This window comes from Arachis ipaensis, chromosome B8, assembly GCF_059453495.1.
Source record: "Arachis ipaensis isolate K30076 ecotype BB chromosome B8, ASM5945349v1, whole genome shotgun sequence".
In the NCBI taxonomy this organism is placed as follows: Eukaryota; Viridiplantae; Streptophyta; class Magnoliopsida; order Fabales; family Fabaceae; genus Arachis; species Arachis ipaensis.
Genome location: NC_142443.1, coordinates 109,869,372 through 109,941,460, shown reverse-complemented (window position 1 = coordinate 109,941,460; position 72,089 = coordinate 109,869,372). Strand labels below are relative to the sequence as shown.

General features: G+C 36.0%; 1 protein-coding gene and 1 pseudogene across 1 annotated transcript; one reads left to right on the top strand and one right to left on the bottom strand.

The window, feature by feature from the left end:
- Nucleotides 1–25,704: 25,704 nt before the first annotated feature.
- On the bottom strand, nucleotides 25,705–26,883 carry LOC107611275 (uncharacterized). Its single transcript, XM_016313222.1, has 3 exons — nucleotides 26,660–26,883; nucleotides 26,224–26,530; nucleotides 25,705–26,109 (listed from the first exon to the last, which is right to left on the bottom strand). Exons 1-3 carry the CDS (start codon nucleotides 26,881–26,883, stop codon nucleotides 25,705–25,707), a joined length of 936 nt encoding a protein of 311 aa, XP_016168708.1.
- A 14,769-nt stretch (nucleotides 26,884–41,652) lies between these two features.
- Nucleotides 41,653–43,058, top strand: LOC148549228 (uncharacterized; annotated as a pseudogene).
- The last annotated feature ends 29,031 nt before the right edge of the window (nucleotides 43,059–72,089 follow it).

Sequence of the window (72,089 nt, the reverse complement as noted above, 5' to 3'; positions counted from 1 at the left end):
GAGATAACCTCAGCAGTGGTGTCAGCGAGGGCACAGTACTCAGCTTCTGTGCTTGATCGAGCAGTGAACGTTTGCTTTTTAGCACGCCAAGAAATGAGAGCGTCGCCAAGAAACAAACAGCAACTAGTAGTAGAACGACGATCAGTGGGATCACCAGCCCAATCAGCATCGGAGTATGCCTGAAGGGACAAAGAGAAATGGGCAGAAAAATAAAGGCCATGAAATAAAGTGCCTTTGATGTAGCGAAGAATGCGAAGAACTGGCGCATAGTGAGTAGTACGAGGAGCTGACAAGAACTGGCTAAGTACAGGAACTGGATAGGCGATTCTGGTTGGGTGATAGATAAGTAGACAAGTCCTCCAACTAGCTGTCGATAGAGAGTAGGATTATCGAAAACAGTGCCATCCATAGGAGTAAATCGAACATTAGGCTCAGGAGGAGTAGACTCAGTGCAACTATCTGTAAATCCGGCTCGAGCAAGAAGATCTGAAGCATATTTAGCTTGAGAAAGATAGATGCCATCATCAGTGGATATAACTTCTAGACCAAGAAAATAGCTCAGAGAACCAAGATATTTCATCTCAAAAGTATGCTGAAGGGACGCCTTGAGATCAGAGATACCATCAGCATCATCTCCAGTAATGATCATGTCATCAACATACAGAAGCAGAAGAACAACTCCACGTTCACTTTTATGAATAAAGAGAGCATTCTCATGAGAACTGCAAGTGAAACTGGCGCGGTAATTTCTAACCACAGACTAACCGGCAAGTGCACCGGGTCGTACCAAGTAATACCTCAGGTGAGTGAGGGTCGATCCCACGGGGATTGATGGACTAAGCAACAATGGTTAAATGATTTACTTAGTTAGACAAACAGAAAATAGTGTTGAGAGTTCAAAAGCATTAAATAAAAGACAGGCGAATAAATAAGTTGGGAATAAAGTATGGAGAAAGCAGTTAAGGCTTCAGAGTTATTGATTTTCCGGATTGACTTTTCTTACTAACTATTTTAATCATGCAAGATTTAATTCATGGCAAACTATATGTGACTAGACCCTAATTCCTTAGACCTTTCTAGTCTCTTCTAAAATTCATCAACTGCCAATTCCTTGGTCAATTTATTCCAATTAGAATGTGAAGCTTAATTCTAGTTTATATGCCACATAAATCCTAATTACCCAAATATAAGAGGATTATATGTCACGTATCCCGTTAAGTCCAGATAATTAAAATTTAGGAGAAATTGTTTTCAAGCTGTTGTTCAAGTAAAGAGCTTTTTCAAGTTATACAAGAACTCAATTAGAAAAAGGGTCATACTTCCGTTCCACCCAAATTCATAAAATAAAGAACAAAAACAATTCTTGAAATATAAATCAGTACATGAATTAAAATAGAGAAATAATAGTATCAATCTATACAATAGACAGAGCTCCTAACCTTAACAGTGGAGGTTTAGTTGCTCATGATTCAGAGAGAAAATAAGAATTCTCATAAAATGTATTTTTGGTTGAGGTGGAATGGGATCCCCAGAAGGGAAGTTTCTTTTCCCTTTTATATCTAATCCTAATTAATTTAAAATCTATTTTCTAAAACTAAAATAATATCTTTTCCTAATTTAAAATAAAGCCTAAATTAGAATTTAAAATTAGCGTTTTCTGCATGTCGCGCATATCACGCGTACACGTCAGTCATGCGTACGCGTCGATGCTCTTCTTCGCGTGTCATGCGTACGCGTCAGGTACGCGCACGCGTCACCATGGAAAGCTCCAAATCACGCGCACGCATCAGGTACACGCACGCATCGCTCTTTGCTATCATCTTCTTTAATTCTTGTGCTGATTCTATTTGTGCAGCTTCTTCTCCATCCTTTAAGCCATTCCTGCTTTATATGGCCTTCTTCTCTTTTTCTGCGGAAGCTCCATCAAATACAATCAAATTCTACCTAAACTAAACAGAATTGCACAAGACTCAAAGTAGCATCCATAGTGGCTAAAAGATAATTAATTCTTGATTAAACTCAACAATTTGAATGCAAATTCACTAGGAAAAGATAGGAAAGATGCTCACGTATCAGAAACCAAGACCGCATATGGTAGTGCTGAACTTGTCAAACCATTCACGAGGAGCTTGCTTAAGCCCATAGAGTGCCTTGTGAAGTAGACAAACTTTGCCAGAAAGACAAGGATAACCCGGAGGGGGTTTCATATAGACCTTCTGTTTCAAATCTCTATTAAGAAATACATTCTTCACATCCATCTGACTGAGAGACCATTGATAAACCCCAATTTTGTGGTTTATCTTGTGCTTAATTTGGGGGATTTTATCACCTTCTCTCACATTTATTCAATGAAATAGCATGATTTTGTAATTCTCCCTTGATTTGTATAAAAACATTCTTTTTAGGCCTTAAAATAGCTAAATTTAAATCACTTTAATTCCATTCGATGCCTTGATATATTTTTTGAGTGATTTCAGGTTCATAAGGCAAGTATTGGATGGAAGAAGTGAGAAGAAAAGCATGCAAAGTGGGAGAACTCATGAAGAAATGAAGGAACCGTAAAGCTGTCAAGTCTGACCTCTTCGCACTCAATCGATCATAACTTGAGAGCTACAGAGGTCCAAATGAGGCAGGTCTAGTTGCGTTGGAAAGCTAACATCCGGGGCTTCAAAATGATATAAAATTTGCCATAGTTGCTTCGAGTTTAGAGGTGTGCACGTGCACTGTACGCGTGCGCACCGATGCTGCACATGGCCCACTAAAGATGAAATCGTTGGGGGCGATTTCTGAAGCACTTTGGGCCCAACCCAACTTATTTCTGATGCTATTTCATGCTGAATTCAAGCTTGGGCAAGGGGGGAGCAATTGTTTTGTAGTTTTGGCATCATGTAGGTTAGTTTCTAGAGTGAGAAGCTCCCTCTTCTCTCTAGAATTAGGTTAGGTTAATCTCTTCTAGATTTAGGTTCAATTACATGTTTTCATCTTGTTTCTTTTATGAATTCTTGCTTCTACTCCTTCGTTCTCATGATTTGTAGTGTTAATTTCCCTTTTTGCTCTCCTTTGTGATGATGAACTCATGCTGGATTTGGATCTTTTCTTTAATGCAATTTAAGCTTTGATGTTCTTTTATGGTTGATTTGAGTTGTGATCTTACTTTCCTTGCAATTGGTAGTTGGTAGATTTATAATTCTTGCAATTTATGATGTTTACTTTTATTGCACCCTAGATGTTTGATAAAATGTTTTCTCTAGTTTTTGAGTAGTTTTCTTGACTCTTGGCCTAGGCTAAGGGAATTGAGTGATCTTGAGTCATTGAGTCTCATTGAATTGGTGATTTGAGAACCCTTGGTGATCAATTTGATATCCATTGATACTAACCCACTACTAATCTAATTAGTAGATAGGTTGGGACTTATGGATTGATATTGATCAAGCCTATTTGACGTACTTCAAGCATAGGAGTAGATATTACGTACTTAAAGCTTTTGGAAGTAGACTTAATGGGTTGGTACCTCATAATTATCAATGTTTGATATGGAGACAAGGATGACGATCTCAATTACCTATGTCTAGCCAAGAGTTCTTTCCTTTATTTTATTAGTTCTTGACATTTTAATTTCTTGTTGTTTACTTTTCTTGCCAATTATAAAATCAAACCCCCTTGTTCTTCATAGCCAATAATTGACCATTTCATTGTAATTCCTTGTGAGATTATCCGGAGACTAAATACTTCGGTCAAGTCTTATTTGGGGTTTGTTATTTGTGATAACTAAATTTTTTATTTGGAGGATTGTTTGTTGGTGTAGAACTATACTTGCAACGAGAGTTCATTCATTTGAGGAAATTTTATACCATCATAACAATTTGCTCATCAACCATCTTTTCACCGCAGCAATGGCAAGAAGAGCTCGAACAGATGTGAGACGAGCAATAGGAGCAAAAGTCTCTTCATAGTCAATACCATACTCTTGCGTACAACCCTGAGCAACCAATCGTGCCTTATAACAGTCAATAGAACCATCAGAGTGAGTCTTGATCTTGTATACCCATCTGCTTCCCACAATTTTCTGATTAGAAAGAGAATCAACCAAGTCCCAAGTCTGTGCTTTTTCAAGTGCCTGTATTTCTTCCTGCATTGCTTGTTGCCAATTTGGATTTGTTGAGGCTTCTCTGAATGACTTGGGTTCATGTTGATGAAGAATAGTAGAAAAACAATGATAATCAAGAAGATAAAGAGGTGGATTTCTCACCCTGGAACAGCAAGTGGAAGGAAGAGACATGACGGTAGGAGTAGGAGCGTCGTCCGGTCCGGAATCATCGAGAGATGGAAAAGGCGGAGAAACAGGAGGCTGTGGAGGGTGACTTGAGATAGAACCTATAGAATCATCACTAGGAAAAAGATCAACATTGAGGTTAGTGAAAAAAGGTGATTGAGTAGGAGGAATAGACTCAAAGGAGGAGAACCGAGAAAACATGTGATGCTCCCAGAAGACAACATGACAAGATATACGAATACATTTAGAGAGAGGATCCCAATAATGATAACCCTTGTGTTTAGTGCCATAACCAAGGAAACAACACATACGAGCTCGAGGTTCAAGTTTACTATGTTCATGAGGTTGAAGAAGAACAAAACAGACACAACCGAAAACTCAAAGAGAACTATAATCTGGGGAGGTATGATAAAGACGCTCAAAGGGAGTAACATTACCAAGAACAGAAGAAGGGAGTCTATTGATAACATGAACAGCAGTAAGAACAGCTTCACCCCAAGTATGCTCAGGACACGAAGAAGAAAGAAGCATTGCACGAACAGAGTCAAGAATGTGACGGTGTTTGTGTTTAGCTCGGCCATTTTGTTGAGACGTACCAGGACAAAAGAACTTAGACAAGGTACCCTGTTCTGCAAGAAAGGTTAAGAGTTTGGAATCACGGTATTCTATAGCATTATCACAGAGAAAAACTTTAATGACCTTGAAAAACTGAGTTTTAATCATAGTGAAAAAGTTAATATAAATCTGAGGTAACTCATGGTGATTGGTCATCAAATAAACCTAAGTAAAGTGTGAATAATCATCAATGAAAATAATAAAGTATCGAGCTCCTCCCATAGAAGCGGTGGGAGCGGGACCCCAAACATTAGAGTGAATCAGATTAAAAGGAGAGCTTGCAAGAGAGGAATTATTGTGAAAAGATAAAGCAGGTTGTTTCACAGTTTGACAAGAAATGCAATCAAAAGATTCATTAGGAACCTGACCCAAAACACCTTGAGACACAATAGGACGCAATTTTCCTAAGGAGCTGTGGGCAAGACGTTGATGCCATAAGTGAAGGGTAGATGGAGAAGAAGTAGCACAGAGATTTGGTACAGGAGGAATATGAAGATTTTTTACTTCAAACAACCTTCCAACCTTACGTCCAGTCCCGATGACTTGTCCCGTCCGACGATTCTGTACACGACAACCAGAGATAGAAAAAGTGACATTAAAACCAAGATCAACAAGTTGACCAATAGAAATAAGGTTAAAGTTTAAATTGGGAATAAAATAAGAATCAGGAAGAGTAAAAGTCGACTGGGAGATAGAACCCTTGTGTGTTGCGTGCAAGAGGGAACCATTAGCAGTATTGACAGAAGGTCCATTTGTAGTGGTAGACAGAGACGATAAGAGATTACGCAATGGAGACATGTGATTAAAGCATCCCGAGTCAAAATACCATTTAGAATTACCTGGAGGAGTCGAAAGAGCAGTAGGAGTATTACCAGAAAGGGAGAGAAGATGCTGAAGAAGAGACGCAATATCAGATAGAGAGACAGGAGACGGGTTGAGAGGAGCAGAGGTGGTAGATTCAAGAGTAGCATCAACAGCAGTAGCAGGCTCAGGACGTGGTGGGCGAGTAGGACAAGTAGTAATCAAATGTCCCGAGAGCTTGCAATAACGGCAGAACAGTTGTGAACAATGGTAGCTAATATGACCTTTCTGGTGGCATGTGCAACATTCAACAGAGGAACAGATGGAGAAGAGGTGCCCAAAACGGTTACAATTTTGACAGAATTTTTCACTTCTGTGTGTGGTAGCAAAAACAGATGACTTTTCAATAATAGCAGATACAAAGATCACGGAGAGGAGAGAAAAACTACAACTTGGGAGCTGAAAACGAGAAAATAGAGGGAAAAATCGGAAAGAGCTCACCAAAAAACCTTAGGGAGGGTCCCACTGTGTGCCACGTCAGCGACTTGTCAGTGCCACGTCAGCATCACGTCAGCAAAAAGGAGGACATGTGGCGGTGTCCGACTAGAGGGAGGAGATATGTTGGCGCTGAGCTGGACGCGGGTCAAAGTTGTGGATCGGACCGGGTAGCACGCGAGGCGGGTTGCTGGGAGTCCTGCGGTGCGACACGTGGAGGCCTGCGGAGTGTGCGATCGGCACAAAGATCCAACAGCAGCTGAAGCTTCTGGGCAGGGAAAGAATGGGTGCGGCCAACGACGTTGTGGCGGCGCGTGAGAGGGTCCAGATGGCGTGGCAAAGCTCATTGGAAAGCTTGCAAAGAGGAGAAGGCGAGGGTGGCGGCGGTGACGAACCAAGGCGTCGGGAAGAAGTCGAAAACTGAGGACAAAGTACTGCCGGTGAAACAAGATCAATGAACTAGAAACCAATTGTTTCTGAAAAAAAAAAACAACCTAAGCTCTGATACCATGATAGAAACAATAGAGAAATCTGAGAAAAGTGTTTTGTATATTATTCAGGTTGATCAAAAGTATAATGTATAAGGGGTATATATAGGTGCCAGAAGAATCAAGTAATAAAGGTATATAATCCTACAATTAATACACAGATATACTATATATATATATAAACGATACTAACTGATCTAAAATAATTCTAATGATTCTCTAACAGTCTTGTAGTCACAATTACTTGTTAAAAAATAAATATAGACTCATTGTGCACATAATAATCTTTGATAACTTGGACATCACTCTCGATACTTAGTACCCTTGTATAAAAATTAGGAAACGGAGCTCACTTGCCTAGATTGGCCACATTATGATTAGGTACAATTCTATTACTATACATGACATATTTTTTTTTATCATGGGTAAAATTACTTTCCATTAAGGCAACCACAAATTAACTACATTCAGTGGATGATGATGTATCTAATTCCCCATCTTAAGGACATGTCAGGTGTCAAGTGCATCTGACAATTGAGCCAATTTTATTCTCGTCAAGAGCTAACGAAGCACACTCACTGCCACTTAGCCATATATATATATATTGATTAAGATAGTTTCATATAGCAAATATAACACAAGATTTCATTTGCCTTATGTTATCTTCACCTCAAATAAGATAACATAACCAACAATAAAAGCAATTAACAAAGACATGTCACAAATTACCAAGGATGACAAAACTTCTCAAAGCTCGTATGGTTTGTGTTTTATCGATATTTAGCAAATCGATGGTGGTTCGATATCTAATGGTCTAGGAGCGAAACCTACTCCTCTTTACAGGTACCAATTTTCTAAAAGTGCATCAGAGTGTCTTCGATTAGACGAGAAATGGGATAAAAGATAAATTAAAATTTGTAAATCAACAAAAGAAACGAATGAATAAAGTTTTTGGACAGAAAATGTGCTGAAATTGAAAAGGACGGCATTCAAATTAAAAGAAAACAGTAAAGTGCCTTCAAATGAATCAAAGGGCTTTGACATGAAAGTTAAAATTGCAAAAATGTAAATTGGACATTGAAAAATAAAGTTTACAAAAAAATAAATTGAAAGAGTAAAAACATAGAAGGAACCCTACAGAAAAGTAACTCGATCGCAGACTCAGGAATTCTCTGGGGATGTGAGTGTGCTTGAGTGTTTTCTGAGTTAAAGTTCCAACCTTTATTCCCTAAAACTTTCTAGTATTTATTATCCACTTTTGTAATTGACAATTAATTACAAAAACACAACTTTGAATGCGCACTCCTCGGTAACCGTTCCCGCCCTTTGGCTGATTAAACGCTTACTCATAAATTCTCCACATGGTAAATATCTTTAACTTCCCACTCACATAACCGGTCGATCTTCTTTTCGAAATAACTTATTCGATTACTTCTTTCGAATACCTGACCGGTTTGACCTGTTCAATTCGATAAAATATTTCGAAATCGAATCCACATCGAGTACCTCCAACCAATGCTTGCACGTGCATCTTTTCGAGAACTACTTATATCTTCGACCTCTTCACTACCTCGAACCAACTTACCTTATTCGAAAATATTTTTCGATCAACAAATTGCCCCCTTGTATTAATGTGTTTCCCTTCAATGACATTACTGGAAGATGAAACACTTAATCCAAATTCAAATTCAAATTTCAATCTCTTAAATCAGTAATAATTACCATTTAACATCCCATTAATACTGATACGCTCGACACGTTTCTCGAGACATACGCTTTCTCCCTCCACCTTTTCGCCTTCTTCGGGAAGTTACCTCTTTTTGCATTCCTTCTGCAATAACTGGTACATCAACATTCCCTTTAAATTCGACATTTTCGCCCTTGTTCAATTTTTCTCGAACCCTTGCTCTCTGAATTTCTCTTGCACCAGTCTTTCTTGCATAACCCTTAACCTTCAAAACTTACCTTTCCTCTGTTCTGCAATGGCCACTTCATCTTCTCACGCCGCTGCCCAAGATAAAGGTAATGGTCCCCTAGTAGCACTGCCAGCTCCACCAGCGCTTCACATAATGAATCAAGTCAACGATGAAGTTATTGGTGATCCTCAACTTCAAGTTGACAATACTAGAATTTTAATCCCTTTCACAGTAGGCAGAGACGTTCATTGCTTCCTTGGGCCTGTCGAAACCCGAAAAAAGGGCAAACAAAAAGCTACCTTTCTTCCCTAGTGCTCAAGAGGAAGATTTGTTAATCAACCAAGCCCTTGGCATTTCTTTCTTCATTAATCAGAAACCTTTCAAGAATAATCCAAAGATTAATCCTGGAAACACCGATTTCACGGCCTGGCATCAACGCCTTACTCCTTCAAAAAGCGCTGCTTAGGAGCTGTAACCTATTTCTGGAACAAGACAACCAATAATTTCTATCTGCCTTATGGAATGATTGGTATGTCTCTCTTGGATATGGCCGCTATCACAAGGCTTCCTATAAATCCTCCAGACTGCACTCCTAACATACAACCAAGACGCCACTACAACATTGCCTCTACTAGTTCTTACAGTGATTTCATTGCTCATTATATGGGTGCAGAGGGCACTCCTGTTATAGATGACGAGCATGTAGCCTTTCTTTTCTATTGGCTGAATGCAATCATTTTCTGTTTTCGAAGTGTCTAGATGTCAAAGTTTTTTCTTCCTTTGGCTACTCTGTTACATGAAAGAAATACCCTCAATTTAGCCAAGCTTCTTCTAGGGCATGTTTTTGAAGAGCTTGGTCAATTTGTGCATTGCCTCCGAGATAATAATCTGACCAGTACTGGTGGCCCCCTCTGGCTTCTCCAACTATGGCTTAATGCCATTTTCAAAAAGTATATGACAAAGACCGGAGGCGGTGCTACTGATAAGTAACATATCGAGGGCTTCAGATTGGCTGACTACAAGCCAAACTTCCCAGATACACAATCGGATGAAGACCAATTTTGGGCTATTTTGTCTCTCTTCCACTCCTGTAAATATTTTTATAATGACAACCTCAATTTCGCCCCCTTTTTGCGTCGAAATTGTAGTCTTGCATGGCTCGATCGCTTACTCTTTCCACATAATGCTGAGAAAAATGAATTGGCTAATCGAAACTGGACAAACTGGCTAGCTGTTCAAGTAATTCCTATAGGGCTACCCCAGCACAGAAAAGAAAAATTCAAGGTGACCCTATATGCCCCTCACTTTACAGCTAAACAACTGGGATTCTCCCAGGCCATTCTAACCCCTTTTCCTCGAAACAGCAAACCACTTTGCCACATCACTCTGTCTTCTCAAAGTGACCTTGATTTCCTCCTTGGAACAAATCAACAACACAAGGAACATTTCAATTTCCTTATTTATGATCGTAGCTCATACATCACCAAGTCTTGTCTTGAGTGGTGGACTGCTTACTACTCTAGGTACAATCGTACTTTAGAGGAGATCCAGCAATCTGCCATTCGAATAGCCTCAATTGCTGAAGGTTCCCCCAAAAAATCTCAAAAAAGAAAAGCTAACACCGCAGCCTCCTCTCGACAACCTCAACATAAAAGTCGAAGGACTCCAACCAAGACTTCCAAAAGGGTAACTGTTTCCTTACACACCTATACACTTTGAATTAGAACATTTCGAATATCACATTTGCTTGACAATTTTTTAATTTTGATCTTTCATCAGTTACGACTGCAACCATTAAGTGAAAGCTCTTATGGAAGTGATTAAACCATCCGGAATATTCTTGTTGCTTCCTCTCAATCAGAGGACACAGCTGATTCAGACCCTGGTTCTCAGCTAATTCGAAGGCCAAGACACGTCCATGTAACATCATCATTTCTACGTACATTTCGTTTAAATTAGAATAAATCCTAACTCATAACTGTGTACATTTTATATCACCCTACCACTACTGCTCACTCAATTACATCTCCTGTAGCACCTAATCAACCACTTCTGCAACAACACCTTGATCTGGGCCATTCCACATCTCATGATTCAATTCAAGCTATGGGGTCTGTTGAACTATTACAGACTGCTTTTCCACCTCCCACCGGAACACCGATGATTGATTTAACAAAAGACCCTTCACAACAATCTCCAACACCAACACAAATCCTTGATCCAATTTCTCCAAACAACCAAGCCGCACTTTCCACTGAAAACCAAGTAGCCCCAAACTCTGATTCTGTTTCTCGAGTCACTGAAACTATTAATTCAGACTCGCCTCGATCCAGAGTCTTAGAAACTCCTCAAGGATTCCAGTCTCCCTCAACAGGCTGAGTTTCAAACCCCTCCTGGTTAAGAATCTAGACACTTGGGTACTTCTACCACACCGACAAGTGCTACATTGGCTAACCTGGTCTCTGTCTTAAATCGAGTAATCCAAGAGGACGAATTTCGATAAGCCCACAACACTTGGCTTAAAGTTTCATGCCACGTTCGGGGTTTATTCTCGATATGCTTCTTGATCAAACTTATCAAAATCTTATTTGATACTTCCACTTGCCCATTAGCCTGTGCATAATAAGGCGTTGAGGTAACCATATTGATATTCCTTGAGGCTGCAAAATTTTTAATTCGCTGACTAGTAAATATAATTCCTTGATCAGTGCTCAATGTTTGAGGAATCCCAAATCGATGGATAATATATTCCTCAACGAAGTCTATGATTTTATTTTGACCAACTTCTATTAGGGGAACTACTTCAACCCACTTTGTGAAGTAATCGATCGCTACCAAGATAAACTTATAATGTTTCGATGAAGGGGAGTGAATTAACCCAATCAAATCCAAAGCCCAACCTCTAAATGGCCATGGTTTTATTATCGAATGCAACTCAGACACTGGAATTTGTTGTATCGAACCATGTTTCTGGCATTCTTGACATGCCTTTGCATAATTGATACAATCTTTTGTCATAGATGGCCAATACACATGATTGCAACATAACACCCACTTCATCTTCTTTCCAGTCTGATGGGCACCACATATCCCTTTATTGACTTCGCCCAGAGCAATATCTTGATCATCTTAGCTTAAACATCTCAACAAACTTCCATCGATTCCTTTCTTATACAATTCATCAGCCATTAAGACAAAATTCATCGACTGCAATTTTATCTTTCTTTTAACTGAGGTACTGGAATTTTTCAACTACTCAGCAATGGGCTTCCTCCAATTATCGTCTTCCCATTCATCTATGCACAAAGCCTCTCTTTCATTTGCAGGCATCAATATTTGATGGATACTAGCCAATTTTTTAAGAGTTTCCAGACCGATTCTATATCTTGAAGCAATTTGGGCTAATTCATTAGCAATTTCATTATGAACCCTTGGAATGTGAACCAAGAAAATTTTTTGAAAGGAGGTTAACAACTTCCAACCAGTTGTTAAATATTTTTGCAACTTCTCATTATTGCATTTAAACTCCTTCGATAACTGCTTCAAAACCAACTGGGAATCTCCTAATATATGGACTTCTAAAGCTCCTTTACCAATTAATATTTCAACATCCAAAATCAAGGCTTCGTACTCTGCCATATTGTTCGAACAAGGATATTTTAATTCGAATAGAAATTCAGATGGAATCCCTTCTGGAAAAATGATAAGAATTCCAACCCCTGCACCATCTTTGTGCTTCGATCCATCAAAATATAACTTCTAATAATTGACTTCAACGTCGATCACATTTTCCCCCTGGTCATTCAGATTATTTGAATTATTGGCAAGAAAATCTGCAATGACCTGACCTTTCACAGCTTTAGCCGGGACATACTGTAAATCAAATTCTGTCAAGGCTAACATCCATTTCCCTAAACGTCCTTGTAACATTTGGAAACTTAACATATATTTGATGAGATCAGTTTGTGCTATAACCTTCACCAACTTGGCCACCATATAACATTTTAATTTCATACAGGCATAGTATAAAGACAAACATAATTTCTCTATTGGGGAATACCTTGTCTCGATATCAGTTAAAACTCGACTAAGGTAATAAACTACCCGTTCATGCCCATTCTTATCATCTTAGGCCAACATACACCCAATCGTGTTCATAGATGCTGCAATATACAACTTTAAAGGCTCATGTGGACAAAAATTCGCCATAATCGGAGACTTAGATAAATAATCCTTAATCGAATTGAATGCTAATTGATGCTCATTCGTCCATTCAAACTGTGAATCATTCTTTAGTTTTACTGAAGGAGCAAATGCTCGAGTTTGATCAGAAAGATTCGAAATGAACCTCCTGAGATAATTCACCTTTCCTAGAAAGGATTGCACTTCTTTTTTCGATTTTGGTACAGATAACGCCAATATTGCATCTGCCTTATTTTTATCGATTGCAATTCCCTTTTTATGAACAATAAAACCTAGGAAGTTTCCAGCCGAAACCCCAAAGGCACATTTTAAAGGGTTCATTTTCAATCCCTTTTTCCTCATGGTGACAAATGCTTTTCTTAGGTGATCAATATGCTGATTCACCGAAATCGACTTGATCATGACGTCATCGATGTACACCTCCATAAATTTTCTAATATACTCATGGAATATAGCATTCATCGCTCGCTGATAAGTAGCACCAGCATTTTTCAAACCAAAAGGCATAACTACCCATTCATAAGTGCCTAATGCCCCAGGACAACAAAAAGCAGTTTTGGACACATTATCTTCCACAATGAAGATTTGGTTATATCCTGAATAACCGTCCATAAAATTTAAAATTTTGCTTCCTGCTGCAGAATCGATCAACATATCTGCAATTGGCATAAAGTATTCATCCTTTAGAGTAGCATTATTCAAATCTTGAAAATCAATGCATACTCTTAACTTTCCATTCTTTTTCATCACAGGAACAATATTCGAAACCCATTCCACATATCGTGCGGTTCGAATAAATTTCACTTTAATTAAGCATTCTATCCCTTCTTTAATCTTTTGATTAATTTCTGGAGCAAAACGACGAGGGGTTTGCTTCACAGGTCGAGCATTTGGTTTCAATGCTAATCAATGTTCTACCAAAGAACGATCGAGACCAGGCATCTCATGATAATTCCAAGCAAAACAATCTTTAAACTCATGTAAAAGCTAGAACAGTTCAGTTCGAAATAGATCGACAAGATCTTTACAAATAAATGTAATTCGAACATCATCAAGAGTCCCTAGATTAATTTCTTTCAAGGGATCTTAAGATTCAAACCCTTTAAAATGGTCATCATCTTTAACGGAATATCTCTCGAAACCCAAAGGTTCTAGATCATAGATGCAATCAAAAGAAAAATCAATAGATTCATTGGGAGTAGGATGAACTTGATCGTTTATTAAACTGAAATTACTTCGATTTTTAATATAATGCGCCTCTACCACTAAATCAGCAGTTCGGCCAATAACATCACTTCCGTTACATAAAGAAGGAACAAGTAAACTATTACTAAACTCGATTGTAGATAACGAGTTAATACAATTATCATTAAAAGAACTTTGAACCCTATGTTATTCTACTTCATCAGAAGAATCATCTTTATTTCCTACAATAAGACAATTATTTAAATAATTATGCAGAGTTACCAGCTTATCGGAAACTTCCTCAACCTGGTACCCTCCTGAAGATCTTCAAGGGAGACAATCCCAACCAGTTGGAGTAAAATCCAACTCTGGGTAACACAGCTTCACAAACAAACCTTCCGAGGACGAATAGCAACCTTCACAATTATAAGAGTTTAATGTCCTATCAACATTCAAAGGCTTCAACTTAGGATTATACATCCTGAAATCAATATGCAGTTGTTCGACAAAGAGGTTCGAATCTACCTTAATGACTTTAGGCTTGTCATCCTTCGTCCAAAGAAGAACACTTTGGTGTATAGTAGAAGGCACGGCTCGCACACCATGGATCCAGTCTCACCCCAGCAAAGCATGATAACTTGCCTTTGATGGAACTACCACAAACACTATGTTTCGCTCAGATGAACCAACCTTTACAGTCAAAGTGACCAGCCCTTTTGCTGGAGATGAAGCCCTACTAAAGTCTGTCACAGCAATATTTGTAGGGACCAAATCATCATGATGTTTTCCCACCTTCATTAACATCCTTTCAGGAAAAAGACTGATTGCTGTCCCACCATCGATCAAGACTTTGTTTACCTTGATTCCACTCAAGGTGGTGGTTATATGAAGCGGGCAGAGATGAGACATTTGTTTTTTAGTGGGCCGAAGAAAATACCCCGGTTCATCTTCAATTCGGATGAAAGAAAAAGCTTTCTCATCCTCCATATCATAATCTTCATCTGGGTTAGCTTCATATTCTCCCAAATACTCAGTCGGAATGATTGAAATTGTTCCCATCATGTCATCATCCCCTTCTTCGAAATATTCTTCATCGACATCAATTTCCTACCTCCTCTTCTTGTCGGATACCCTCTAGCTCGACCACGATAGTAAGGATATCGATTTCGCGGAGGTCCCTGATGACCCTGATGCACGGAAACTTGTCTCTCAATAGATTTCCCTCGGTAAGTATACCGAATTATCGTCAAGTAAAAACTCACAATAGAGTGAGGTCGAATCCCACAGGGATTGATTGGTCAAGCAACTTTAATTGGAGGAATGTTCTAGTTGAGCTAAGCAGAATTTAATTTGAGAATTGCAAAAAATTAAATGGCGGGAAAGTAAATGGCAGAAAATGTAAATGCTGGAAATAAAGAACTGAATGTAAATGATGGAAAGTAAATTGCCGAATCTTAAATGGGGAATGGGGAAGATGAGCATAAAAGTAAATTGCAGAAAGTAAAGAGAATGGGTAAGATAAGAAATGGGGAGTTCATTGGGCTCAGGAGATGTTGTATTCTCCGGATCAAGTTCATTTTCATCTCTTCCTCAATCAATGCATTCATTGATCTCCTTGGCAATCTTAAGTGATTGAATTCCAATTCCTTGATAATTCAATCTCTCAAATCTTGATCAATAGCCAATTCCTTGGTCTAATTGCTCATGAGAAAAGATGAACTATGGTCACGGATTATACCACATGTATTTCCAAATCAAAGTATTGGGAGAATTATATGTCACTATATCCGTCCAAACTCCATTGGTCCAACATGAGAAAGTATTTCTAGCATGATCTTTTCATTCCTCTTCCAAGGTTCCGAAGAGATCCAAGTATGAATAGCTTCTTTTCCAAGACAACTACCCAATTGGATGAAGATTGAAAGCTTTTTAGTAAAATCAAGAGAAATGAAAGAAGAAGAATAATGAAAACTATTATTGATCCATCAAATTACAATAGAGCTCCCTAACCCAATGAAAGGGGTTTAGTTTTTCATAGCACTGGGAATGGAAAGCAAAGATGGAAAATACATTCTGAAAGTAAAACTAGAAGTTGCAGAGAAAGTAAAATTATACAGAGAGTAGTTCTCCCAATGCCAAAAGCTCTCTTTCTAGTTCAAAACTACTCCTATATATACTACTCTTCTGATCTTCTAGTTGGCTCTTCAAATCATGGATATGGGCCTTTGGATCTTTGAGTTGAAGCAGTTATCATCTTCAGTGGGCTTAGCTTTGCTTGCAGAAAAAGCATGAGTTAGGCATGGACGATAGTTAGGACATTAGTGGTGTTAACGTTAAGTGAAAATGTGGGTTCGAGAACGTTAGTAACGATCACCTTTTTCACTAACGTTCCTAACCCAAAATGGTCCACGTTAATTTCAACGTTAGTGGCACTAACGTGACAACTAACGTTGCCTCTTGGTCCTTCGCAAACGTTATTGGCATTCACCTTTTCCAATAACGTTTGCTTGTTGCCCTTCCTCCCTACGTTAGAGTCTACGTTAGTGTAGCTAACGTGACCCTTAACGTGGGCATGCCTCAGCTTCGAGAGCGTTAGTGACACTTACCTTTGTCACTAACGCTCCAAACGCCCCTTCCCACGTTAGTGCCTCACGTTAATTGTATTAACGTGACCACTAACGTGGTGGTGATTTCCATCTCCAATGTTAGTGACAAAGGTGAGTGTCACTAACGTTGGCTCATCATTTCTTTCCTTCATGTTAGCTTCCACGTTAATGTAATTAACGTGGCAACTAACGTGGCTATTAGTAGCTTGGTCCAACGTTAGTGACAAAGGTGAGTGTCACTAACGTTGGCTCTTCCTTGCTTCTCCCACGTTAGAGTTCACATTAATGTAGTTAACGTGACTCTTAATGTGGCCAATTGTACCTTTTGGAACGTTAGTGGTATTCACTTTTACCACTAACGTTGGGGCTTTCTTTTTCCTCCACGTTAGCTTCCACGTTAATGTAGTTAACGTGGACACTAACGTGGGCTATGATGGCTCACGAAGGCATTATTGGTATTCATTTTTCTTATTAACGTTGCAAGCTAGCCTCCATTCCACGTTAATGGTCACGTTAGTTAGACTAACGTGGCTATTAACGTGGCATCTTCCTTGCTTCCTTTGTCCTGAAATCAAGCAAGTAAAGTGCATCAAAGCTAGGTTCTAACTCATGAGATCATGCATCATCCATTTTATCATTCAATTCATGCATAATTCTCATAAAATCATGTAAAATTCACAATATTTGCTTGAATCAAGATGTAAGTGATTATCTACCCAAAACTTGCTTATTAACTAAGAAAATGCATGAAACTACCCTAAAACAGTAAAGAAAAGGTCAGTAAAACTGGCTAAAATGCCCTGGCATCACAACACCAAACTTAAAGCTTGCTTGTCCCTAAGCAAGTACTGAAACATGAGAATGATGAATGAAATGACAAGAGAAATGAGTCATTATTGTGGAGGTCATGTCCTTGGTTTTATGGGATTTCATGCATAGCAACTTAGGTTCATTGCTTCACTGGCTTTCAGACCTTTATCATGCCCTGGAATACTCACTTGATTGCACCCTTTGAGACTTTTATTCATTGATCCCTTTGTCTTTTCAAGGTTTTAATTGTGTTCTTAGACTAGGTGCTTTGTGAGGGGACGACTCTTTAAGATAAGCTTTCAGCCAGCACTCCCGAACCAGTTGGTCCAAGGTGCTGGGTGTTAAGACACCCCTAAGGAATTTCTCCCTCAAGTCTCTTTCCCCCATACATACACACCACAGGCACATGGTTTGTTATTTTCTTACTTGAGACCTTGGTGTCTAGCAGCTCTTTGGGTTACTAAGTGTTCTGTAGCAAAGGTTACTCTTGATAGTGGATTTCAGCTGATAATCCCGGGTTAGTTAACCCAAGTTACCAAGTGATAAGGCACCCCTAAGAGCTTATTCATCCAAGCATATCCTTTACACAGGAGCACCACAGACACATGCCTCAAGATTCAACCCTTGGTGCCTAGCCTTATTTCTTACTCTTTCTCTTTATTTCTCAACTTTCATTTTTTTTTCTTTCCCTTTTTCTTATTAGGATCTTGTTATTTAGCTAGTCTCATGGGTTTTATTTCAAATATATGATTCAGGATAGATAGTTGCCTTCCTACCTTGTTGGTGAACCAACTTAGCTAAGTAATTACTACACCACAAGCTTAAGAACTTACTCCACAAATTGAACCTCACTCTGTTCTTTCATAACATTCTCTTTTTATTTGACTTAAAGGACCAGCATACAAGTGAGCAAGGTGAAAATGCAGCAGTGATATTAGACTAGCAAGCATAGACCTAAGCAATGCAAACTTAAAGGCATAATTGAAAATCCTAAACTACCATGGAAACATGTTCTATTTCATACATGATTTTCTTTATTTAAAACTTGAAAAAGATAGGACAATGAGGGAACCCCACCACCTTTTACTCATGGGGGTGCTCATGCTCTCCCTCTTGTTTGTCCTCTTTATGTCTTTCTTGAGTGCTTGAACCCCCACTTCCCTTGGAAGCACTCGGATAACTCTTTTCGGCTGCTTCTTGGATTCCCTCAGCTATAATTTCATGTACATTGATGTCTCCACCGCTCATAATGCAATGTAGCATGGTAGCTCGAGCAATGTTGACTTTAGAATTGTTTGACGCTGGGAGGATAGATCTTCTCACGAGCTCAAACCATCCCTTGGCTTCCGGGATGAGGTCTCCTCTTCTGATGAACTGTGGCCTCTTATCTGCATACCTCTCCTAATCTGATCCTATGACACACATGTCATTCACAATTTCTTCAAGCTCATCATTGTCTGGCCCATTACTTATTCTTGCTTGATAACTTGGCTTATCAGAGGGTTGTGATCTCAGATGAAGAGTCCTTATGATAACATTAGGACTGAAGTCTACCTCTGTTCCTCTCACGTAACTTTTGAAGGTCGGAGCCTTGGTATTGTCTTCCCTGGCCACATTGGCATAGAACTCCTTAATGAGATTTGCATTTATTCTTGTTTCTGGGTTCGTGAGCTCTTGCCAACCCCTCTGTTCAATCTTTTCCCCAATCTGTGGGCACTCATCATAGTTGAATTGGAACGTCAGCTCTGGCAATACTTTCTTGTGCTTGATACGTTTGAATTGAAGCTCATGGAAAGAAGCCTTGAACCTTCCTTTGTCAAAAGGAATGCTCTCCACTGGTGTCTTTTCCTTTCGCCTTTTGGAGCTTGATGATGCCATAAGTAATTTTTGAGATGGGAAGGTGTTGAGAATTATTGGTTAATGATGGACTTCGGCCGGTTAAGATGGGGTGTAGTGAAGGGAGTGAGTGAGAGTGTTTTTTTTTGTGGGGTAAGAGGTGTTGGGTTCCGAAAGTGAGAAGTACAAAGAATGGGAATTGGAATGTGAAATGGAGTATGGAATAAGAACCACTTATATAGAGAAGTGGTGAGTAAATGAAAGGTGTGGATTGATGGAGTGGGTGTATGATGAACGGATGGGGTTTAGCATGGGATGAGCACAAGGATCATCGACTTTATGATGGGGTTGGTTCGATTTTCAAGCGTGTCATTCTTTCAATGTTGCATGGCAACATTTCCCAGTGCATTCCCCTTAAAGACATGTGTATAGTCCCCTCCTTTTGAAGTGGCCGAAACCTCCTCCTTCAATTGTCCCATCAATTCTCCTACAAAATAAAAGAAATGTGATTAATAAATTTGTGGATAGTGACGGCAAAATTTAAAGAGTGGGATAACTACTTTTTAAAGTTTTTGTTTCTAAATAGTATGTGCTATTCATGAATACAAACCAACTGACTAGTTAACTGTCCATGTGTGCAACAATGGTGACACCAAATTTAGTTTGTGGCCATGTGGTGTAAAAAGATTTGTTCAAGGTGCTAAGAGTGACATGATATTTATGTCCTCTTAGTGTGCCTTGAACACCAAACTTATTCTTCACTATATGTTGCATAAAAATGATTCATTCAAGTATATGTCAAAGTTGATTTGGAATTCATGAACTTTGCATTATTGACTAATTTAAAGACATATAAAACATGGGTTGCCTCCCATGAAGCGCTTCTTTAGCGTCACTAGCTTGACGTTCTGCCTTTGTCAAGGTGGTTGGTAATGCTTCAGATCTCCCCCCCCCCCCCCCGCAGTAAATCTATCTCCATTTGCTTCATCAAGGATCTCCACATGTTCTAGGGAGAGAATTCTATTGATGGTGAAAACTTTAGGTAACTGAGGTGGGATGGTGGGGAGATGAGGTGGGATAACTAGGAAATAAGCTGAGATCACTTTATCCCCTGGAGAGAAATCCTCTGTAGGGATCTTCTTGTTCCTCCATCTCCTTGGTGCCTTCTTCTTTGTTTCTTTTATTGTTGCCCTGCTCTTTGTGGTCTCTTTTTCCAGGGAGATTTTGTTGCTGGTCTCATATGACCCTGGTGGATTTGGGACCTCTTGGATTTCCTTTAGCTGTGGTACCTTCTGACTGTTCTACTCACCAGCCAAGGGGATTCCCAGGTGTACAGTTTGTGTTCTTGTGCTTGGTTCTTTCACCAGTGCCCTGTCGTGATCTTCCTTTGGTTCCTTATTTTCTTGATCTGCTTCTTGTGAGGGTTTGAAGACATTGAAGGTAAGTTGTTCATCATGTATCCTCAGTATTAGCTCTCCTCGCTCTACATCTATAAGCGCTCTGGCTGTAGCTAGAAATGGTCTTCCCAATATGATTGGGTGAAGGTGACTCTCTTCCATTTTCAATATGACAAAGTCTGTGGGAATGAAGTAGTTTCCAACCTTTACCAACACGTTTTCAACCACTCCTACTGCTTGTTTTTGAGTTTTGTCAGCCAGTCTGATGACTACGTCTGTGGGCATTAGCTCATTGATCTGCAGCTTCTTCATGAGAGATAGAGGCATTAAATTAATGCTTGCTCCCAGATCACAAAGTCCTTTGTCAATCAGTGTGTCTCCTATGGCACAGGGGATGTGAAAACTCCCTGGATCCTTCCTTTTTGTAGGAAACTCTGGTTGTATAAGAGCACTGCACTCCTTATTCATCACTATTATTTGTCCTCCTTTGAATGAGCTTTTCCTGGTCAGCAGCTCTTTCATACACTTAATGTATGAGGGCATTTGTTGGAGAGCCTTGATGAATGGTATGTTCACATGAAGGGATGCAAACATGTCGAGGAACTTTGATTATATTCTCTTTTCTACACCACCCTTGATTCTTTGGGGAAAGGGTGCATAGAGGTTCAGAATCTCCTTCTGTGTAGTTTTGGTTCGTTGGTGACCCTCTTCTTGTTTCTCTGCTGAGGTATCTACAGGTTGTTCTAATGGTTTGTTCAGCTCTTCCTCAGTCCCCTTATCACTTATAGTGACCATCTTGCAATCTTCCCATCTTACTTTCTTTGCTTCACCTCTCGGGTTTTTCTCTGTGTCACTTGGGAAGCTATCAGTAGGTTTGGAAATCTTCTCAGAGAGGTATCCCACTTGAAATTCCAGCCTCTTGATGGTGTCTCCCTGGTTCTTGATATTGGCTCGCACCTCCTCCTTGAACACCTTGTTATCTTGAATTTTCTTACATATGCCTTCAAGTAGATTCTCAATCCTTGAGAGTCTATCTTCGGATGATAGTGAATTGAGATTGGAGGGATGAGAATGGCTATTTTGGTTTTGGTATGGATGTTGAGAGGTGTTGTTAGGTGGGTGCTGATATGATCTCTGTGTGGAATGTTGGTGAGCTGCATTGTTGTGTGGCGTCTCTGATCTTGGCCTTGATCTTGTTGATTTCTCCACCCAAAGTTTGGGTGGTTCCTCCAACCAGGATTATAAGTTTTGGAGTATGGATCATGGGTCTGCCTAGGTAAATTTCCAATGTAGTTGGCTTGTTCCTGATCACCCTCTGCTTCTTCATTCACTCCTTCTTGAGCTGCTGCTAAGGTAGTGATTGCTGCTATTTGGTTTCTCTCCATCTTCTTGGTAAGGTCAGCCAACTGCTTAGTGACCATCTTGTTTTGAGCCAGCAATGTATCCACGTTGTTTAGCTCCATCACTCCTCTAGTGTTGCCTCTTTCAGAGGCATAGAAGTAGTCATTCTCTGCTACAGTCTCAATGACATCTATGGCTTCTTCAATGGTCTTCTTCTTGTTCAGAGATCCCCCAGATGAGTGGTCTACTGCCTTCTTTGATTCGTAAGAAAGACCCTCATAGAAGATGTGTAACTGCACCCATTCATTGAACATATCTGGCAGGCACCTTCTTGTCAAGTCCTTAAACCTCTCCCATGCTTTATATAGAGTTTCACCATCTTGTTGCCTGAAGGTTTGTACCTCAGCTCTCAACCTGTTGATCCTTTGAGGAGGATAGAATCTCGCCAAGAATTTGTTCACCACATCTTCCCAAGTTGTTAAACTCTCCTTCGGAAAGGATTCCAGCTATTTAGATGCTTTGTCCTTGAGTGAGAAGGGAAACAGAAGCAGTCTATAGGTGTCAGGATGAACACCATTAGACTTCACAGTATCACATATCCTCAGGAAGGTGGTTAGATGTTGATTGGGATCTTCTTGGACACTTCCTCCGAATGAACAGTTGTTCTAAACGAGGGTGATGAGTTGTGGCTTTAGTTCAAAGTTATTGGCATGTATGGTTGGCTTTTGGATTTATGTAAGATCCCAGAACTCTTCTCTCTTGCCCAGCATGGTGCACTGGACCTTCTCTGCCATGGTTGTGAGCTTCTTCTTCATGATGATTCTCCATATTCTCATCCATGTCTGGTTCAAAGTACTATTCCTCTTCTTCAGCACCAACAACTCTCTTTCCCCTTGCTTCCCTCCTTAATCTAAGGAAGGTCCTCTCAGGTTCAGAATCAAAGGAAGTTGAAGCCCCGCTTCTTCAACCTGTCATACAATCAACAAGGCCAAAGTAAAAGGGGGATAGAGAGTATTCTTGTAAAAAAATGTTGTTAGTGTGAATGATGCAATATATCAAACAGTTAGTGGGTTAGTAAACTGAATTGTGACAATTAAGAGAATATCTCAAACGGGTAAGGGGTAAAGGGAAGGAAATAACAAAAACTGAAAGTAAATTACTCAAACAGAAATTAAATCAACAAAAGAAAGAAAAAGTGCTCAATCTAGTTATCCACCGATTTAATCATTGTTGATACAAAATCAATCCCCGGCAACGGTACCATAAACTTGATACACGGAAACTTGTCTCTCAACAGATTTCCCTCGACAAGTATACCGAATTGTCGTCAAGTAAAAACTCACAATAGAGTGAGGTCGAATCCCACAGGGATTGATTGGTCAAGCAACTTTAATTGGAGGAATGTTCTAGTTGAGCTAAGCAGAATTTGATTTGAGAATTACAGGAAATTAAATGGTGGGAAAGTAAATGGCAGAAAATGTAAATGCTGGAAATAAAGAACTGAATGTAAATGACAGAAAGTAAATTGCGGAATCTTAAATGAGGAATGGGGAAGATGAGAATAAAAGTAAATGGCAGAAAGTAAAGAGAATGGGCAAGATCAGAAATGGGAAGTTCATTGGGCTCAGGAGATGTTGTATTCTCCGGATCAAGTTCATTTTCATCTCTTCCTCAATCAATGCATTCATTGATCTCCGTGGCAATCTTAAGTGATTGAATTCCAATTCCTTGATAATTCAATCTCTCAAATCTTGATCAACAGCCAATTCCTTGTTCTAATTGCTCATTAGAAGAGATGAAGTATGGTCACTGATTATACCACATGTTTTTTCCAAATCAAAGTATTGGGAGAATTATATGTCACTATATCCGTCCAAACCCCAATTTGGTCCTACATGAGAAAGCATTTCTAGCATGATCTCTTCATTCCTCTTCCAAGGTTCCGAAGAGATCTAAGTATGAATAGCTTCTTTTCCAAGACAACTACCCAATTGGATGAAGATTGAAAGCTTTCTAGTAAAATCAAGAGAAAAGAAAGAAGAAGAATAATGAAAACTATTACTGATCCATCAAATTACAACAAAGCTCCATAACCCAATGAAAGGGGTTTAGTTGTTCATAGCTCTGGGAATGGAAAGCAAAGATGGAAAATACATTTTGAAAGTAAAACTAGAAGTTGCAGAGAAAGTAAAATTATACAGAGAGTAGTTCTCCCAATGCCAAAAGCTCCCTTTCTAGTTCAAAACTACTCCTATATATACTACTCTTCTGATCTTCTAGTTGGCTCTTCAAGTCTTGGATATGGGCCTTTGGATCTTTGAGTTGAAGCAGTTATCATCTTCAGTGGGCTTAGCTTTGCTTGCAGAAAAAGTGTGAGTTAGGCATCGACGTTAGTTAGGATGTTAGTGGTGTTAACGTTAAGTGAAAATGTGGGTTCGAGAACGTTAGTGACGATCACCTTTTTTACTAACGTTCCTAACCCAAAATGGTCCACGTTAATTTCAACGTTAGTGGCACTAACGTGACCACTAACGTTGCCTCTTAGTCCTTCGCAAACGTTATTGGCATTCACCTTTTCCAACAACATTTGCTTGTTGCCCTTCCTCCCTACGTTAGAGTCCACGTTAGTGTAGCTAACGTGACCCTTAACGTGTACATGCCTCAGCTTCGAGAGCGTTAGTGACACTTACCTTTGTTACTAACGCTCCAAACGCCCCTTCCCACGTTAGTGCCTCACGTTAATTGTATTAACGTGACCACTAACATGGTGGTGATTGCCATCTCCAACGTTAGTGACAAAGGTGAGTGTCACTAACGTTGGCTCATCATTTCTTTCCTCCACGTTAGCTTCCACATTAATGTAATTAATGTGGCAGCTAACATGGCTAATAATAGCTTGGTCCAACGTTAGTGACAAAGGTGAGTGTCACTAACGTTGGCTCTTCCTTGCTCCTCCCACGTTAGAGTTCACGTTAATGTAGTTAACGTGACTCTTAACGTGGCCAATTGTACCTTTTGGAACGTTAGTGGTATTCACTTTTACCACTAACGTTGGGGCTTTCTTTTTCCTCCACGTTAGCTTCCACGTTAATGTAGTTAACATGGACACTAACGTGGGCTATGATGGCTCACAAAGGCGTTATTGGTATTTACTTTTCTTATTAACGTTGCAAGCTAGCCTCCATTCCATGTTAATGGTCACGTTAGTTAGACTAACGTGGCTATCAACGTGGCATCTTCCTTGCTTTCTTTGTCCTGAAATCAAACAAGTAAAGTGCATCAAAGCTAGGTTCTAACTCATGAGATCATGCATCATCCATTTTATCATTCAATTCATGCATAATTCTCATAAAATCATGTAAAATTCACAATGTTTGCTTGAATCAAGATGTAAGTGATTATCTACCCAAAACTTGCTTATTAACTAAGAAAATGCATGAAACTACCCTAAAACAGTAAAGAAAAGGTCAGTGAAACTGGCCAAAATGCCCTGGCATCAGACCCCACTATGGGTTGCGTCAATATAGAGCATCCCACTTTTGGAACTCCTGATAGTTACGAATCCATTGGACACCTATAGCCTGAGATCAGCTTAAGGGTGTAGTCACACTTTGTTGAGGAGCCTTAAAACTCTGACTCTCTATGCACCGAATCGACTGTCTCTGACATGCCTGCTCTTCTCTATGAGCCAATTCTTTCTTTATTCTCTCCTTTTCTAAAATTACCGTTGCTTCGGAATCAAAAAACAGTATTACACCGTGGACACAGAGATACATCCCGGTCTTTAATTTTTTGCTGAACTAAAAAGTCCAACAAACTATCTCCCGCTCGGGGATACACCGTTCTAACTTGTGACTCAAAATCATCAAGAGCCACGTCAAAGTCATAGGACATGCCAACCATGTTTACTCCGAAACATGGCTCAACAAAGCTGGCATCAACATCGAAGGGATCGACATCAACCTTCATTTCCTCCTTTCCATCGTCGAATTTTAACCCTCCCTCCATTATTGCTTCCTGAATTAGGTCCCTGAAACGAACACAACTGTTAGTCAAATGACTTGTTGCTTGGTGAAATTTACAATATGGTTTTTCTTTGAAATCTTTCACCGAAAGTAAAGTTCTACCCTCAGGCAAAATTAACTGTTTATCTTTAAGCAACACATCGAAAATCTGATCAGATTTCGAAATATCAAAACTATATTTCTTTTCACTTTTTTGTTTTGAATCATTCGACTTTTTAAGTAAGGAACAGACATATGGAAGGCCCTTCTTAAGTTCGGCCAAATTGACCTCTGTTTCGAAATCAAGTTCCTCTTCTGAGGACTCCATAGTCACATAAGCAACTTTTTCTTTCCGAGTAAAAGGTTTACTCTTTGATCGTTGCTCACTCCTATATTTCTCTTTCTCTTTTTTCATGAGCTCGGTCTGACAGACTTTTTCGGCCAAATGGGCCATATCGGGGATATGTACATTAAGTAACTTTCGGCGCATATAGAAACCTAGTCCCATAATTGCTATTTTCACAATTTCATTCTCAGGTAATGAAACATAGCATCTACTTCTATAATTTTTGAAACATATCATATAATCATCAATGGTTTCACCATCTTCTCATTTCAAAGCAACCAGATCAGTAACTACCATATTCATTTCCCCTCGATAAAACTAAACATGAAAAGCAGTTTCTAACTGATTCCATGTCATTATCGAATTTGGTCTGAGATTGGAAAACCAAGTAAACGCATTCTTCGTTAGCGAAGAAGGAAAAAACTTCATTTTTAAATTCTCATCATTGGCTAAATTTTCAATCTCAACCAAATATCGAGCGACATGTTCAGTGGTCGACTCTTCAACTTCCCCTGCAAACTTTGTGATTACTTTTGGATTTTTCACCCCTCTTGGCACTTCGGTCATTTGGCAGCTTGAGGGAAAGTAGACACAAAATGAGGTCGATTCATGAAACCGACATTCAAACCAACTTGATTGAGCACTTCTTCCACAATTTTGGTGACTTGATAACATTCACCGCCATGATTAGCACGCAATCTGGCTAGAAATTCATCAGCGTTTTGACCTCGGGGAACTACATGAGGATTTTCTCTATTAAAAACATTGTTTTCATTTTGGAAAACATTTTCAAATCCTTCATTCCCAGGCATCTTGCCTTTCACCTTCCTCATAATCTACGATTCGGGCAATTCGTTCGACTTGTCTAGCAAGACATTTGAATTTTGACTCGTGATCAGCCATCATTGGATTCAGAATTGTAGTCATCTGTTGAGTTAGCAAGTTGACCAAGTCATGATGATTTTCCTCTACTTGCTGTCGATATACTGCCATCGAATTAGCAGCATTCGAGGTGGAGCCCACATTATAATCACGAGAGTACTCGGAATGTTGTTGTGGGTTTTGAGAATTATTTCTTCCATTTATACTCCCAAATCGAACGGGAGGCACAAAATTACCCACAGGTGGAACATAACCTGGAGGAAGACTATAAGGAGGCCAACCAGTGGTTAATTGAGGCTGGGTTGGTGGTAGAGTACCATGTGGACGAATATTGCGTCCAACATTCCCAATTTGCGCAGTTGTGGCCGCTATGCTTTCAATTCCAATTACACTTTCCGAACGTGACGTCACATCCGCTTGTTGCACAATTACTGGTATGCTATCATTGGTGGAGGAACCACCATTTACATTTGACACTTCATCAGCTATGTGAATGATCTTCCCACTTCTCAAACGCATACACCAAATGATATAACAACTTTTTGACACACTTCAATTTTAAAACTGTCCCACCAGGCATCCCAATTTGTTTTGTCGATTTTTAGCAAATCGATGGTGGTTCGATATCTAATGGTCTGGGAGCGAAACCTACTCCTCTTTGCAGGTACCAGTTTTCTAAAACTGCATCAAAGTGTCTTCGATTAGATGAGAAATGGGATAAAAGATAAATTAAATTTTGTAAATCAATAAAAAAAACGAATGAATAAAGTTTTCGAAAAGAAAATGTGCTGAAATCGAAAAGGACGCCGTTAAAATTAAAAGAAAACAATAAAGTGCCTTCAAATGAATCAAAGGGCTTTGACATGAAAGTTAAAATTGAAGAAATGTAAATTGGACATTGAAATTAAAGGATACTTGGAAGATAAACTTGCTTGAAAAATAAAGTTTACAAGAAAATAAATTGAAAGAGTAAAAACATGGAAGGAACCCTACAGAAAAGTAACTCGATCACAGACTCAGGAATTCTCTGGGGATGTGAGTGTGCTTGAGGGTTTTCTGAGTTAAAGTTCCAACCTTTATTCCCTAAAAATTTTTAGTATTTATAATCCACTTTTGTAATTGACAATTAATTACAAAAACACAACCTTGAATGCGCACTCCTCGGTAACCGTTCCCGCCCTTTGGCTGATTAAACGCTTACTCATAAATTCTCTGCATGGTAAATATCTTCAACTTCCCACTCACATAACCACTCGATCTTCTTTTCTAAATAACTTATTGATAAACCCCGTTTTGACGGTTTATCCTGTATTGATTTTAAGAGATTTTATCACCTTTTACCCACATTTATTCAATGAAACAGCATGGTTTTATGATTGTCTCCTTATTTGTGCTTAGATGTGAAAACATGCTTTTAGACCCTTAATTTGATGGTTTTAATCTCCCTTTGATTCAACTAGATGCCTTGATATGTTTGTTAGTGATTTCATATTGAAAAGGCTAGGAATGGATCAAAGGAGTGAAGAGGAAAGCATGCAAAGTGGAGAAATCATGAAAAGTCAAAGAAGTTGAACTCGCACATGGACGCGCGCGCACACCTGGCGCTTGCGAGCACCTGCGAATCACCCCATGGACGCGTACGCGTGCTGTGCGCATACGCGTCGGTGCTGGTTTATGATTTTTTAATGAAAACGTGACCAACAAATTCTCAAGGGTTGTGGGGCCCAATCCCAACCAACTTTGGCCCCAAAGATGCTATTTAAAGCCAAGGATTGAAAAGCAATGGGGATTCCAATCATACACACTCATTAGGATTAGTTTAGAGTTAGTTTCTAGAGAGAGAAGCTCTCTCTTCTCTCTAGAATTAGGATTAGGATTAGGTTTAGTTCTTAGATATAGGTTTTAATCTTTGCTTTCTTCCACTTCTATCTCTCAATTCTTTGTTGCTACATTCATCTTCTTCTATTCTTTTGTTATAAATTCCTTTATGTTGTTCTTATATTTTGTTGTAGATCTAGTATTGTTCCTTCTACATTCTTCCAATTCAATAAGAGGTAATTCATAATAATTGTTCTTCTTTGCTTTTCTATTGTTGATCTCTTGCCTTTGTAGTTGTAGATTCCTTTAATTCTTGCAATTAATAATGTTTACTTCTATTGCACTCTATGTGTTTGTTGAAATGCCTCTTCTAGATATAGTGTAGATTTTGTTCCTCTTGGCCTAGGTAGAGTAATTAGTGACACTTGAGTTATCTAATTCCTTTGTTGATTGATAATTGGAGAGATTGCTAATTGGTTTGGAGTGCACTAAAGCTAGTCTTTCCTTGGGAGTTGGCTAGGACTTGTGGCTCAAGTCAATTCATCCACTTGACTTTCCTTTAATTAGTAAGGGTTAACTAAGTGGTAGCAATGAACAATTCTCATCACAATTGAGAAGGATAACTAGGATAGGACTTCTAATTTTCATACCTTGCCAAGAGCCTTTTATAGTTGTTAGTTTATTTTCATTGCCATTTACTTTTCATGCTTCTTATCCAAAACCCCAAAATAACTCATAACCAATAACAAGACACTTTATTGTAATTTCTAGGGAGAACGACCCGAGGTCCAATACTTCGGTTTATAAATTTTAGGGGTTTGTACTAGTGACAAACAACTTTTTGTATGAAAGGATTATTGCTTGGTTTAGAAACTATACTTTACAACGAGATTTCATTAGTGAATTTCTAAACCGTCAAAAAATCTTCTCATCAAAATGGCGCCGTTGCCGGGGAGTTGCAATGGTGTTATGTTATTGGTTATTGTATATAATGTGAATAGCTTGATTTTTGGATTGCTTGTTAGTTTTTGCTAGTTCTAGGACTTTGTTTCATTATTTCTTGTTAGCTTTTGTTTCTTATTTTTACTTTTACTATGAATTCTCACTTTGGCTATGAGTGTGATTACAACTATGTTGTAGGAAATGAGAACTTCAATGAAGATGTGCATCAAGAATGGGATGACCAAAGGTGGAAGGAGCCATATGCATATGATCAATCTTCATGGCAACAACCTCCACCAATGCACTATGAAGAAGAGCCATTCTATGATGCATATCAATCCAATGGCTATGGTGACTCACCTTGTGATTTTCAAGAACTACCACCATATGCCTATGATCCATACCCTCAACATAACTCCCAACCATACTCACAAGCCCCTTCTTACCAACCATCTTCATATGACCCTAATCCATATCCATCCTACCAACAACCATATGAGCAATATGAACCACACATAGAGCCACCACCACGCCAACATCAATATTTTCAAGAGCCACCTCCTCCACATTATTACCAAGATGAACCACTTCCAATATATGAAAATTTTCAACCACAAGATGAATACTACTTTCCACCATAACCTCCCATGGAAGAATACTCATATCCATTGATCCAAGAGCCACATGATCCTAATCATATTATCCAAGAGGAACAAGAGTCAAGGGATCGTCTCAAGGAAGCATTGGATCAATTTCAAGCAACCATGGAGTGTGTTGTGCAACAAGTGGAAAGAGTAGAAAACATAGAACCACCACAACTCTACCAAGAAGAACCACCTTCCTACTATGAACCCTCCCCCCAATTTAATGAACCCTTCCACCCACCCCAATCTCTAATGAATGAAACCCTTGGTGTTCTTGTTCAAGGGCAAGAAGAGATGAAAAGGGATGTGCAAAATTTCATGGCCACCTTGGATGCGATAACAAATCAATTAGCCTCCCAATGCTTGAACACTCAAGGAACTCCCATGGCTACATGTGGAGAATCAAATGAAGAACATAGCATGAAGGAGAGATTGAAAACTCCGGTGGGAAATGAGGGAAGTTGCTTTGTATTGGAACAATTGGAGGAAGCTTTAATTGTTGAAGACAAGGAAGAAGTGGTAGAAGACTTAGGAGATACGGAGCTTCCATGGGAACATAGAGTTGAAGAAAACCCCTCCAAGATGATTGAAATTGATGCTAGGGAGGAAAATGCACACCTTCCAACGCATATTCCATATGAAGACTTGGATGGGATAGAGCAAGAACTGAGTTCCCATGGCAATAAAGAGCAAGCATCAAGTCCTAGTAGTGGAGAATCCTTTGAACTTGAAGAACCTTCTCCCGGTGCATTTGAAAAGGTTGTGGAGGTAAACTCCTTTCACCCTCCCAATTATAGTTTGATTAAGGGAAAAGGCTTAGATAGTTTGATTATTAATGAACAAAGGATTGAATTAGAGAAATCTTGTGAAGAGGTGGAAGTCCCTAGAAATAGAAGAACGGGGGTTGGTTATGCTTTGTCAAGATCTTTGGAAGCATCTTTGCCTAGGTGGCCATGTACTCCTTCACTTGAGTGGGTAAAATTCATTTCTATTAGCTTTATTGTCCCACTTGAGTATGGCTTGCTTGAAACGGATGGTCAACTTAGGATCCTTTGTGGGATGAAGCGTAAGCGAAAGATGTTTCGTAGTTGGCGTTGCAAATCAAGGCTCATTATGGTTGATGCATCAAACATGAGATATAAAGGTTGGAGTAGTGCTCAAATAGATGGGTCTAGGAGGATTGTTGGCCACTATATAGAGAATTCACCTTACTCACCACCCGGTTGGACTAATAATGATGATCAACCTCAAGACGGGTGTGAAAACAAAGTGTGGAATCCCGGATTACAAGAAGAGGATCAACTTTGGGAGCCCCAAGCTTGTGAAGAACTCCACCAAGACTTGGCTCAATCCATGAAGAATCTTGGGGCACAATGGAGAACCAAGCATTAGTGGGAGTTCCAAGATGAATACAAGCACAAGTCACCTTGATGAGGAGCTCCCCATAAGTCCAACTTAAGGACAATAAACAAAAGTGCTAGGTGGGAGACACCCCACCATGGTAAAATCCTTTCATTTTCTCTTTTGTATATATTGGTAGAATTAGTTTAATTTCATGTTTTGTTTAGTTAGTTGAGTATGTTTGGTAGTTTAAGTATGTTAAATAAGGTTTTATAGTGTTTTGGTAGCTGTTTGGAGGTTTGGAATGCTTGGATTGGTGCAAAAACATAGAAAAAAATTTTTGAAAAACAGAGCACCATCCACGCGTACGCGTACATGGCGTGTACGCGCACTTCCAGCATTTTCGACCATCCACGCGCGCGCGCCATGCGTGCGTACGCGTGGATTGAGAAGTTCCAACCTCCATACATTTTCCAGAGAGTTGTGCCTGCGCCGCGCCAACGTTGTGCCTCTGGCACAAACCCCACTTGCGCACACGCGCACATGACGCGTACGCGCCACTCTCGAAATAAGCCAACGACGCGCGCGCGCCATGCGTGCGTTCGCGTGGATACCCTTTCTCCCATCCACTTCTTTTCTTTTCCTCTTTCCATTTCTTTCCTTCTCCTTTCTTCTTCCCTCCTTTTACCACTCATCCAACACTTCCAAACACCATCGATAACCATTTATTTTAGTTGGTTGTTAGTTAGTTAGTTAGTTAATTAGTTAGTTAGTTGATTAGTTAGTTTTAGTTTAGTTTTCATTTTATTTTCTCTCTTTTCATCATAAGTGTTGGAGTATTGACTTTGTTTACTATAAATTGCTATATCCCTTATTGCCTAAATGCTATTTTAGCATGAATGTTTTTAGATAATCTTTGTTGGATTCTATGATTGAGGTTATATTTTGTTACTTGGTTTTGAGTTCTTCATGCTTACTTTTTGAAAAATACCAAGTGATGAGAATTGTCTTCGAGCTTATAACTCTTTTGAATTGCATGTTGTAGCTAGCCATCATGTGATTTGGATCCTTTTCCCTCGATTAGGCAATCTCTTGATGGATGATGTTGTGCATTTACCTTAATGCATTGTGTTCATGATTATATCCATCCATATGTTTGACTTGAATGCTTTCATGCTTCTTTAATGCTTGTTTTACCTTACAAGTTTACTTAAAGCATCTCAAGCACACTAGGATGAGTGAAGTGCATGCCTCTTTTGTGACATAACTCTTTATGCTTATGTGGGTTCTAAAGCGCGCAATTTAGAATTTACATACCTTAGTGTCATAAATGTCACACTAATTCACTCACTCAATTCTAGTGATTTACCTCATTCCAACAATGTATGCTTCCTTGCTTTTATATCTTCTCATCTTATGGTGTTGTATTTTTGTTTTTCATAACGAATGCACCACAAGCAACCATGGAAGCAGAAGAAAGAACACATAGCAATCCAGAGAGTCGCCGTACCCCTTGCTCATCTTTGAGTGCACCGAGGACGGTGCAAACTTTTAAGTGTGGGGAGGTCGTCCAACCGGTCGGCGATTTTGGGTGACAAATTTCTAATCCCAACACTTTTGCATTTCATTTTAGGTTCTTAGGATTTTTACTTTCATTTTCTTATTTTCTGCATATGTATACACAATAAGCTTAGTCAAAATAATGAAATTTTTCAAATAATGAAATTTTCCAAGATTTCTATCTATAGGGCATCTCAATTGATTTGAGTGAAAACTTTTCATAGAACTTGCTTGAATTATATATTTTGTGGAACATGATTTATGAGCTAAGAACACAAGCTTGTGAGATTTGAGCCTAATGGTGTGGTTACATCTTATAACCACTTATTTTCCTTCTTGTGTGCATTAGTCTCTTTCTATGATTGTAATCTTTGATTTGTTTGATTCTTTATTTCCATTATTTTGTGTATTCATGCATTTATATGATTGAGGCCATCATTTCATTAACTCACTTATCCAAATGGCCTTACCTTTTATCTTCCTTTGTAGCCAAATTTGAGCCTACGCTTAACCCACTTATTCTTTAATTTAGCACATTACTAGCCTTAAAGCGAAAAACAATAAATGTCCTTAATTTGGATCTTTGATTAGCTTAGGCTAGTGTGTGTGAGTATCATTCAAGTGTGGAAACCTTGGGACATTGGGTGAATAAAAGGGGTAGTTTTGTATTGTTATTGAAAATATTGGGAATTGGGTACATACTCATGTATTGATCAATTGTAAAACCTTACGCATTGATGTTCTCGTATATAAAAAAGAAAAGAATGAGAAAAACAAAAGAAGAAAAGAAAAAAAAGAAAAGAAAAAAAATAATATGGAAAAGAAAAAAAATTATAGAAAAAGAAAAAAAACAAAAGAAGAAAAAAAAGAAAGAAATAAAAAGGGGACAAAATGCCCCAAATCAAAGTATAGCTTAATAAAATCAATGCATAAGTGTTGTGAAATGAAAAGGGATGCATGAGTATGTGAAAAAGTGAGTAGAATGGGTAGTTAGGTTAGAACTTAAATTGCATAGGTTGTCATAGGTTAGGTGGAAAGTCTAGGTTAATCAAAGATTCAAACTTCAAGCTCACTTGACCATATATGCATCCTACCTTGACCCTAACCCCATTACAACCTAAAGAAAAGACCTCATGATACTTGTATGCATGCATGAAATGTATGTCGATTGTTAGAAGAAAAACAAATCTTGAAAAGCATGATTAGGGGAGAATTGAGAGAATCGACCCTAAACACTTGAGCGAATAGAGTGCAAACACTACCGGTGAGGGTTTGATGCTCAATTACATGTTTTCACCTATGATCATAATTTTCATGCTAGTTTGTAAAAATATTTAATAACTCAATTCAATTGTGGATTAGACTTGCTAGTCCTTAGCCCTTGTGCATATATGTTTCTTGGGAATTGATTTATTTTGACCAAGCAATTGCATTCATTTAGATAGTTGCATATAGGTAGATTGCATTTAGTTAGTTTCCATTAAATAAACACCATACCCTTACTTCATGCTTGGTTTAAGCATGAGGACATGCTTGGTTTAAGTGTGGGGAGGTTGATAAACCCCGTTTTGACGGTTTATCCTGTATTGATTTTAAGAGATTTTATCACCTTTTACCCACATTTATTCAATGAAATAGCATGGTTTTGTGATTGTCTCCTTATTTGTGCTTAGATGTGAAAACATACTTTTAGACCCTTAATTTGATGGTTTTAATCTCCCTTTGATTCCACTAGATGCCTTGATAAGTTTGTTAGTGATTTCAAATTGAAAAGGCTAGGAATGGATCAAAGGAGTGAAGAGGAAAGCATGCAAAGTGGAGAAATCATGAAAAGTCAAAGAAGTTGAACTCGCCCATAGACGCGCGCGCACACCTGGCGCTTGCGCGCACCTGCGAATCACCCCATGGACGCGTACGCGTGCTGTGCGCGTACGCGTCGGTGCTGGTTTATGATTTTTTAATGAAAACGTGACCAACAAATTCTCAAAGGTTGTGGGGCCCAATCCCAACCAACTTTGGCGCCAAAGATGCTATTTAAAGCCAAGGATTGAAGAGCAATGGGGATTCCAATCATACACACTCATTAGGATTAGTTTAGAGTTAGTTTCTAGAGAGAGAAGCTCTCTCTTCTCTCTAGAATTAGGATTAGGATTAGGTTTAGTTCTTAGATCTAGGTTTTAATCTTTGCTTTCTTCCACTTCTATCTCTCAATTCTTTGTTGCTACATTCATCTTCTTCTATTCTTTTGTTATAAATTCCTTTATGTTGTTCTTATATTTTGTTGTAGATCTAGTATTGTTCCTTCTACATTCTTCCAATTCAATAAGAGGTAATTCATAATAATTGTTCTTCTTTGCTTTTCTATTGTTGATCTCTTGCCTTTGTAGTTGTAGATTCCTTTAATTCTTGCAATTAATAATGTTTACTTCTATTGCACTCTATGTGTTTGTTGAAATGCCTCTTCTAGATATAGTGTAGATTTTGTTCCTCTTGGCCTAGGTAGAGTAATTAGTGACACTTGAGTTATCTAATTCCTTTGTTGATTGATAATTGGAGATATTGCTAATTGGTTTGGAGTGCACTAAAGCTAGTCTTTCCTTGGGAGTTGGCTAGGACTTGTGGCTCAAGTCAATTCATCCACTTGACTTTCCTTTAATTAGTAAGGGTTAACTAAGTGGTAGCAATGAACAATTCTCATCACAATTGAGAAGGATAACTAGGATAGGACTTCTAATTTTCATACCTTGCCAAGAGCCTTTTATAGTTGTTAGTTTATTTTCATTGCCATTTACTTTTCATGCTTCTTATCCAAAACCCCAAAATAACTCATAACCAATAACAAGACACTTTATTGTAATTTCTAGGGAGAACGACCCGAGGTCCAATACTTCGGTTTATAAATTTTAGGGGTTTGTACTAGTGACAAACAACTTTTTGTATGAAAGGATTATTGCTTGGTTTAGAAACTATACTTTACAACGAGATTTCATTAGCGAATTTCTAAACCGTCAAAAAATCCAATCATCACTTATTCGATTACTTCTTTCGAATACCTGACCGATTTGACCTGTTCGATTCGATAAAATATTTTGAAATCGAATCCGCATCGAGTACCTCCAGCCAATGCTTGCACGTGCATCTTTTCGAGAACTACTTATATCTTCGACCTCTTTACTACTTCGAACCAACTTACCTTATTCAAAAATATTTTTTGATCAACAGTTTATCTCTTTTCTTCCCAATTGAATATCATAATAAACTCAAAATCATAATTGTAAGCATGTCAATGACTTAATCATCATAAAAACCGTTCGTTAGCTTTATTCTAAACCATTAACGTTCTTTCTACACCTCAAAGTATTCCAAATGATTTATTTCTATGTGCTTTCTTTTTCTTATATGGCATCTTGGTGCACGAATCTCCACACCTTCGTACAACTATACCAGCAAGTACACTGGGTCGTCCAAGTAATACCTGAGTGAGTCAGGGTCGATCCCACGAGGATTGTGGCTTGAAGCAAGCTATGGTTATCTTGCAGGTCTTAGTCAGGCGAATCAGAAGTTTTTGTATTTGTGAGATCTAAACTAGGTTAACATGAAAAGAATAAAATAAAATACTTTGTATATTAGAAGGGAATCAGTAATCGGGATATGGTTAAGGATTAGAGTTGCTTTGTCTTTTTGAATTAACTTTGGTATTACTGTCTCCTTTACTTGTGAATCATTTCTTCTATCGCAGGCTGTATGTGATCAACGCCATTGGCCGTGGTCATCAATCTCCTCTGCTTCAGGTCAAACACCATTGACCGTGGTCATCCAATCTGAACGAGGGTAAAGCTCTAGCAGTTCATTCTCCTGGCGATCCTACTCAAAACGCCATAAACAAAGTCAAATCTTCTGGATCAGAGAATGTTGCTTCTTTGGGTTCTAGCCTCTACCACAGAGACCCTAATCTCCCTAGAAATTGGTTGAACTAGTATCTCGAGAAGTCCCCAATGAAGTCGTGGATTAGCCATCTAAGAGATGTATAATCAAGTTGGCGGTTCGCGCTTTCCAGTCACGTATTCACAGAACCCAAGTAGACACGGGTGGTTGTCAGGCACGCGGTCCTAGTATGATGAACAGAGTTGATGGTCACTGATCATCCTATTCACCATGTTGAAGAACGAGTATACATCTTAGAATCAAATCAAACACGGATCGAAGCGAAACAGTAATACTTTTATTAATTCATAGGACTCAGCAGGGCTCCTCCCCTCAACCTAAGAAGTTTAGAAACTCATACTGAAAGGAAATACAATGATAAAAACAAAAATATGGTGTATGATTGTCAAAAAGTGTAGATCTAATCCCTTAAATACTAAACAAATGACTAGTAAGGGTAAAACAGTCTTTTTAGTGCTAAAATCCACTTATGGGGCCCACTTGGTGAGTGTTTGGGCTGAGTTTTGATGAGATCCACGTGCTATATATGAGGTCTCTAGAGCGTTGAATGCTGTCTAGGGGGTCCTCTTTGGGCGTTTGGTCGCTGGTCTCTGCCTTGCGGGCGCTGGACGCCTGGAAGGGAGCAGGAAGCTGGCGTTGGACACCTGTTTTGGGCCTTCTAATATGAAGAAAAGTATAGACTATTATACATTGATGGAAAGCTCTGGAAGTTATCTTTCCATATCCGTTTAGAACGCTCCATTTGAACATGTGTATCTCCAAAAAAGCTATTCCTAGTGCAAGGAGGTCAGATCCAGACAGCATCTGTAGTGCTTTCTCTGTCTCTGAATCAGACTTTTGCTCCGGCTCCTCAATTTCAGCCAGAAATTACCTGAAATTACACAAAAATACACAAACTCAAAGTAGAATCGAAAAATGTGAATTTAACAGTAAAACCTAAAAAAAAACTTAATAAAAACTAAACAAAACATGCTAAAAACTATATGAAAATGATGCCAAAAAGCGTATAAAATATCCGCTCATCACATCACCACTTAACTAAACATCAATAGAGCCTATAAACAATACAAACTTAATAAACTTTACCCAAATAGTATAAGGACAAGCGTCCCATCAACTTACGAACATACTTGAGGCCAAACGACTCATAGACACGCCAAAACGAGTAAACTTTCTTACAACGGTAAAAATAGCAAATGATATCAAAATCATGTAAATTTTGTATTCACATGATCGTTACAAAATAAGATTTCTAAAGAAATAAAAGACACAAATTTTTAGGGAGCTTAGCTCCAAGAATTAAGGAAATACTGTGACTGCCCTATTTACCTGAGACTAGTTTTGCCACTTCTTTTCAAACGTGCTTAACAGACAATTATAAACATCTAATTTACCTAATTTTTTATTTGAAAAAACTAGAGACAAAGGACTTCCTAATGATTTTGGTCCTGTCCTGATACAAGCTTTATGAAATGAGTTATGTACTTTGGAAGTTAACTGCCTTGTTTTGAAATCATGTATGAAAGTTGTTAGTTAACCTTACTTACAAAACTTATACCATCTCTACTGATCTTAGACAACTCTAAAATTTTGTGACAACAATAAACTAGATATATCAAGCTTTCACCCAAACTTTATCACACTTGAAATTTGAAAACGTGGTCTATGAGGCTAAGATATTGGTTGCATAACTTATTACTTCTATAGTAAACCTAAGGAGAAATCTAAATTTATAAGCTAGCCTCTAACAATCAATTGTAATAATCAATCCTCAAGCAACATTCTAACACATCAAATTTAAATTTACAAATCATATAAATCACATGTAATGGCATAGTTACCCACATGCATTCACTTAAGAGAAATTAGACAGGTTAGTCCTACAAGTTTGAGATAGAAATTATGAGTTTGTTGGTGAAAAGAGTGGTAGATTGTGGTTGGCTCGATGGCCGTAGCAGCTCTTTCTTTATCTCGAGCTTTCCTCCTTCTTAAGATGATGGTGGTGGCACAACGGTGGTTATGGTGGTAGCACCTCTTTCAACATCTTCACTATTAGAATGCTATGTTTCTATTGTGCTACTTTAATGGTGAGGATATTACAATAACTTGCCTACATGGTTCTTAAAATCGAATCGGTTATTGAACTACTCTAACTAATGATTTACTAGTTTATTAGTTCAACCGCTTCATTCATGATTCAATCAGAAAAATTCTTTAATAAAATAATATATACAATAAAATGAACTCACAAAATATAAAAAGTGATATATTCAAATTCTAAATATAAAAGGACAACACTAAGATTCGCCATTAATATTCAAATCAACTAGTAATAAAAAAAATAAAAACAACAACAACAACAATAATAAGGTTTAATTACTCTGCAGGACTCTATAGTTTCACCAAATTTTTAATTAGGTCCCTATATTTTTTCTTTTCAATTTGGTCCTTAGACGTTAAATTTTTTTTAATTAAGTCCCTGCGATGACAAAACTGTTTGAGATAACAGAATATTCTTTTCAAAATCGAATATTCTCCCAATTGGGTTAGAATAGCTAATGAATTCACTTCTATTTTTTCAAAATACCAAAACAACCCTTGGCATTTTGTCCCAAAAGTAAAAACCCTAGCTAGCGCTTGTTCTCTGAAGTCAGTGGCGTTTCTCCTACGTTCGTTAGAGTCGTCATCCATCTGTGTCATCGTCGTCATCTTCCTTAGTGACGTGAGCATCCTTAGTCTGCACTGTACTGCTCTGTGCTGGTTGTGCGTCTACTCTACTCTGCTCCGTGCTGGTGGTGTATCGCTTCCGTTGCGTTCCCTCGTCGTGGATCACTACACCGCGCCTCGCCTTGCTGCCTGAAGTCGATCTGCCAAAACAGGTAACGGATTAATGTGACGATATTGTTTTATTAGGGTTCATTTTTCCTTTTTCAGTATAATACAGATAATTTGGAAACTAAATTTTAAACAAATATGTTACTGTTGATACTGTTTGACATGGTTTAATTAAAAAATGTGCAGAAAAAATTCTGAACTGTTGCCTTATATGTCTTATCTTTTGTTGATACTTGAGAAAATATGTATTACTTGTTCTAGCCTGAACATAGGAAAAATTCATGCCTTCAATATACTTGTTGGGTTTATAACAGTCAAATTGGTTCTCTTGTTTGAAGAACTATATAGAAATCAGTTGTTATAAACAATTTTAGTTATTGCTCTATCACTGGTTCTTGTTACCATATACCATATGTAAGTTGTTTCATTATCTGTACACAAGTGGGACAACAGGTAAACCTAAAGGAGTGGTTCATACTCACAGAAGCATTGCTGCGCAGGTATGTCAATGATTTGTCTCGATTGTCTAATATCATGGAATAATGGTACATCAGTTTCATTTATTAAGATAAAAATTATCTCCCTGAACACCAGTTCTATCCTTTTGCAAATTTTTTGGGTGTGATTAACAAATATCAAATAATACTAGTAATGCTGCAGTGGTGCTGCTTAATAACTTATTTTTAATTGTAATGCAATTTAAGCCTTGTTGATATAACTATGTCAATTTGTTTATATATTGTTATTGTTTTTCAATAATATTTTCCCCTCAACTTTGTGTTGATTTTAGGTCCAAACCTTGGCAAATGTATAGGAGTATACATCTGCTAATAAGTTTTTACACTGCCTACCGTTGAACTATTTTGTGTGCTTAAATTCTACATGCAGACTATTTGGTATCAACTATGAACAGTAATTTTTACAATTAGAAAACTTTCTCGGTATGTAACTTAGCATGCATGGATGTTTTGCCATTTATGTTGTGTTGTCTTGCATTTTTTTTTATTGTTGATTAATACCTTCATGCCTGAATCTAAATTATGTTTTCATTCAGATGTATGGGTCTGTTGACTAGATCAAATCAAAATCAGATTCCTAATTCCTTTTATGAATCTTTTATGTAAATATAATTAATTATAAATCTTTTACTTTTTTTTGTTTAGCTTAATTTTAGGGAAGTTATGATTAGAAATCTTTCCTTTATTTTAGGCTAGTATTTTTCCCTTCTTTCTTATTTTATAGTTATTTCTATCTCTTTAATTTCTCTATAAAGAGGCTGATTCCCTGTACATTTGATAATACAATATATTCAAACACTTCAACTTGGTATCAGAGCAGGATCTCTGCACTGTGCCTCTGATTTATAGCTATGGCTGACAGTTCATCAATCATTAATCCTGAACAGAAGGAGAACACCACTCCTACTCCATCAGATTTAAAATCTGAGCAACAGGTACTAGTTAGTGGTGACTCCCATTCAGTTCAGATCACCATATTTCGACTCAATTGGTCAAACTACCTTAGGTGGTCTCAATCAATTCAAATGTATATCCGTAGAATAGGGAAGATTGGATATCTTACTGGTGAGCAAAGCCAGCCTAACATCACTGACCCACAATATAATGTCTGGGATACCGAAAATTCCATGGTGATGACATGGCTGGTGAACTCAATGGAGGAGGATATCAGTAGTAACTACATGTACTATACCACTGCCAAAGAATTGTGGAATAGTGTCAAGGAGATGTACTCTGATCTTGGGAATAAATCCCAGATTTATGAACTTACTCTAAAAACTAGAGAAATTCAACAAGGGAGTGACAATGTCACCAAATATTTCCACACATTGAAGCGGGTGTGGCAGGATCTTGACCACTTCAATAACTTCAAGTGAAATTCAGCTGCTGATGCCAAACACCACCAACAAACAGTGGAAGAAGGGAGGATATTCTAGTTTCTTGCATGCCTCAATGTGGAGCTAGATGAAGTTCGTGGCAGAATTATTGGAAGAGCAATCCTACCCTCAATTGGAGAAGTATTTACTGAAGTTAGAAGAGAGAAAACTCGTAGAGCTGTGATGATGGGGAAAGGCAAGACTGAACAGACTTCTTTGTAGTCTAGTGCACTCTTAGTGGCACCTGCTGCACTTAAAAGTTCATCAAATCAGAAGCACCCCTCCAATCTTTGGTGTGACTGCTACAATAAACCTTGTCACACCTGAGAAACCTGCTGGGAGATTCATGGAAATCTGGCACATCTTAAAGGCAGTAAACCTGGTCCCAAAATACGCTCTACCCCAACCACTCATGAGGCTGAAAAATCATTATTGAGTAAGGAACAGGTTGAGCAGCTCATAAGGCTGTTAAATTCCATTTCTGTGTCTAGTACTCCTAGTGGTTCTTTCACTCAAACAGGTAATTTTAGTATTTCTATGTCCCTTAATTGCACCTCAAACTTGAATGCACCATGGATTGTCGATTCAGGTGCATCTGACCATATAACCAGCCTCTCCCCTTTATTTAAAACTTATTCTCCTTACTTTGAAAATGAGAAAATTAGAGTTACTGATGGTAGTTTTTTATCTATTGCTGGAAAAGGTACAATTAAACTGTCCAAAAATATTGACTTAAGTAATGTCCTACATGTACCGAAGCTTTCTTGTAATCTCCTCTCTATTAGTAAAATCTGCAAGGATTCCAATTGTGCTATGACATTCTTTGACACTCATTGTATTTTTCAGGACCGGACCTTGGGGAAGATGATTGGCAATGCTAAGATGATGGATGGGTTTTATCATTTTGAGGATATTTCGGAGGATAAAATAGCTCAAGGATTTAGTGGTATAATTTTTTTGCCTATAAAGGACCAAATAATGCTCTGGCACAATAGACTAGGACACCTAAGTTTTCCATATCTCAAACATTTGTTTCCAAATTTGTTTAAGAATATTGATTCTTCCTGACTTAAATGTGAAAGTTGTATTCGTTCAAAGAGTCATAGAGCTCCTTATTACTCTCAACCTTATCATGCATCTAAACCTTTCCACTTGATTCATAGTGATCTATGGGGTCCATCGAAAATAACAACTCAATTTGGAAAAAAATGGTTTGTAACTTTTATCGATGACCACACACGAATATGTTGGATCTATCTCATGCATGAAAAATCTGAGGTTTCAAAAATTTTTCAGTATTTTTCAACAATGGTAGAAACACAATTTGACACAAAAATTTCAAAATTAAGAAGTGATAATGGTACTGAATACTTTAATAAAAATCTTGGTGAATGTCTTCAAAAGAAAGGTATTCAACATCAATCTACATGCCCCAATACATCCCAAAAAAATGGCATTGCTGAAAGGAAGAATAAACATCTTCTTGAAGTAGCACGTGCCATTATGTTTGAGGGAAATGTTCCAAAGTATTTATGGGAAGATGCTGTCCTAACAGCAGCCTATCTCATAAATCAAATGCCCACACGTGTGTTAAATTACTGCACACCATTGGATACTTTCAAAAGGAATTTTCTAGCATGTAGGTTGCATTCTGACTTACCTTTAAAAGTATTTGGTTGCACTGTGTTTTTACATACACCTTTATATCGAAGTAAACTTGATCCAGGGGCAGAAAAATGATTTTTTATTGGCTATTCCCAAGTCAAAAGGGTTATAAAATTTTCAATCCACACACCAAGAAATTTCATATAAGCATGGATGTTACTTTTTTGGAACATAAAACCTTTTTTCAGAAAAATTCTCTTTAGGGGGAGAGTCTAAGGGAAAAAAATTTTTTGCATGAACCTTTACCCACTCCTATCTTACATATTGAGGATACAACTTTCACTAATCAAGTAAATTCTGAAACAATTGCAAAACAAGATGTGGAAACCAATTCTGAAAAATTTGGCCGAATTAGTTGAAATCCAAACAGGAAGAGAAATACCACAATCAGAAAAGGAGCTTCGATGTTATGCTTTGAAATATCCTAAGAAGACTAGAGACCAGCCTATCATCTCTGTACCAGCCCAATCTGAAAACCTGGAAGATGGCCCAACTGTAGTACTTCAGGAACTTCCAGGTAAATCTGAAATTGTCACTTCTAATAAAAACTTGCCAATAGCCCTTAGGAAAGAAACCAGAACCTGCACCAGAAAGGTACTCAAAACCAGCACCAACCATCCTATTTCCAATTATGTCTCTTACCAAAATATCTCTCAAAAATATCAAGCTTTTACTTCTAAAATTACAAATTTATTTGAGCCTAGGAACATAGAGGAAGCATGATAAACCACTATTTTATGGTTTATCTTATGCTCAATTGAGTGGTTTTTATCAACTCTTTACTCACTTATTCATACTAATTGCATAGTTTTATATTTTCCTTCCTAATCTTGTTTTATAATTGGAAACTTGCTTCCCAAGCCTTTAAATTACCAAAAATTAATCCTCTCTTATTTACCATTCGATTCCCTGATATGTGTGTTAAGTGATTTCATAGATTACAGGGAAGGAATGGCTTAGAGGATGGAAAGGAAGCATGCAAAAGTGGAAGGAATACAAGAAGTTGAAGAAATTGCTGAGCTGTCCAGCCTGACCTCTTCGCACTCAAACGGTCATAACTTGAGCTACAGAGGTCCAAATGACGCGGTTCTAGTTGCGTTGGAAAGCTAACGTCCGGGGCTTCGATTTGATATATAATTTACCATAGTGGCCGTACATCTAGGCGAGCGAACGTGTGCTCCACGAGAATGCATACCAGCAAATTCTGGGCTATTTCTGACCCAGTTCTCAGCCCAAAAAACACAGATTAGAGGCTATAAAGTGGGAGAATATATTCATTCATAACACAACTTTGATCATACTTTCATATTCACAATTTTAGGATTAGATGTAGTTTTAGAGAGAGAGGTTCTCTCCTCTCTCTTAGGATTAGGATTAGGATTTCTCTCAATTTTAGGACTGCTTATCTTCATTACAGGTTAAATGTTTCTTTTATTTATTTTATCAATTTAGTTTATGAACTCTTTATGTTTAGATTGATTTTCTATTATTAATGCAATTGAGGTATTTCAGATTTATGATTTTTATTTAGCCTTTTTATATTCTTGGCTTTAATTGATTAATTAGAGACTCTTGAGTTATCAAACTCATCGTGATTGATAATTGTTATTTTTGCTAATTGATTTGAATTCCAATAACTCTAGTCTTTCCTTAGGAATTGATTAGGACCTGAGGATCAAATTGATTAGTCCACTTGACCTTCCTTTGTTTAGCAAAGGTTAACTAAGTGGGATTAAAACTCAATTCTCATCACTATTGATAAGGATAACTAGGATAGGACTTCTAATTCTCATACCTTGCCAAGAGTTTACTTTATAATTATTTATTTATTTTTCTTGCCATTCAAATTACTTATTCCCTATTTCAAAAACCCAAAATTCTACCTTTTCCATAGCTAATAATAAGTCATACTTCCCTGCAATTCCTTGAGAAGACGACCCGAGGTTTGAATACTTCGGTTAATTAATTTTATTGGGTTTGTTTTAGTGACAAACAAAATTTTTGTACAAAAGGATTCTTGTTAGTTTAGAAACTATACTTACGACGCGATTATATTTGTGAATTTCTTTACTAGTGAAAATTCCGATCGTCAAAATGGCGTCGTTGCCGGAGAATTGCAAACGTGTGCCTTATTATTGGTTATTGTAAATATTTACTTTTAAATTGATTTTTTCGAAAAAAAAATTTCAGATTTTTATTTTAAAATTTTTATTATCTTATTTTAGTTTTAAATTTTAAAATTCAAATCTTTTTCAAAAATCATATCTTTTTCAAAATCTTATCTTATCTTATTTTTAAAAAATCAAATTTCAAATTTCAATATTTAAATTCCAAAATTCAAAATTCAAAATTCAAAATTTATATTTAAAATTTTAAAAATCAAACCTTTTCAAAATTAAATCTTTTTCAAATCTTTATCTTATATTGTTGACTTTTTCAAAAATTCAAATTTCAAAATTTAAAATTCAAATTTTAAATTTCAAATTTCAAAAATTTAAATTTCAAAACCTTTTAATTTAAAAACTTATCTTCTCTTACCTAACTTATGTTATCTTTTCTAATCTTAAAATCAAATCTTTTTCAAACCTTTTCTCTTATTTATTTTATTTTATTTTATTTTCGTTTGCTTGTTTATTTGTTTTTGTTCTTAATGTTTATTAGTTACTATGAGTTCTCACCCTCGTCACTTTGAGTTTGGTTCTAATGTTGTTGTAAGGAATGAAAACTATAATGAAAATAGGCATCAAGGTTGGAAGAATCAAAGATGGGAGGAGCCACCAGGATTTGATCAACCCTCTTGGCAATAACCCCCTCCAATGCGCTATAACCAACAACCATTCTGTGATGCATACCAAGACAATAGATATGGTGGACCCCCTTGTAGTTACCAACAAGCCCCACCATATGCTTATGAACCACCTTCCCAACATACCTTTGAACCACCAAACTCACAAGCCCCTTTACACCATTCACCTCCATATGACCCTAACCCACATCCACCATACCAACCACCCTATGAACCGTATGAACCATACATAGAGCCACCCCAACCTCCATTGGATAACAACACACTCATATCTAATATCATTGGTCTCACCTCTACACTCCAAAATCTTATATCCCGCATGGACCAACCCTCTACCTCCAATATTCAACCCTCAAGCTTTAGTGCGCTTCCTTTTCAACCACATAATAATCTTCCCATCCCATCACCACCCCCCATGGAAGAGCACCCACATCCATCAATCCAAGAGCAAGATGATCCCAATTATGCTATTGATATAGAACAAGAAAGAAGGAATCATCTTCGCGAATTCATACTTCATAAGAAGCTAGAGGAGGCCCTACAGATGAAGGTAGTAGAGACCCTTGAAGTCGAAGGAGTGGTTGAAGAATTAGTGAAGAAAGACATCAAGGAGGAGTCTGATTTTGTCTTAGAGCAAGAGAAGGCGCCCAAAATGCGGAGGTAGGAGAGACCCTTGAAGATGAAAGAATAGTTGAAAGGAGTTGTCATGGAAAGAAAATCATCAAGGATGAGTACAATTTTATATTAAAATAACTGGACAAAGCAGTAATTATTGAAGAGGAAGAAGTGGTTGAAGACTTTGAAGAGGTTGATCAAGAGATGGAAATTAAAGAAGAAGAAGCACAACCCACCATGCCCTTGGTGAGTAATGAAGAAGATATTGAATTGGAAGAAAGCTACCAAGAGGAAGAGGTTGATATTGAAGAAGCTTACAAAGAGGTGGAAGTTGTCAAGGAAGAACCCAAGGGAATGGAGCTTGAAATCACCTTCCCAAAGCTATTGGAGACCTCTCCCCCAAAGCCATTACCATCCAATACAACATTCAAGTGGGTAAAATTCTTATCCTTGCCCTTTACTTTCCCACTTGAATATGGTTTACTTGAGACAGATGGCCAGCTTAGAGCTCTTTGTGGCGTTAAGAGTAAGAGAAAGATGGTTAGTGGTTGGAGTTGTCATGCAAGGTTCAATATGGTGGAAAGCTCAAAGTTTAAATGCAAAGGTTGGTGTAAAGCTCAACTGAATGGGTCTAGGAAGTTGTTTGGCCGCCTTAGTGAGAATTCAGATTGCTTATCACCCGGATGGAATCATGATAATCAACAAGAAGATGGGTGTAGATACAAGATTTGGGATCCGGGCATACATGAGGATCGACTTTGGGAGCTCAAAGCTTGTGAAGAACTCCCTCCAGGCTTGGCAATTTCACTTGAGAATAATAAATATTATTGGAAGTCCAAGCATTGGTGGAAGTTTCAGGATAAGTTCAAGCATAAGCCGCCATGACAAGGAGCTCAACAAACGTCCAACTTAAGAACTTTAACTAAAAGTGCTAGGTAGGAGACAACCCACCATGGTATGATCGTTCCCTTTTTCAATTATTATTTCATTTTGTTTGTTTTTGAGTTTATTTTATTTTATTTCATTGAACCTGGAATTATTCATAACATCCACATTAGCATTGCATTTTGCATCCTGCATAAAAAAAAAAAAGCACGCACGCGATGCAGCAGCGTCGATGACGCGTCCGCGTCACAAGTGCGTTGGGAAGAAAACAAATTGGACAGAGAGTCATGCGAAAGCGTGGCTGGAGGTGTGCCTTAGGCACAAATATGCCCACACGAATGCGTCAACCACGCGTTCGCGTCGTTTGCGAACTAGCCTACCCACGCGTCCGCGTCACCCACGCGAACGTGTGGCTCTATGAAATCAACGTAAATGGGTGTAAGGCAGTAAGTTGGGCTGGAACGGGGCTGGACCCATGCTGGAAGCACAAGCCCACTCACGCGAACGCGTGCCCCACACGTCCGCGTCATTCTTTAAAGTATAGTCATTCACGCGATCGCGTCAACCACGCGACCGCGTCACCCTAAAATTTGGCAAAAAGAGTTTCGAACAGAGAGTTGCGAACGCGAGGCTGCTCTCGCGCCAATCAACTCACGCGATCGCGTGCCCCACGCGTCCGTGTCATTTGGCAATCGCGCCAACCGCGCGAAAGTGTGACCCACGCGTCCGCGTCATATGCGACGCACAACTTATCCAGATCAGCGCCAACTATCTTATCTTTTCTTCTCCAATCCTAATTTTTCCCTCCCCCTTCTTATTTCTTTCTTCTTCCCTCTCATTTTTCTTTCCTCATTACATTTACATTTTTTCATCCATTGCGTTTTAATTTTGTGCATATTTTTATTTTCTTTTCTAAATTTATTATTTTACCATTGGTGTTAAATTTTCTTATTCAACTGTTACATCTTTTCTTGAATTATTTTGGTGCTTAGTGACTTGCTTTACACTGTTGGGTAATATTTTATATTGTCTTTCATTACCTACTCTTCCCCTTTGTAGCAAATTTTTGCAACATTGATATGCCATTTGCTTCCACTGTTTTCTCAATTGCATGCTGTAGCTACCATGTAATTGAGACCCTTATTATTTGGCATTAAAACCCATATTTTGTTTGTTTTCTATCTTTATTCCTGGGTTACTTTTTCTTCTTTTCCTCTTCTTTCAGGCTAGCCACCGAAGAAGGGAAATAGAAAACGTTTACATGTGGCAACAGACAAGTCCATCTGCACAATCACTAAAGAAAGAGCATCAGTTGGAGCAGCCCGTCTACTTGCATATCTCAGCATGCACCGAGGACGGTGCAATCTTTAAGTGTGGGGAGGTCGATACCGATCTCCGTGGGTTAGTACCTTTCTTTTTCAACACCAATATTTTATTTTCTTTGTTTGTTCATTGTTAAATTTGCATGTTTGATTACATATTTGTTTGATTTTGTGCATATTTTACCACCACTTGGTTAAAGTAATAATTTCTTTTTCAAGAAATATTTTATAACATTTCACTAATTTGAATTAAAAATTTTCTGTGTTAAACTTGTTTGGAAGTTGTATTTGGAACATAGTTAAAAGCTAGAATACATGATGTGTGGAAAACGATCCAACACAAAACTCACCGGCAAGTGTACCGGGTCGCATCAAGTAATAATAACTCACATGAGTGAGGTCGATCCCACAGGGATTGAAGGATTGAGCAATTTTAGTTTAGTGGTTGATTTAGTCAAGCGAATCAAGTATTGGTTGAGTGGTTTGTGCTTTGCAGAAACTAAATTGCATGAAATGTAAAAGGGGAAGGGGAAATTGTAGTAAATTAAAGAGCAGGAAAGTAAAGGAGCTGAATCTTAAAGTGCAAGTAAATTAAATTGCAGAAACTTAGATTGCAAGTAATGTAAATGGCTGAAGCTCAAAGTGCAAGAAACATAAATTGCTTGAATTATAAAAGGGATTGGGAGTTGGGATTGCAGAAATTAAACAAGAACAAGTAAATTGCATTAAACAATAAAAGAGAAAATTGAATTGCAGTGAAGTAGATCTTAAACAGAAGAGTAAGATGCTTTGAGAATTTAAAAACAGAGAAAGCAGTGCTTAATTTGCAGCAAATTAAAAGAAGTTGAAGATCTCAGGAGTGGAAGAGACTAGAAAACAAGTCTAGATCTCAAATCCTTCCTTGATCCAACAAGAACAATTGCAAAAGAAATGAAGAAAAGTAAAATGCAGAAATAAAGAGAAGATGAAGCAGTAAACAGAAATTCAAATTCAATTATGCAGAAAAATTAAACAAGATCTCAAGGTGAGATTGAAACAGAAGTTCTTCAATTCTCCACCCAAGATCCAAAGCAAGAAAAATAAAAGAGTGCTCAAGCAAGAACCAAGAAGAAGAGGGATCAATTCTCCTTCCAAATTCTCTAAGATCCAAATTCAAAAGTAAAAAGCTCAAAAATGAAAATGACAATTAAAAAGAAAATTCAAAGTAAAAGTCTAGAGGTGTCAAAAGGTCCTAATTACATCAAACTAACTCCTATTTATACACTTTCTATTCTTGGATTTTGGAATTTGGATGGGCTTTTGATTTGGTGAAGAAATGAATTAAATTGGATTTTTAATCCAATTTTCAGCCCAAGTTCGCACCTCCCAGGGGCAAGCTCAGTTGGAAAAACCAACTGAGCACTCTAGTGTTGCCATCCATGTTATTTGGTGCGCCCAGCCTTGGTTGAGTTGATCTTCAATAGAGCTCAGTTGAAAAATTGAACTGAGCTCTATGCTTGCCTTTGGTGTGTGTCAAGGTGCGCATCATGCTTGCTCCTTGGTGCTTTTGGGCGTGTCACAGCCCCTTGGTGTGCCCAATTGTTGCGCCAAAGTGAGGGGAGATGGGGGAGAGTAGTGCTCAATTGGGAAAACCAACTGAGCTCCCCTTGTGTAGCGCTTAGCTTTGCACTCAAAGCTCCCAAGTTCAAACCCTGGTGGAGGCAAATCTTGAAGCTAATTTCCTTGGAGGAGTGGAGAGTGAGGAGTGCTTGTACAAGGAAGCTCCAGGTTCGAACCTTGGGAGAGCCATCTTGGCTCATTTTCCTTTCAAGAGTAGCGCTCCTTTCTTGCAAGTGAGAGGCTCCCAAGTTCGATTCCCAGTGAAAGCAATTTGTGGAGCAAATTTTCCTTATGCCTAGCAATATAATGTAGCGCTCAGTTAAGTAAAGCAACTGAGTGCCCTTGTCTCCTTGGAGTAGCGCCTTTCTTTCATCCCTCAGGTGCAAGGTTCAAGCCTTGGTGAATGCTTTTTGGCCAATTTTTCTTGTTTTCCTTGCAAGGAGCGTTCCTTGCTTCCCTTGGGTCATGAGTTTGAAACTTGGTGGCTTCATTCCTTGGAATTTTGCTTTGAATTAATTCTTGAGAGCCCCCGATAAAGCTCAATTAGTGAACTGAGCCTCATGCCATTTCCTTGCTTTCTTTAATGCTCATTAACTATTTGAACTTAGCTTGGTGCCTTACTTTCTCCCATTTTTTTCTTGTGAAGCTCAGTTTGCTTTATCAACTTAGCTTTCCTTCTTCCTCAATGTGGTTATGCTTTTTCTTCCCTTTGCCACGCTTTCTCTTTCCTTGGGCACGCTTCTTGCCTCCTTTGGAAACGTTTCTTATTTTCTTTGGGCACGCTCCTTAAGCCACGCTTTTCTTATTTTCTTCTTTCTTCACCTACAATTAATCAAATCAACCAATCAAAGTATCACAAAATTCACAAAGCTTAAAATTCATTTAAAACCAATTAATTTTAGTTTAAACTTCATGATTTTGCATCAATTAAAGGGTGGTTGATTGATTCAAAGAAACCATGCATTTCCATTCCAAATTACTTACTTATAATGCAAGAAAGTGCATAAAACCAAATAAAAACAAAGAAAAAGACTAGTGAAACTAGGCTAAGATGACTTGTCATCACAACACCAAACTTAAAACTTGCTTGTCCCCAAGCAAGCAGTAAAACATAAAGAAAATTACTAGAAGCAGAGAAGTGTATAAGCCTTTTATTGGAAGACATTGAATACTGGTAAATGGGGTTTTTATGCATGGTATCTTAGTGATTTTTATTCTGTGGCTGAGACATCAACATCTCTTTGGATCCTTACTTGAATTACACAAAAAAATGAGACTTGTTATTGCTTGGTCCCTGGGTTTTTTTTTTTTTTTTTACTCTCTTTCTTGGCTGAGGCTTAATGCTATGTTGTAAGGCAGCTTTTTAGAGTAAGCTTTCAGCCAGCATTCCCGCCCCAGTTGGTTCAAGATGCTAGGTGTTGAAACACCCCTATGGGCTTACTTGCTCAAGCCTCTCCTTAGCACACACACATCACAGGCATTTAGCTTGTTTTGTTCATCTCTGTTTGTTCTTTGGAAATTGATGCCCAGCACCTCTTTGGGTTACTAAATGCTTTGTCTCAAAGTAGCTCTTGATGGTGGACTTTCAGTTGGCAATCCTGGGTTAGTTAACTCAAGTTGCCGGGTGATGAAGCACCCCTTAGAACCTAGTTATCCAAGCTTATCTTTGTACAAGAGCATCACAGGCATTTATCCAAATTTGCAGCCATTGGTGCCCAGCCTTGTGTATTTCTTTTTGCTTATTTCTCTTGTATTTTCTTTCTTTTATTTTGGACTTTTTTCATTTGTCAAGTCTCATGAAATGTAACTCAATTTCATATCACAAAGTCATGTCTGCATTCAGCCTTATTTATAAATCAACTAATGAACCAGCACATACCACCACATAATCTTATTTTGTCTCATATCATACCAGACTTTTACTCTTTCTCTATTTCACAGTTATTTTTCTTTTATTCAAGCATGAGGAACAAAGCATATAATTCAAGTAAGATGAAAGTGAATCAAGCACTTAGACTAGCAAGCCATAACAGCATGAAAACAAACAAACTCGCAGACAGTAAATGAATCTAAGAAGACACTAATTAACAGGGGATATTTGCACTTTCAATTATCATAGTTGAACTAGAATCAGTCAGAGAACAATACAACCTCTTGGAGTCTATTTGTTTCCTCTGTGTCATTATCAGTGTTAGATTCCATGTCCTCCCTCTGTCCATGATGATGTACCTTTTCCTCCAAGAGATTGAATGACTTCCTACAAAAGATATTGAAAGTTGCTTGTTCCCCAAGCCCTTAGGCAACTGGTTAGTGTGCAAGAATTGAGCACGGCGTTCAAACTTATTTTGGTGTGGGGACACCAAACTTAATTCCTTGCCAATGTCTCCGATGCAACAAGTTAACCATTCATGAATTCTTTTGTCTTTGCTAAAGGTTATAAAATCAAAGATTAGAAAACAGCAATTTGATTAATTGGTTCATCTAATTGCTTACAGCTAGTATTATGCAGAAGGTGAGAATATATTTTATGATGAGATTTTGGTGGAACACCAAACTTAGAATCCTTCATTCTCCCTTAGATTATTTTGGTGTGCAACATCAAACTTAGCTCCTTGCAATATAGATAAACTAATTAACCTTTTTATTAAAATAGCTATTAAAGGAAAACTACCTCAGGTTGGGTTGCCTCCCAACAAGCACTCTTTTAATGTCACTAGCTTGACATCTTGTTATTTGATCATGGAGGCTGAAAATCATAGTGCCTTAGCTTTTCTCCTCTTACTGTGAACTTCCTTTCGGTCTCCTCTTTGATGATCTCTAGGTGTTCAAGTGAAAGGATCCGGTTCACAGTGTAATACTCAGATAATTGTGGACACACCTTCATTGATTGGGTGTTTAACATCACTTTATCCCCTGGTGAGAAGCCTTCAGTGGGATTTTCTTGTTCTCCACCCTTTTGGTCTCTTCTTCTTTTCTTTTTCAGAAGATACTTCATGCTTTGGTGGTTCTTTATATGGAGTGTTGAGGTTCTCATCTGGGGGTTTTGGATCTAGTTCCTCCTTGATTTCTTTAGTCTGTTACACCATTTCTACTTCTTTCAAGCATGGATTTAGAAGTCTTAGAGTTAAATCATTGACTGCCTCCTTCAGGCTTTGATCTCTGGCCTTATCCTTCATAAAATCTTCTTCCTGAATGGGCTCATGCAAGGTTTTAAAAACATGGAATGCTAGGTGTTCATCATGCACTCTCAGCAATAATTTCTCTTTTTCAACATCTATCAATGCTCTGCCCGTAGCCAGGAAAGGCCTCCCCAGGATGATGGGAGTGTTAGGGTCTTCCTCCATATCCAGGATGACAAAATCAGCTGGGAGAAGGAATTTTCCCACTTTCACCAGCACATTCTCTACAACTCCAAGTGCTTGCTGAATGGACTTGTCAGCCATTTGAAGAGCTATTCGAGTGGGTTTTAGTTCAAAAATTTGAAGCTTCCTCATAAGAGATAGAGGCATCAAGTTTATGCTTGCACCAAGGTCACAGAATGATTTCTCAATAGTTATGTCTCCTATGGTACAAGGTATATAAAACCTTCCAGGATCATCCTTCTTTTCTGGTAGACCTCTTTGGAGAATAGCACTACACTCCATTGTCATTTCAATAATCTGTCCTTCCTTCAAGGGTCCTTTCTTTGTTAGCACTTCTTTCATAAATTTGGCATATAATGGCATCTGTTCAAGTGCTTCTAAGAAAGGAATATTGATGCTGAGTGTCTTGAATATATCCAGGAACTTTGAGTATTGCTTATCCTCGTTTTCTTTTTTGAATCTTTGAGGATATGAAAGTTTGAGGATATAAGGCTTCACCCCTTCCTTATTCTCTTGTAGTTGTGTTTCAGGGATGTCCTTATCTCTCTTTGAGCTTTTTGCATTCTCGATCTTTCTATCCTCTTTACTTCTCTCTTCTATCTCTTCTTGTGGAACTTGTTTGTTGTGATCTTCCTGATTCATTGCTTCCTTCTCCCCAGTCTTCTCACTTCCCACTATGATTACTTTGCACTCCTCCCACTTTGTAGCTTTTCCTTTGTCCCTTGGGTGATTTTGAGTGGCACTAGGGGATGCATTTGGTTGTTTCTCACCCATCTCGGTAATTTGTTTAGCTATTTGTTCCATATGCATCTCAAGATTTCTGATTGAAGCTTCTTGGTTTTTGCTTGTTATGGCTTGATCTTTTCTTGATGCTTCTTGATCTTTTCTTGCTATTTTTTGATCTTGTCTGGCCATCTCTTGATTTTTCATGAGTTTCTCCATCATTATGTCTTGGTGCTTCATCATCTTTTCTATCAATATCTCTAAGTTGGAGATTCTTTGAGTGTCTTGTGATGCTTGTGGCTGGTTGTGAGATGTTGAAGGTTGATGGTAGGTGTTTTGGTTAGTGGTTTGGTTATTAGGTGGATAGTAGCTGGAATTTGGGTGGTTGTTTTGGGGTTTTCTATATGGATTGGGGTTAGTGTTTTGCTGGTTGTGGTTTTGGTTGTTTCTTGAGTTGTTTTGGTTTGAATTTCTTTGCCATGGTTGCTGGTTTTGAGTGTGGTTATCTCCCCATCTTATGTTTGGATGGTTCTTCCAGGATGGATTGTAGGTGTCACCATAGACTTCATTTTGGCCGGAGCTTTGGTTGTGCACATATTGAGGTTGTTCCTGCTGCTGATCTTCTTGGTTTTCTTCATTTTGCCCCATTTGGTTGATGATTGGCTTGTGTTGACTGCTGCAACTTGGAGACTATCAATCCTCTTGGCCATTTGCTCAAATTGTTGTTGAATTTGCTGCTGCATCATTTTGTTTTGAGCCAGAATTGAGTCCACTCCTTCCAACTCCATCACTCCTTTCCTTTGTGATTGTTGGCGTTGCCTTTGGTGAGCAAAGAAATATTGGTTGTTGGCCACCATATCAATGAGATTTTGGGCTTCCTCTGCAGTTTTCATGAGTTACAAAGAGCCTCCTGCTGAATAATCTAAAGCCTCTTGAGATTTCAATGTCAAGCCTTCATAGAAATTCTACAATCTATCCCACTCACTGAACATTCTAGGTGGGCACTTCCTGATTAGAGCTTTGTATCGTTCCCATGCCTCATACAAGGGTTCAACATCCATTTGTGTGAATGTTTGTACTTCAGTCTTCAATCTAATAACTCTTTGAGGTGGGTAAAACTTGGCAAGGAACTTGGTTACTAGATCATCCCAATTGTTGATGCTGTCTCTTAGGAAGAATTCCAACCATTGAGTGACTTTGTCTCTAAGAGAAAATGGAAATAGCAGTAGCTTGTAACTGTCAGGGTGCACACCATTGGTTTTGACAGTGTCACAAATCCTCAAGAAAGTAGACAAGTGTTGGTTTGGATCTTCAAATGGTCCTCCTCCATAAGAACAGTTGTTCTGCACCAAGGTGATGAGTTGGGGCTTCAATTCAAAGTTATTTGCATCGACATTTGGGGTAAGGATGCTACTCCCACAATGCCTTGGATTAGCAAATGTATATGAAGCCAATACTCTCCTTTGGGGCTGACCATTGTCATTGGCCACTCCCACTTGTGGATTTGTTGGATTTTCCTCCATTTCTTGGTTCTCTTCTCAACCCCCCAAAGTGTTTCAGGATCAAAAGGTGTGGATTCATCGCTTCTTCCTCCTGACATAAACACAGAACCAAGAACCAGAATTAAACACTCTATTGCTAGAGTGAAGTTAGTGTTAGCTTAAGCAAAAATTCAAACAGTTAGTATGCTTAGTAAAAAGAAAAAGAAAAAGTGCTTAATCTAGACCACCACCTTACTTAATCATTGTCAATCTAATCAATCCCCGGCAATAGCGCCAAAAACTTGATGTGTGGAAAACGATCCAACACAAAACTCACCGGCAAGTGTACCGGGTCGCATCAAGTAAAAATAACTTACATGAGTGAGGTCGATCCCACAGGGATTGAAGGATTGAGAAATTTTAGTTTAGTGGTTGATTTAGTCAAGCGAATCAAGTATTGCTTGAGTGGTTTGTGCTTTGCCGAAACTAAATTGCATGAAATGTAAAAGGGGAAGGGGAAATTGTAGTAAATTAAAGAGCAGGAAAGTAAAGGAGCTGAATCTTAAAGTGCAAGTAAATTAAATTGCAGAAACTTAGATTGCAAGTAATGTAAATGGCTGAAGCTCAAAGTGCAAGAAACGTAAATTGCTTGAATTGTAAAAGGGATTGGGAGTTGGGATTGCAGAAATTAAACAAGAACAAGTAAATTGCATTAAACAATAAAAGAGAAAATTGAATTGCAGTGAAGTAGATCTTAAACAGAAGAGTAAGATGCTTAAAGAATTTAAAAACAGAGAAAGCAGTGCTTAATTTGCAGCAAATTAAAAGAAGTTGAAGATCTCAGGAGTGGAAGAGACTAGAAAACAAGTCTAGATCTCAAATCCTTCCTTGATCCAACAAGAACAATTGCAAAAGAAATGAAGAAAAGTAAAATGCAGAAATAAAGAGAAGATGAAGCAGTAAACAGAAATTCAAATTCAATTATGCAGAAAAATTAAACAAGATCTCAAGGTGAGATTGAAACAGAAGTTCTTCAATTCTCCACCCAAGATCCAAAGCAAGAAAAATAAAAGAGTGCTTAAGCAAGAACCAAGAAGAAGAGAGATCAATTCTCCTTCCAAATTCTCTAAGATCCAAATTCAAAAGTAAAAAGCTCAAAAATGAAAATGACAATTAAAAGGAAAATTCAAAGTAAAAGTCTAGAGGTGTCAAAAGGTCTTAATTACATCAAACTAACTTCTATTTATACACTTTCTATTCTTGGATTTTGGAATTTGGATGGGCTTTTGATTTGGTGAAGAAATGAATTAAATTGGATTTTTAATCCAATTTTCAGCCCAAGTTCGCACCTCCCAGGGGCAAGCTCAATTGGAAAAACCAACTGAGCACTCTAGTGTTGCCATCCATGTTATTTGGTGCGCCCAGCCTTGGTTGAGTTGATCTTCAATAGAGCTCAGTTGAAAAATTGAACTGAGCTCTATGCTTGCCTTTGGTGTGTGCCAAGGTGCGCATCATGCTTGCTCCTTGGTGCTTTTGGGCGTGTCAAAGCCCCTTGGTGTGCCCAATTGTTGCGCCAAAGTGAGGGGAGATGGGGGAGAGTAGTGCTCAGTTGGGAAAACTAACTGAGCTCCCCTTGTGTAGCGCTTAGCTTTGCACTCAAAGCTCCCAAGTTCGAACCCTGGTGGAGGCAAATCTTGAAGCTAATTTCCTTGGAGGAGTGGAGAGTGAGGAGTGCTTGTACAAGGAAGCTCCAGGTTCGAACCTTGGGAGAGCCATCTTGGCTCATTTTCCTTTCAAGAGTAGCGCTCCTTCCTTGCAAGTGAGAGGCTCCCAAGTTCGATTCCCAGTGAAAGCAATTTGTGGAGCAAATTTTCCTTATGCCTAGCAATATAATGTAGCGCTCAGTTAAGTAAAGCAACTGAGTGCCCTTGCCTCCTTGGAGTAGCTCCTTCCTTTCATCCCTCAGGTGCAAGGTTCAAGCCTTGGTGAATGCTTTTTGGCCAATTTTTCTTGTTTTCCTTGCAAGGAGCGTTCCTTGCTTGGCTTCATTCCTTGGAATTTTGCTTTGAATTAATTCTTGAGAGCCCCCGATAAAGCTCAATTAGTGAACTGAGCTTCATGCCATTTCCTTGCTTTCTTTAGTGCTCAGTTAACTATTTGAACTTAGCTTGGTGCCTTACTTTCTCCCATTTTTTTCTTGTGAAGCTCAGTTTGCTTTATCAACTTAGCTTTCCTTCTTCCTCAATGTGGCTATGCTTTTTCTTCCCTTTGCCACGCTTTCTCTTTCCTTGGGCACGCTTCTTGCCTCCTTTGGAAACGTTTCTTATTTCCTTTGGGCACGCTCCTTAAGCCACGCTTTTCTTATTCTCTTCTTTCTTCACCTACAATTAATCAAATCAACCAATCAAAGTATCACAAAATTCACAAAGCTTAAAATTCATTTAAAACCAATTAATTTTAGTTTAAACTTCATGATTTTACATCAATTAAAGGGTGGTTGATTGATTCAAAGAAACCATGCATTTCCATTCTAAATTACTTACTTATAATGCAAGAAAGTGCATAAAACCAAATAAAAACAAAGAAAAATACTAGTGAAACTAGGCTAAGATGACTTGTCATCAATACACAACCTGTGAGACTTGAGCCTAATTACATGGTTACATTATTTAACCATAAATATTTTATTCTTGTGTGTTTGCTTCTCTATGATTGTAATCTTTATTCTATTTCATCCTATATGTCCAATATTTAGTGTATTTACATGCTTGCATATGATTGAGGCCATTACTTGTTTAGCTCACTTATCTCAAATAAGTCTACCTTTTACATCACCCTTGTTAGCCACCTTGAGCCTTTTTATCCCCATTTATTCTGTTCTATAACCACATCACTAGCCTTAAGCAAAAAAACAATTAAATATCCCAATTGAATCTTTGGTTAGCTTAAGATAGGGATTGTGTAACAATTAAGTGTGGGGAAACTGTGGGAACATGGGTTAATAAGGGAATGTGTTATGTTTTTACAATTGATAAAATATTGAAAATTTGGGTACCTACTCATGTGAGACTAGAAAAATTAAAAATCCATGTGCATTGATATGTTACGTTTACTTTTATATTTAAAAAAAATATTCAATAAATAAGTAAATAAATAAGGGGACAAAATTACCCCAATGTTAAGTTAATGAAAAAAATCAATGCATATGTGATACAAGTTAAGAGAAAGGTTGATGCATGAGTATATGAAAAATGCAAAAGTGGGAATTTTGGGTAGAAAGGCATGAATTTAAAAGTATATAGAGTGTGTATATAGGTGAAAGCTTAGGATAATCAAGGATTCAATTTATAGCTCACTTAGCCATATATATACGCTCACCTTTACCTTAGCCCCATTACAACCTTGAAAAGACCTCATGATGTTTGCATTAGTATATTAAATATTGTTGATTGGTTAGGTGAAGAACAAAGTTTAGAAAGCATGATTAGAGAAGAGTAGAGTGATTACCCTATACACTTGAGAGATTAAAGTGTATATACGTTACCAGTGAGGGTTCAATGCTTAATTCTATGTTCCCTGCTTTCATGAGCTATCTTCTTACAAGTTTACTTGTCTTTTATTGTATGATTTGGATTAGTGGAATTTGATTTATATTTGTCTTGGAGAACTTGTTTACTTTTAACCAAGTAGATAGAAACATCTTAGCATATATAGTTGCATTCATATACATAGGTTGCATTTCATACATTTTACCATTCCTCTTCACTCTCTTATAGTTTTTCTTGAGCTTAGCATGAGGACATGCTAATGTTTAAGTGTGGGGAGATTGATAAACCACTATTTTATGGTTTATCTTATGCTCAATTGAGTGATTTTTATCAACTCTTTACTCACTTATTCATACTAATTGCATGGTTTTACATTTTCCTTCCTAATCTTGTTTTATAATTGGAAACTTGCTTCCCAAGCCTTTAAATTACCAAAAATTAATCCTCTCTTATTTACCATTCGATGTCGTGATATGTGTGTTAAGTGATTTCAGAGATTACAGGGCAGGAATGGCTTAGAGGATGGAAAGGAAGCATGCAAAAGTGGAAGGAATACAAGAAGTTAAAGAAATTGCTAAGCTGTCTAGCCTGACCTCTTCGTACTCAAACATTCATAACTTGAGCTAAAGAGGTCCAAATGATGCGGTTCCAGTTGCGTTGGAAAGCTAACATACGGGGCTTCGATTTGATATATAATTTACCATAGTGGCCATACAGATAAGCGACGCAAACGCGTGCTCCACACGGATGCGTCGCAGTGACGAAAATCAGCGTGTTTAAATTCGCAACCAACGAATTCTGGGCTGTTTCTGACCCAGTTCTCGGCCCAGAAAACATAGATTAGAGGTTATAAAGTGGGGGAATGCATCCATTTATAACACAACTTTTATCATACTTTCATATACACAATTTTAGGATTAGATGTAGTTTTAGAGAGAGAGGTTCTCTCCTCTCTCTTAGGATTAGGATTAGGATTTCTCTCAATTTTAGGACTGCTTATCTTCATTACAGGTTCAATGTTCCTTTTATTTATTTTATCAATTTAGTTTATGAACTCTTTATGTTTAGATTGATTTTCTATTATTAATGCAATTGAGGTATTTCAGATTTATGATTTTTATTTAGCCTTTTATATTCTTGGCTTTAATTGATTAATTGGAGACTCTTGAGTTATCAAACTCATCGTGATTGATAATTATTATTTTTGCTAATTGATTTGAATTCCAATAACTCTAGTCTTTCCTTAGGAATTGATTAGGACCTAAGGATCAAATTGATTAGTCCACTTGACCTTCCTTTGTTTAGCAAAGGTTAACTAAGTGGGATTAAAACCCAATTCTCATCACCGTTGATAAGGATAACTAGGATAGGACTTCTAATTCTCATACCTTGCCAAGAGTTTACTTTATAATTATTTATTTATTTTTCTTACCATTCAAATTACTTATTCCCTATTTCAAAAACCCAAAATTCGACCTTTTCCATAGCTAATAATAAGTCATACTTCCCTGCAATTCCTTGAGAAGACGACCCGAGGTTTGAATACTTCAGTTAATTAATTTTATTGGGTTTGATTTAGTGACAAACAAAACTTTTGTACGAAAGGATTCTTGTTAGTTTAGAAACTATACTTATAACGCGATTATATTTGTGAATTTCTTTACTAGCAAAAATTCCGATCGTCAAAGCACAAGATGATCCCAACTAGAAATTAGCAGTGATGGAAGAGTGGCATGCACTCAAGAAGAATGAAACTTGGGAGATTGTAGATCTGCCACAGAATACAAAATTGGTTGTCTGCAGGTGGGTTTTTACCATCAAGTGCAATGCTGATGGAAGCATAAAGAGGTATAAGGCTAGGTTAGTAGCTAGGGGATATACACAAACCTATGGAGTAGACTATCGAGAGACTTTTACTCCAGTTGCCAAACTGAGCTATGTGCGGATTCTCTTATCTCTTATTACGAATTACAATTGGCCTTTACATCAATTGGATATAAAGAATGCTTTCCTGAATGGGGAGCTAGAGGAAGAGGTGTTCATGAAAGTTCCACTTGGATTTAAGGCTGAACTAGGGAGGAATAAAGTGTGAAAACTACAGAAATCTCTCTATGGATTGAAACAATCACCAAGAGCTTGGTTTGAACGATTTGGAATGGTGGTGAAGGGACTTGGTTATACTCAAAGCCAAGCTGACCATACACTTTTCTATAAACATTCAGCAGCTAATAAAACTGCCATCTTAATTGTATACGTGGATGACATTATTCTGACAGGTGATGATTTTTTGGAGCTAAAAGACTTGAAGGAGAAGCTTGCTGCAGCATTTGAAATTAAAAAACTTGGCTCATTAAAATACTTCCTTGGAATTGAATATTGCAAAGTCTAAGGAAGGCATTTTTATGAACTAACGAAAGTACATCCTAGATCTTTTAAAAGAGATGGAATTACTTGGTTGTAAAGCTGCTGAAACACCTATAGAGCCTAATTTAAAATTGAAGCCAGCTGAACCAGAAAATATAATGGACAAAGGGAGATATCAGCGGTTGGTAGGGAGGCTAATCTATTTATCCCATACACGCTCGGATATAGCCTTTGCTGTGAGCATGGTAAGCCAGTTTATGCATTCACCTGGTCAAGAACACATGGATGTTGTCTTTAGAATCCTAAGGTACTTGAAGGGGTCGCCTGGGAAAGGGTTACTCTACAAAAAGCATGGACATCTTCAAGTAGAAGCTTATACAAATGCGGATTGGGCTGGGAATGTCATGGATAGAAGTTCAACATCTGGGTATTGTACTTTTGTTGGCGGAAACCTGGTTAGTTGGAGGAGTAAAAAACAGAGTGTTGTGGCATGAAGTAGTGCAGAAGCTGAGTTTAGAGCAGTGGCTCATGGAATATGTGAAGCACTATGGGTAGAGAAAATTCTACAAGAACTAAAAGTTTCCATTTCTCTACCAATGAGGTTGTATTGTGACAACAAATCTGTAATTTCTATTTCTCATAATCCAATATTACATGATAGAACTAAATATGTTGAAGTTGACAAGTATTTTATCAGGGAAAATATTGAGAGAGGATAGATTTGCATCTCATATGTTCCAACCACGAAACAATTAGCAGATGTTCTAATTAAAGGATTACCCAAGAAGACTTTTGATAGAATAATAAGAAAGCTGTCAATGAATGATATCTTTAAGCCAGCGTGAGGGGGAGTGTTGACTAGATCAAATCAAAATCAGATTCCTAATTCTTTTCACGAATTTTTTATGTAAATAGAATTAATTATAAATCTTTTTCTTTTTTGGTTTAGCTTAATTTTAGGGATTTTATTATTAGAAATCTTTCCTTTATTTTAGGCTAGTATTTTTCCCTTCTTTCCTATTTTATAGTTATTTCTATTTCTGTAATTTCTCTATAAAGAGGCTGATTCCCTGTACATTTGATAATACAATATATTCAAACACTTTAACTGGGTCCTCTGCAATACTCCCTCAACCTGTTATGCAAGAATGGAAAGCCATCACTAGGCATCGCTTATTGGAGCGATATGGCATGACCGAAGTAAGTACCCTCTACCCGTCAAGTTGTTCAGCTTTCAACTTTGCATAGAATTACTTACAATGAATTTCACTATTCCCTCAATAATTTTGTGATGGTTATACTTAAAGCATCTTATGTTATTATGCAAATTCTTTGATTGAAACTTTTGGTGAAAAGGGCTATCTTGTTGGGACACCTGATGAGTTCAAGTCTGCTCTTTCAGAATCTTTCTTGGCTCGAAAATCGGGCATTATTAATGTTATTGTTGATCCTTACACTGGTTTAGAGAGTGGGAGACTGCAACACAAGAACTAATTTCCAAATTATCTGTATTATACTGAAACTATATACGTTTTCTGTTGTTTTTATTTTTAGATTTCAAATTTCAATAACACAAATTACATAGCCTTGTGGTTTTCTATGGTGCACCATGATATGATAAAGACACAAACTATATTCCATGAATCCACACAAACATAAAATATTACATTATCATAATGAAAACTTGAACGATGGAAACTGAATTATATATATATTTATTACTATTATTTCTAATTCATTTTATCCATTACTCTTTTGGTATGTTCTTAAAATAAGGTATTTTAAAAGTTAAAAAAATAAAGAGAATGTATTTTTGGTACAATTTGTATATAAATGAACAAAAGAATAATAGTGACAAAATAAAATGAATTATAGGAATATATTTCATGTTGTAGAATCATTGAATAGGGATTATAAGAATATCTTTCATTGAATATTTATAGTTTTACCGAATTTTCAATTAGTTTCCTATACTTTTTTCTTTTCAATTGGTCCCTATATATTATTTTTTTTCAGGGGTATACAAGTAATTTCACAATTCACTAACTTTTTTTAACGTTTAACGTTAACCGGGACTAAATTTAAAAAAAAATAATGTATAGAAATCCAATTAAAAAAAATATAAGGATCTAATTGAAAATTTGGTAAAATTATAAAGACCTACAAAGTAATTAAACCTAAAAATAATTCATTTTTTTATTGACATAATAATTCATGTTTAAGTGATAATAAGTATTTAAAATTTTACAATCCTATATATTTATATTTTATATTTTTATATTATACAAATTATTTATCAATTTAATTATATCTTAATTCTTAAGTTTTTATTTTTTATTTGAAACAAAATGTATACTATAAATTGAGAAAAAATTAAGAAAAAAAACGGCTTTTTGAACAAGAATAAAAAAAAACTGTTTGTTGGCTTAAAAACATGGCCGAATACCAAAACAGAGCATACTAAAATACTAACTCTCCCTGAACAAAAACACAAAAGATACTAACTCTCTATGACAAAAAAAAAATAGAGACACTCGAACACTTTTAAAGTTGAACACTTTGTTTATAGCCTGTCTTCTTAAACTTCTTAAGGAGGAGAGCAAAGATCACATCTTCTTTGCTTTCTTCTTCATCATCATTCTTGGGAAATGATACTTTAAGCTTTTCTTTGGTTTTGTTTTTAGGTTCACTTGTTTTAAATAAGTGATTTCGTATATCAAAAAAATTTAAGTTAAAAAATTTAAAAAAAAATTGTTATTATTATGTGTAACCAAGTCAAAATAAAAATTTATTAACATTATTTATAAATTAATTATTTATATATTAAATTTATTTATTTTCTCATTTTTATTTAATTTAAAATAAATTTAAAAATTTATATTTATATTCAAACTATTCTTTTTTTATACATAATTCTAATTGATAAAAAAATATTTCTTTAATCTTATATTGAACATCTTTAATTATCTTTAATTTTATTATTATTTTAAAATTATTAATTTTTATTTTGATTATATCATCTCATCATATCATACACTATTATTTTCTCTTATTATTTTTTTACATGTATAACTATTATTGTCTCGCCGTCACTACTGTATTGCCTTGTTTTATTCTTCTTTTTTGTTTTCTTCTTCTATTAATCCAGATCGCAATCAATTACCACCATATCATATTACCATTATCGTAGCTTTTATTTTTGTTTATCACTTTTATCCATACATATCCATTGTTATTTTTTTGTTTGATTTAGATATCTAGATGTATAACTATTATAAAATACTTATTTTTCATACTTACTTGTTAAGTCATATTTTATTATTTTAAAAAAATTAAGATATCAAGCATTCAAAAATTTTGTATAGAATAGTTAAATAAAAAATAAAAAAATTATTAGCTATTTAATTTCTTTAATATATAGAATAATTGAATTTAAATTAATTTAGATATAATACTAAAATCGTTATGTTACTATGTGTAACAATGAAGATAAAAATTGATAAATATTTGTAAATTTATTTATTTCTCAATTATATTTAATTTGAAGCAGATATAAAAATTTATATTTAAATAACACTTTCTCTCGCATAATTTTAATAGCTAAAAAAAATTATTTCTTATAATTTTATATTCAACATTTTAAATTATCTTTAGTCTTATTATTCTTTTTTAGAATTTTTAATTTTTTCTTTTATTATTCTTTTTTCTTATCATTATCTATTTACATATGTTTCACCACCACTCTTGTATTAGCTTGTTCTCTCTTCCTTCCTCCGTTTTTATTCTCTTTTTATCTTCTCTTCAATAGCAATTAGTTGCCAACATATATTAATTCATAATTATTATACTCAAAAGTGAATACTACTTTAAAAATAAAAGTTCAAAAAAAATTACGTAACTCTTATGTGAATCATCTACTAAATATAACGAATAAGTAAATTTAACTTTTTTTTATTATGAGTTTTTTTATTATCTAATACATTCAAAGTCACATATTCATTTATGATAAAAGTTAAAAATTAAAGTTAAATGACATTAGTATTTTTTGGTTTAATAAAATTAAAATAAATTACAAAAATAACGATAAAAACTAAAAAAATAGATGACTCTAGAAAAGAATAATGTTAAATTTTATGTCATTATGTATAAAAACAGTGATTTATTTTATTATATTTACTTTTGTACTAAATAACAAAAAAGTTAAATTTTATGTCCATTTTTTATTACTTATGTTACTTATCTATAGTTGTTTAAATTATACTCTATAGTCATTAAGTGGTGTTTTCTTCTAATAAAAAAATAGTTATGAAGTCATTTTCAGTTTTTTTTATAGAAGTACATTCATTATATCATGATTTTAATAATTAATGTAAAATTTAAAAAATTAAATAAATATATATTTATTTTGATTATATTCAAGAGTGAATTATATATATTCCTACTAGTGTATATTCCCGTGTCCTACACGGGATAATACATAAAATTATATAAAAATTTTTATTAAAATTTAAATAAAAATATACATAGTAATTATTATTATAAATATTTTACAACTTAAAAATATTAAAAATAATTAATATTTATTTTAATCAATTTAAATTTATTGAATGATCATCTCATTTGCCCGCTTAAGCAAGTATTTGGAGTTCGAATCTCGCCTTGTGTGTATCACAATCCATTAGTTAGCGACAGACCCTTAATAAACAGAGCATCAATATGTGGTGGATTAATTCTCGACTTGCCAAGTTAGGAAATCCATAGAAAAAAAAGTATATTTGTCTTTAAAATAGATTAATTTTTCATTAATAGAAATACTTATAAATTTTTGTTTTTGTTGAAATTTACTTGGGACAATTTTATTTATTGCTATCGTATTCATTCTTGAAATCAAAATAATATGATCAACATTGTTACTTGTTAAAACTTTACATTTTATGAAATAATTTTTAAATTTTCAAATGCATAAACTTATGTCATTACAAAAGTTATTAGATCGATTAATATTTTTTGGTAATATGATGTATTGAAACACCATCGTTGAGTATTAGTTAGTGTAAAAAGAAACCAATAACAACTTTTGTTATTCAATATAAAATTTATTCTATTAAAAAATAAATTAATATTTTCTAAATTTATAAATACATTTTCTTCTAATTTCTTACACCATTTTATTTGACAATATTTACCATTAAAAAATAGCAAATGACCATACTATCTTACAATATATATGATGTACAAAGTAATTTCTTATTTTAAAATTAATTTTGGTTAGTAAGATAAAATTTAAAATATTTTTTTATTTTCTTACTCAAATTTAAATTTAAATTTAGAATTGATTAACAATTCATCATTTTTTTAATTTCAATAAAAAATAAATTAGTTAGATACAAAATATTCATCATTTAATAATTTCAATCATTTAAATTTTAATTACCAAAAATTGGATTAAAAATTAATTATAAACTTAATAATCGATAATATATATATATATATTAGTACGTAAATAATAATATCCAATGTATTGATTTTTTTTTTGACAGAATTAATGCTTAATCTATTGAGTATTGATTTATTATCCAAATTTTTTTTATAAAATTTGTAATATGTGAAAATAGTAATCTTATTTTTTATTATTATTTAAAAAATTCTTCATAATTTTTTAATTATGTAATTAACTTAATTAATAATCTTTATTATTGCTTTTATACTAAAAAAATGTCAATTTATATTATTTACATATTTTTCACTACTAATAAATAAATAAATATTTACACTATTATATTTATTGTCCTAGATAATAACTTAAGTTATTTATTTTGTATGTTAAATTTATTAAATGTTAAGATGAAAAATTAAAATTGTTCAATAAATTATATAAATAGTCATTACAGAAAAGAAAAAATATATATATATCATATATAATAATTCTTGATATATATAGTGTCATGTATATATTAAGATTCTCTATTTTAATTATGTGAGTGATTATTGTTATTTTCACTTTTTCGTTACATTAGAAAATAATATTTAAAACTAAAAAAGAGATAATTAATTTTTTTAATTTGAATTAAAAAATGTCTTGCAAATATATCTAACTTTTACATATACTAAGTGTTATAATATTAAATAGTATAGTATTTACTATAATAATCACTCAAGATATTAATTTAAGATATATTTGGGCCTAGTAAGACCTCAATGCAAGTAAGATCAACTAAAATATATTGTTAGGGTCCCAAAGCAAAAAAAATATTATCCAAAATATATAATTAAACATCTTCAAGTTTATAATCAATCAAACATAAAATATAATCCAAAATATAACTTAAAACTTCTTCAATTATCATTTTTATCCTCTTGTAGATCAATAACATCATATAAATTTGTAAAAAAATGGCTCTACCAAAATAAAAGCTTGACCCAGCAGTAAAGCTTGCCCCGCCCCGCCGAAGCCCGCCAAATCCCGTGGATTAGGCGGTGCAGGATAGGCGGGATTTTTAAGTTTGGTGGTCATAAATTTCCAGCCCAACCCGCATTTTTTGGCGGGTTATGCGACCAGCTCGACAGGTTTCGACCCGTTTGCCACCCCTAGTCTCCATCAATTTTCGCGTGGCAGGTCGTGAGGATTTCAGGAGTCCCCATCTAACTCCAAAACGCGAGTAATCCCTAGAAATACCTTTTCGGCTATTTTTGTGATCATCTTTATTGCTAGCATTCATTGGTTCGTGACGTGGAGTTATTCTAGCCACTCAATAAATTCTCATATAATCAAAGTTTAGGTTATATCATTTTTATAAAGTTACATGTATCTTATTATAACAATATTAATAAAAGATAAATGGATAAACACTAAACTATTGTTTGGATATAAGATAAAAAATAAGAGGAAAGAAAATGGAAAGAAAAGTATATTTTTTTGTGTGCTGTTTAGATGAAAAAAATGAATGAAAAGAAAATAGAGAAAAAAAATTTTTTTGCTTAAATGGAAGGAAAAGTAAGAAGAGAAAAAATCATAATAGAGAAAAATTATATTAATGTTTTTATATATTATATATAAATTATAATTCAAATGGTAACTCTATATTTTTATCCATGTTTGCACTTTTGAATCAGTTTTCTTCACAACTTTGAAGAGAAAAAATTTACGTGACCTCCATATACACTTTTATTTTTTCATTCAATTTCTTTGTTGAACCAAATAATGAAAAATTGATTTTTCCATCCATTTTCTTTTTCAGCATGTTATTTCTCTACAAATTCTTCTAATATAAACAATGTATAAATATGTCATCTATTCTATTATATATAACAATAACTAATATCACATATTAGGATAATTTACGTTGATAAACCAAAGTCACCCTAAAATTACCTGAATCCCCTAAACCCAATAACGTTACCTAGTTGTCTCCATTTACATTTCCATATAAATCGAATTTAATAAATTTGAATTAGGGTAATAAGTAGTAAATCTAATTTATATTTAATAATTTACCTCTAACTTATGGTAAAAATGTAAGATACGATGCCAAAAAAAAAAAAAAACTAAAGCGACATAAATTTTTTACTAACAAAAAAAATATTTTTTTTTTATTTTTTAGACACGTATCTATCTTTTTAAGTTATACATTTTGATTTATATAAATTAATGATAATTAAATGTACAAAGAAATACTAATTAATAAAGAAATAAAATTTAAGATAAATATGTCCTGAACAAATTGAAATAAAATAAAGACTTTTAATTATGATCATTAATTATAATTACATATATTTACTTCAAGATTTATACTTCGAAAATACAGTATATTAATATTTTGTATTTTTAATTTTTAATTTTATACTATCACAAACATTAGTTACTCTCCAATAATGACAATACTTTTAAAAAAATAAACATAACTAAATGATCTTAAAATTATATAATAATTTTTAACATAACAAAAAAATATACAATTACCTAAAATATAATATTTATGTAGTAACTGAAATTTAATTGTCAATATAAAGTAATATATAATATCATTTTGTAATCAAATAAGTGTTTAATCAAAGAATTTAATATTTATATAATAATATGACAAAATAAATTAAAGTTTGAGTTTAATCATAGCAAGCGTTCAAGTTTAAATTTTTATTAATTTATTTATTTGTGTTAAAGTGAATTGGGCAATAAAAAATTCATAAAAATTTCATATATTGAATTGTAGACAACAATTTATTTATAAATACAAAAAGTGTATTGAATAAATAAGAAATTATTTTATTTTAATTTGGTCCATAATTCACATTATTTGAATTTAGCTCAATATATATGATTTGATTTGATTTGATTTAATTATTAGTTAAAAATATCTCAATTGACTATTTTATTCATAGATTTATTATTTTAATGACTAATAAATTAATCAAATTAATTAATTAATACACACAATAAATTTGGGTTGATAAATTAAAAGAAATTGAATAATTTTAAAAATATATAATGATTTTTAAAATAACAAAAAATATACAATTACCTAAAATATATTATTTTTGTGTAGCAATTAAAATTTAATTGCCAATATAAAAATTATATCTAATATCCTATCATAAACAAATAAGTGTTTAATTAAAAAATTTGATATTTATATAATATAAAAAATAAATTAAAATTTGAGTTTAATCATAGTAAATGCTCAATTTTAAATTTTTATAAATCAAATTTTATCATTTTTTTTCGAAGTAACTTATACAATGAAAATTCCTAACGGATTATTGATACTCAAATAATAGAAATAATATATTAATAAATAAAAAATATTATTAAAAATTAAATATACAGATAAAAATTATAACTTGCAAAAATATCTCTAGAATTTATTACATAAATATTAAAAGTCATGTATTTATATAAATTAAATTATATTAAATTATAAGATATTTAGATATTTAATTAATTTAAAAATAAATAGTATGCCAATTCAAATAATTTAGATTGGTGATAAAAAAGATATATAATCAAATTATATCATATAACATAACATTTCTATAAGTTTCTTTTATAAGAGATTTAATACAAAAATATTTATAACTATCTGTTTAACGTAACCATTTAAATTTTGGTGAATTGTTCCAAAAAACACTTTTTTCGAATTATTTATTGTTAATATCAGGTCAATTTCATAATATTCAATAATGACATAAATGATTATATTTGAACTATAAAATTAACTTAAAATAAAATATAGAAATTGATGAGAACAAAATATTAAGACAAAAAATGATTAAAAGCGTAAAAATAGAAAAAAATCAAATTTAAATAATGTCAAAAAGAATTTAATATATAAAGATGTGAATTGTAAACATAGAGGGATACATATATAAAGAAGAATAGCATGCATGCATAAACGTTTTTTCACTATATCATAATTTGCTCCAGTTATACAATGAATTCAGCGGCAGTCGGCAGCTCAAAAAATTTGCATCGGTGCACCTCGAGCACATGACCTAATTTCTTAAGCCGCAAGTATGTCGAGCACATTGTCATCCAATTTCATCAG

Bases quoted from the DNA above. Each gene is read 5' to 3' on its own strand.
- LOC107611275 (XM_016313222.1), bottom strand. From the start codon at position 26,883: ATGACCGAAGTGCCAAGAGGGGTGAAAAATCCAAAAGTAATCACAAAG. The intron at 26,531-26,659 runs GTTAGAAACTGC...CAAAAATTATAG, and splicing joins TCGATAATGACATGGAATCA to AAGTAGATGCTATGTTTCAT. The intron at 26,110-26,223 runs GTCTGTTCCTTA...AAAGATAAACAG, and splicing joins TTAAGAAGGGCCTTCCATAT to TTAATTTTGCCTGAGGGTAG.